Here is a 60,948-nt window from a genome sequence, read left to right on the forward strand (position 1 = left end):
CAAAAAAGGACTGATGGGTTGGACTGTTTTCTTACTCTATCTACACAGTGTAACTGGGTGATGGTTTTGATTAAATTAATCATCAATCAATCCAGTCCTAGGATTTCAGATATTTTATGTATCTTGCAATTCATCCATTCCAACCCCCCAATTTCTCCATGAGAAACCAGAAGCCCAAGAAAACTAAGTGACATCCTCACGGACATACAACTAGTTTGTGGTGGACCTTAAATCCAGCTCTGAGTACTCCTGCCCAGTGTTTTTTCTACTACCAGAAGTCAGAAACAGTTTTGCTAAAATATTCCCTCTTCCTATGGTTTCCAAATCTCCTAGGTTGGTATGCCCTAACACAATTGTGGCCTTGGTATGTGTCCTCTTCAAATGGAGGATTTGCTCAGATAATGTCATGTCAAGGACATCTGACACCCTCAGTTCTTGTACAGACATCTTGTTTTCCTAATATGTGCATTTCAAATTTGACACAGTTTTAACTCTACCCTCTCTTTCAAATGGATAGCCTGGTAACCCATGGCTTTTGGCTTAAACTGGGTGATTTTTCCCAGTCTTCATTTGTTAGTTTCACTCCTCCAAAAGCTTTAAGGTTAAATGCCTCTTAAGCACCTAACCCTTCTAGCAGTCTTGCCATTCCTTTATTTTGTTAGCGTCTTAAGTTACTAAAAAAAACCTTTATTGCAGACTCGTTGAACCCAATCTTCTGTCTCAACCCTGAACAGATGGTTCCCCAGGCCCAGGCAAGGCCTCTTCAGTCTTTTCAAGCTAGTGCTTTTCTTGTTAGTTCCTGGCTTCTGCTGCCCTCTAGCAGCCATTAGTAGCATGGCAGGACATGAAACAATAAAGCCACATTTTTACTGAATTGGATTACTTGATGGGTTATTTAAATATCATGTAAATATGGCCTAAAAAAGAAAAAGAATCATGACATGTAACTGGTTCCATTGTTCTGTGATCCCCCCACACTCAGGCCTAAGTCAGACCCTGGTTTTAAATTTAGGGCTATAAAAAATAAAGTAAAATAAAGCTAGGGCTATAATGAAACTAATGATAATAACTATGCATGCAATATATTCTTTTATACCTCAATTTATCTGCCAAACTCATGCCTGTCAAGTGTCCAAATCTTTAGTCCCCTCATCTGTTCAACTTAAATTCTGGCATAGGAACACTTCAAAAGGAAGAAGTGACAAAACAACCTAAATGTCCAACAATCAGGGATTACTTAAATCAGTTTTGGTAACTCTTACAATGGTATATTTTGTGACTATTAAAAATTATCTTTTAAAAAAACTCCAAAACTATGGGAAAATAATATATTAAATATAATAGCTAAATATTAAGAAAAGAAGAAGAATTATACTAAGATCTCAATAGCAGAGAAAGAAAGAAAAGAAATGTAGAAGGGAAGGAAAAATAAGATAAAAAGAGAGAGGGAGGCAAACCATAAGAGACTCTTAAATACAGAGAACAAACTCAGGGTTGCTGAAGGGGAGATGGGTAGGAGGATGGGCTAAATGGGTGATGGGCATTAAAGGGGGCACTTGTTGGGATGAGCACTGGGCGTTATATGTAAGTGATGAATCACTAAATTCTACTCTTAAAATCATTTTTACACTATATGTTAACTAACTTGGATTTAAATTAAAAATTTTTAAATTTTAAAAAAGAAATGATCTGAAATGTTAGTTGGCAGTTGTTTTTTGTATTATCCCATATACATGTGTAAAATTTTATAACCATAAAAGCTGCACCTATGTGTGCAAACTGTGAGTCACTCATGCCTGACTGTAAGACTGAGATATCAGGATCTCTGAAAAGAACTACTGTGGTGTGCTGGTCATCGCAGTGATGACAGTGGCATCATCGTAGTCAAGGACATGGATGATATTAGCATGCATGGAAAAGATGTTACAGTGTCAAGACAAAATCATATGGTTAGTCACATTCTCCTGCTGTTTCTCTGCCTCAAGATTCCCTAGGGAAGACAATCTTTTTTGGCAAATTAAGCCCACTAAATTTTTCAACAATTTATGTGGAGGCGACTTGAAAAGTGAGCCACCAGATGTTCTACTGCTTTGAGCATGCGGAGTCTTGAGGAATGTACGTGAATTATATGAGTTTTTCAACTAAATGTGACTTTCTGTGTAACCAGGCTGGTGAAACAGGCCAATCCATGTACATAACAACACTGAGTGAGATACAGTGTGGGAATCATGGTGTCAACCCTCGCAAACATGTGCAAGATTTCCTATATGCATTCTCAATATCATTCTAGAAAGTTTGTACCAGTTTACACTATCAGTGTGGAATAGATGAGAAAGGTCTCAGGTTGTGTACATTTTCCAGTGTACTTGTTGCAAATATGCTACTTTGTCTAATTCAAAAAGAGGGAAAGAGAGAGAGTCTGCTATAAGAATAATCACATCTGCTCTTATTTTATTCTTTTTTTTTTTAACGTTTATTTATTTTTGAGAGAGAGAGAGACAGAGCATGAACAGGGGAGGGGCAGAGAGAGAGGGAGACACAGAATCTGAAACAGGCTCCAGGCTCTGAGCTGTCAGCACAGAGCCTGATGTGGGGCTCAAACTCAGGGACCGTGAGATCATGACCTGAGCCAAAGTCGGACGCTTAACCGACCAAGCCACCCAGGCGCCCCTCTTATTTTATTCTTTTAAAAATATCCTATTCAGGGGCACATGAGTGGCTCAGTCGGTTAAGCGCCCGACTTCAGCTCAGGTCATGATCTCACGGTTCGTGAGTTCGAGCCCCACATCAGGCTCTGTGCTGACAGCTCAGGGCCTGGAGCCTGCTTCAGATTCTATGTCTCCCTCTCTCTCTGACCCTCCCCCATTCATGTTCTGTCTCTTTCTGTCTCAATAAATAAATAAATATTTTTTAAAAATTAAAAAAAAAATCCCATTCAAACTTGGTGCTTCCTCATTATGTGCATGCAAATTTCTTGCCATTCACCCCATGTGCATAAGAATCCATCATGACATGGCAGGTGAGTGCTGATGTCCTAAAGTAGAAGATACTGAACATATAAGGACCTGTCAATTTTCCTAATATTCACTTTAAGAAAGTATTTTCAGTAAAAGAAAACATTTTATTTTCCCAAAATTTTTCTGTGGTAATTTCTAAACACACCATTAAAGAAGATGTGAATTCCTGAAGAAGCACCACGACTAGGTTTCCTCTCTTTTTTAGTTTTTATTAATTTATTTTTATTTATCTGTCTCTTGAGGATAATTTATCTCTCTTGATAGAGAAAGAGAGTCTGAGTGGGATAAGGGCAGAAGGAGGGGGAGAGGGAGAATCCCAAGCAGTTTCCATGTTGTCAGCAGAGACCCCAATGTGGGGCTCGATCCCACATCCCTGGGATCATGACCTGAGCTGAAATCAAGAGTCAGATGGTCACCAACTGAGCCACCCAGGCACTCCTAAACTAGGTTTCCTCTTTACTTTTTATTTTTTTCTTCAACAATTAAACAACCACTTGTTCAACATCTGTTATGTGCCAGGCATTGTTCCAGGAATTGGGGACACAGCAGTGAACTAAACTGACCAAAAAGAAAGAAAAGAAAACAAAAACAAAAATAAATTCCTGACCTCTTTGAGTTTACATTTCAGTATTTTCTAAGTATTTGTTACCTATCCACCTTTTATTCTTAAACTCTCTGTCTATCTGGTCAGCAAATCCCATCAACTCCACCTTCAAAATATATCCAGAATCCAATCACTTCTCACCACCTCCACAGTTACCACACTTAGTCTAATTTTTCTTCTAAAGATCTCAATGGTATTTTAGTTGTTCTGCTTGCTTTCAACTTCCCTCTTCCCCATCCCCAACCACCACACACACACACACATACACACACAGTCTATTCTTAACACAGGAACTAGGATCATCCTTTAAAGCAAAAGTCAGATTACATCACTTCACTGATCAGCATCCTTCTATAGCACCTAGCTCAATTAGAGAAAAAGCCAAGACTGTACAATGGTCTACAAGGCCTTATAGAGTCTGTCTTATTGCCATCTCTCTGATCTCCCTACTCTTTCTCCCTTGTTCACTGAGCTCCAATGATGGCGGCCTCCCTGCTTTTAACTCACAGGGCACCTTTGTGTTTCTGGACCCCTGAACAAATTAATCCCTCTGCCTAGAATACTCTTCTCCAAATATCCACATGATCCACTCCCTCACCAACTTCAGACCTTGTCTCACATCTAATCTTAGCAATATGTTTCCTTACCACTCTATTGAAAATTACAACCCTATATTCTTCCTGCCTTCCTAAGTAATTTTTTTCCCAAAGCCCAGAAACGTAGTCACCTATGCAGAGTTGGGCTGGTGGAGGCAGCAGATCTGTGCATCATGCAGCAGTCCATGAGTTGCATGAGTCCATTTGTGCAGGGAACACTGAGAGAGGAAACTTGGAGCAGGATGTTGAAACCTCAACAGGATAAAGTGGTGGAGACCTGAAGAGTTTAGCCCTGTGGAAGAAGGGGGCTGATAACAGCAACAGGAGATTTGTTCTATTCAGAAAATATTCATCTAATACTTAATATTAAAGGTTATGGCAGCTACATTTCTCACTTGGGGAGAAGGGAATTACAAATATGGAAAGGGAGAAAACTAGAATGAACCCTGTGGATTCATTGGATTAGAGCTGGAGGTTAGTGTTAATCCATGCTTTCAGAATACATAGATATAGAAATAAATATGTAGGTGCATGTATAAGTATATGTATATGTACGCATACATATATGTATATGTATGGGTTTCATACATATAAACCCAACTCTGAGCACTAAAAAGATCTGGGAGCAGCCATATCCCATTAACAAAAAATATATCTAGCATTCAGATCTTGGTTTCCAAATATCCAATGTCATTCTCCACTTAAGAGATCCAGGGATCCTCCAAAGTAGCTGATTCCAAGGCTAGGTAGAGAAATTACAAGATAGGCCTGATGCATCTTTTTATGCCAAACAGAAAGGAAGGACTCAAAGATGGGGCTTTGTCAAAATGGCACAGGTGTCAGCTTAAAAGGGCCTCCACTGGACAAAGCTGGGAAAATTTGAGTATCAAATAATAATGCTAAAAATTATATAACCTGCTGAATAAAATAAAATCCATGAGTTTATCCTGATCTAAATTTTCCAAATAATAAATAAATTCAAAGAGAAAGATTTTGTCTATAGTAGAATGAGGACTAATAAATGTAGTGAAAGTCATGGACCATGATGGTAATAATCAACCAAGAAACATCAACAGATGCTAAAACTAGTGAATGAAAGTCAATATGCAATGAGATGTTTACATACTCTCAGAATATTTCACCATAAAATGCTTTTTAATTACGAAAAAGAATAACTTTGCAGTGGAGATGCTGGACAGACGTCTTCTTAATGAAATGATAAAAGTTAACATTAACAATTATGAGACAAATTGAAACAACTTCTCACTTGATTGTATGCAATAAGAGCACAATTTGACTTATGTGGCATTCTTACCAAAAATGTATAATTGGCATTTAACCGTGAGGAATCATCAGACAAACCCATACACTAGAACATTCTACAAAATGTTTAGCAACTAATTCTTTAAAATTGTGAAGGTTGAAAGTCAAAGAAATATTTTAAAAACTGGAGGTTTTTTTCCTGGCTTTACTGAGGTATAATTGACAAATAAGATTGTAAGACATTTAAAGTGTACAACATAATTATTTTGAATGACACGCACACACATGCGTGCGTGTGCACGCACACACACGCACATACATGGTGAAAGGATTTTCCCCCATCAATGAAGGACTATTTTTTATTTAGGACACTGAAAAGACACAACTAAATGCAATATGTCATTCTGAATATGGTCTTTTTGTATAAAGAAGATTATTGGGACAACTAATGAAGCTGCATGAGCAGTGAACAATCAGTGCTAATTTCCTGATTTTGATGGGTATATTATGATGATGTAGGAGACAGTTCTTGTTTATTGTAAAGTAGTCAGGAATGATAGCAGCTTACTCTAAAATGGTTCTTGAAAAAAGAAGTTTCTTGCACTATTCTTGCATTTTTTTCCTGTTAAGTTTGAAGTTATTTCTAAATAAATATAATTGTAAATCCAGCCAACACATTTCCCATTCCCCTCTTCACTTTATTTTTTTCCAGGATACTTATCAACTTCTGATACACAATATATTTTAATTATTTATTATCTGCCTTCCTCTGCTAGAATTAAGACACAGAGACTTTTGTATTAGTTTTACTTCTGTATTCTAGCACCTACCACAGTGTTTGATCCATACATGATGCTCAACAAATATTTGTCCAATGAATTGACTATTCCTGTCTTCAGGTATAGATTGCCAGTGATCTGCTGCTGAAGCAAGCCAGTTCCCTTCCATGATATCTATAGAAAAAGAATCTCTTCTCCAAAGGAAATGACACATAGAAATGAGGAAATGCAGACCTACCCACTCCCTAGACAAACACTGGTTTACCACAAGAGATGGTTTCATCCATTAGAAGCACAGACAACCAAACTCCTTCAATTTCATTGGTAGTTTTATATAATGAAATGGACCACAGCAGTTTTTCCATAAAAAAGAAACTGCTTCTAAGTCAACTCAAGTTATCTCTTTGCCAAATCAGATTTAAAAAAAAAAAAAGGTTCTGTGTTTGAATAGACAATCTCTTTTATCTTCAACAATTTCATCAAAGTTTTCAATGTTCTCAGGGAAAAATTAAGTCAAGATATCTTGTTAAATCATCTGTTGAGATATTTAAATGTATACTGAGAAAAAAAATCATATGAAATTTCCATTTGAAAGAGTAGAATCCATCTGAAGTAAGTTTTTCCTTTTTTTTGTACTTTATTAGTCACACAGTTCTCCAGAATGTACTTACGTTAATATGAGAATATTGTGGGAGAAAGGAATATAATAGCATAAAAATATGAATGAATAGATAGGTAGATAGATAGTAGATAGATAGCACTTAGCACAAGGTCTGCACATGGTGATAAACACATAAATATTAGTTTTTTGTGGCAAATGTAATTGAAACACAAACTCCATATATAAATTATAAATATGCAATAAACCTAACTGAAGTAAAATATACAAACATGTAGGGTTTTTCTCTTCAGTTCCATTCTGGAAAAGTTTTACAAGTGGAGTCTCATTTTCTGTAACTCACATTAACATATCCTTGAAAAATGTTATCATAAAGAGATATAAATGTAAAGATGCAGCTTTGGCTTTGCATTGTTAATATTTGTGGGAAGCTCAAATTTTATGTAGAAATTATATTACTTCAGCTTCAAACTGCTTTGTACAATATGACATTTCATTTTCATTTACACACATTTTGTCTCTCACTGATTAAATAATTTCCCAAATCAGCTTGAATTTGTCATATCTGCTTATAGCTGAAGGTAACAACCAAATTATTTTGGGACTAATTTACATAATAAGTATAGTGGAATTTTTATTATATACAAAGCATTAGATATGAATATTAGTTCAATAAAGTGTTAAAGGACTTAACAATGTAAATTAATTATGTGATCTGTATACATCTGTATTCAAATCTCATTAAATGTTAAAATAATTTTTTTTAAAAAAGCCAGTGTTGCATAGGATACTCGTTCTCTTTTTCAGTTAACATTGTTTTATAACATATCCTGTCTCATCTCATATTGAATCTGCTTTTTTAGAGCTAGTACCAGTTGCTCTTGATTCACTTAATGTTAAAGTTGAGTAGCAAAGTATTTCCAATTCTCAGGATAGGTATTAGGTTTCAGGTCTCTGGCTTATGTCTAGTCCAACTAATGTCGAGACAGCTTACATTAATCGATCATGTAAGGATGGTCAATAAATACCTCAGCAGTTACAGCCCACACGTTCAATGCAATGCTATTTCAATCATGCATTAATTATCCACTAGAGTCTAGACCTTTTTGGAGGATCAGTTAAGCTTGTAATAAAGATTAGAACATATACACATAGTAAAGATGTAGGTCAAGATATATACATATATACACGTCAAGATATCATCACAGGTCCACTGGTGGTGACAGGGTTGGTGGGGGGGAAGGGTGTCAGCTCTGGTTGTCATCACCCAGGGCCCCAAGCATAAAAGGCTCTATCCCTGTGTTCTAAGCCAAAAAGAAAGGAGAGCAGCAAGTCACATAAAAGCTCTAAAATTTTACCCAGAAATGACATTACTGCTCACATTGTATTGGTCAAAGCAAGACGCACAGTCCTACCAAGCTTCAAAGTACAGGAAAAACAGTCCTACCATATACCCAAAAGAAGGAAAGAACTAGAAAAATTTGGTTACCAGCAATAATAACCAATATAATATTCCCAACATCACACCAAATATCCTGTTCATTGTTCTTCCACAGGCAAAATATACTCATCACCTCCCAATGGAGTCAATTCAAGTTATGCCATCAAGCTCAAAGTTCAGGATCTCTGAGTAATATACAAAAATCTCTGCATCAGTGATTAATATAATATGTCCAGTGACCAGGACATAGTTTTTCTTGATCCAGAGTCCTATGAACTAAAAATGCAAGTTATCATTCCCACAATGTGAAGTATACAACAGTGAAGTAGAATAGGATAATCAAAATAAATACATTCACAAAGTGAAAAAAAAACAAAAAACTGGGAGACACCAGAAAACATTGAAACATTGGTAGAAAACATTGGTCCTTAGCAATTTTGAAATATGCAGGGCAGAATTGTGAGGACCCCTTAAATGAGGTGAGAAATGATTTTTTTTTAATTTTTTTAATGTTTATTTATTTTTGAGAGACAGAGAAAGACAGAGAACTAGCAGGGGAGGAACAGAAAGAGGGAGACACAGAATCTGAAGCAGGTTCCAGGCTCTGAGCTGTCAGCACAGACCCCGATGCAGGGCTCAAACCCAGGAACCACGAGATCATGACTTGAGCCAAAGTCAGTTGCTTAACCGATTGAGCCACCCAGGCGCCTGGAGAAATGTTTTTTGATTAAGCATTTATTTCGGTTACTGAAAGTAACACCTTTCTCATTTTTCTTCAGGGTCCCTGGACCATCCTCTAGGATATTCCTCTCCCCCTTTAGTTTCTTTGGCCACATAAAAAGTGGACTTCAAGATATAGACCTTTCATTAAGTTTGAAGAGCTTTCTCCTGCCAATAGATGAGATATGTAAAGCCTCAAATAGTCATAAACTTTATGTACTCCAGGATAATGGTTTATCAGTACCACTTTCTTACGAACACAACAAATGTTTTATCTGTTTGATTCTAGTCATTCCGATGTGCCAATAGCCACAGCCATAATTCATTTCTAGACACACTTCTTTAATTTGCTATTTGTTTCATTTGTTTTGCTTTCTTCCCACTATGCCACACCCACCTTCAATACAATTATGTATTCTATGAACCTATCAAGAGGTTAACCACTTTAATCTTTTGCTAAGAATTTTTTGCTCAATTTAGAGTATTTACTAAATGCTTCCTTAAACCATTCATAAGTTTTAGCAGTGAATATCATCAGCAGACATTAAAGTTTAATCCTTAATATATAACTGAATTTTAATAGTCTTGTCATTTTTTTATTTATTAATTGGGATTGTGAGGCAGTCTCTTTGTCCAGTCCTACAAATTTCTGAATTTATAGTCTCATTCCATTCCCTTTAATCCCTTCTTATAAGCAGAACAATTCTTTTCTGATTGTTTCTGTCTTGTAATCCCTTGTCAAATGCAATCAAAAGAAGCTCACTTATGTTTATAATGCTTTCCTTAAAACCTCTTCCCTAAGAATAACAAATTCATTTGGCTCATGATTTTCCTTCTAAGTCATTTCATACAACATTTTCCCCAAGAGTTTTACCATAGCAGTATGTTTTTTTTTTCTATCCTCCCAATCTCCAATAACCATTTTTTGAATGTCCATTTATTTTTGAGATAGAGAGAGAGAGAGAGTAGGGGAGGAGGAGAGAGGGGGTGGGGATAGAGGATCTGATGTGGGTTCTATGCTGACAGCAGGGAGTCCAATGCGGGGCTTAAACTCATGAGCCATGAGATCATGACCTGAGCCAAAACTGGACCTTCAACTGACTGACCACCCAGGCACCCCTCCATTAACCATTTTTTTGAAGATTATCTTCAAATTCCCAAGACAACGTCACATATTTTAAACTTATGTATTATGACAGCCCCTACTTCTGGTACCAATTTTCTATAATATAGACTTGATTACACTGTAGTAATAAATTTAGTAAGGATCAGGTTTTTCAGGGTTGATGGTGATGTGGGAGGACCCTAAGTCACTTCATCCCACAGATACAACTAGATAACAGCCACAATGGTATAAATAACCCAGAAATCAACCTGAAAGGTGGAAGAACAAACTCTCCACAGCTAAATGTAGACAAGAGGCCACATTAAGGAGGGTAGGAAAAGGAGAGATGCAGTCAGGAGCTAAATGGACCCACAAAACTGTCCACAGAAGGGAGAGACACTGCAGGTGCAGAGAGAGAAAAGAACAAAATCTCAAACCAGGGAGCCTACGTGGGGAAGACAAAACACCATAACATTTGGTTTTGAAATCCAGAAGGATCAAATTTCATGAATTCTTACAATCACTGGGGCTTAAAACATAGAATTTTAAAAGTCAGCAGGCTCCTGGAAGGATGAGAGGAAAGTGAGTCCCCACCCTTGAAGAGACAGCAAAACAAACAGCCCCATGGAGATACAACATAGAAGCAGCAATTTGAAAAATGCCTAGAGCATACAGGAGTGAGATATGTTTACTAATCTAAGAGTGCATGTTGGAGGATCAGGGATCATCGGGAGACTTCTCTAGAAACAAAGGAGCTGGCAAATGCATTTCCCTCCCCCATCCCCAGCCTAGATGGTCACCTGCTGTCAATACTCGTTCCCCTGCTTTCTCCTGTAGACACACGCCCACCCCCTCTAGGCAGGCCCCAGTCCCAGGTCCTCTCCCACAGCAGACTTGTGCAAACTTTGCTTACACTGCCCTCACATGCTTCTGCTGATCTATCCCCTCTGACCTGGCTTGCCTTGGTTCCCTGGCAGCTGGAGGTTCCCTCCAGCCAGCATGAAATTTGCTGGCAACACATGTCCCCACCCTTGCATTTTCCTGCAGTTTGGTGCTACTGCATCTCTGGAAAATGCCTGGTCTGACATTTGTGGGAAAAAACACAAATACATGGAGGTTAAATGACGTGCTACTAAACTATGAATGGGTCAACTAAGATATCAAAGAGGAAACCAAAAAATACATGGAGACAAATGAAAATGAAAACACAATGGTGCAAAATACTTGGGATACAGCAAAAGCTGTTCTAAGAGGGAAGTTTATAGCTATACAAGCCTACTTCAAGAAGCAAGAAAAGTCTCAAATAAACAACCTAAATATTACAGCTAGAGAAGCTGGGAAAAGAAAAACAAAACCCCAAACCAGTAAAAGGAAGGAAATAAGAAAGAATAGAAATAAATGAAATAGAAATTAAAAAAAAAAAAAAAAAAAAAGGAACACATCAGTGAAACCAAGAGCTGGCACTTTGAAAAGATCAACAAAAATGATAAATCTTTAGCCAGACTCATCCAAAATATTTTGTAAAAGCGCGCGAGAGAGACAGAGAATTCAAATAAACAAAGTCAAAAATGAAAGAGGAGAAATAACAACTAGGACCACAGAAATATAACAGAATTATAAAAGAATATTATGAAAAATCATATGCCAACAAATTAGACAACCTAGAAGAAATGGATACATTCTTAGAAATTTATAATCTCCCAAAACTAAATCAGGAAGAAATTGGAAATTTGCACAAAGAGAATACTGGCAATGAAACTGAATCAGTAATCAAAAAACTCTCAACAAACAAAAGTTGAGGACCAGACGGCTTCACAAATTAATTCTACCAAATATTTAAAGAAAAGTTAACACCTATACTTCTCAAACTATTCCAAAAGATAGAAGAGGAAGTAAAACTTCCAAATTCATTCTATGAGGCCAACATTATTACCCTGATAACAAAACCATATTAAGACACTGCAAAAGAGAGAGAAAGAGAGAGAGAGAGAGAGAGAGAGAGAGAACTGCAGGCCAAAATCTCTGATGAGTATAGATACAAAAATTCTCAACAAAATAGTACCAAACTGAATCCAACAATACATTAAACAAGTTATTTATGACAACCAAATGGAATTTATTCCTGGGATGCAAGAGTGGTTCAATATTCACAAATCAATGAATGAGACAGATCACCTCAATAAGAGAAAAGATAAAAATCATCTTATCATTTCAATAGATGCAGAAAAAGCATTTGACAAAGTACCAAGTGCAACATTCATTCATGATAAAAACCCTAAACAAAGTAAGTTTAAAGGGAACATACCTCAACATAATAAAGGCTACATATGACCAATAAAGGCCACAGCTAACATCATAATTAATGGTGAGAAACAGAGTTTGTCCCCTAAAATCTTTTTGAGGTGATGAAAATGTTCTAAAATTGAGTGTGGTGATGTTGTACATGTATGTAAACACACGAAAAACCTTGAGTTGTACACTTTAAAGGGGTGAGTTGTATGGTGTATGAAACCTATCACAATAAAGCTATTTTAAAAAATTCTATTACTGGAAAAATGTTACAGTATATTCAAGAAGATTGACACAAATGTACAGATGACTTATTAACAACAGAGTGTTAATAAAAATTAGTAAATTTGGGGTGTCTGGGTGGCTCAGTCAGTTAAGCGTCTGACTCTTGATTTTGGTTCAGGTCATGATCTCACAGTTCATGAGCTTGAGCCCCATGTGGGGTTCTACACTGCTAGGAATTCTTTCTTTCCTTCTCTCTGCCTCTCCCCCCACTCATTCTCTTCCTCTCTCTCTCTCTCTCTCTCTCTCTCTCTCTCTCTCTCTCAAAATAAGTAAACATTAAAAAAAGGAAAGTTAGCAAATGTGGTTTGATTACTTCCTGGAAGAGAATTATATTCTCCCATAAAATATTTCTTGGTTCCAGTATACATACATAGATAGAGCTGGATGATCCATTGGTCTAAATAAATATGGCATTTAGGGTTTTTTATATGTTAGACAAAAAAGAGGAAAAAAGGATACAAAGAGCTTTCAGAAAAAATAGTTTTTAGAATTTAAGTTCTGTATAAATGAACCTTCTCTTTTTTCCTTATTATAATTTCCCTTAGTTCCTTGAGACTATTATCCCTCTTCTGATTTTACTTGCTTCTTTGCAAAACTTGAGCAGAGCTCCCTGAAGTGATAACTCTCTTCAAACTTAGAGAGGCACAGTTTTGCCTGGATCAACCATAGCCCCACCTGGTAGCCTCTGGCATAAAGCAAACTCCTCTGGGGTTTCTCAGGGGCAGCCCAAGTGCTGCCCTCAAAAAAAATGTTTGAGTATCCTTTGGTGTGTCTTATTCTATCATACAATGATGAGCATGAACACGGATGTTTTCTATCACCTAGACATCCTCAAAATCTGGTTCAGCAGTCAGCCACTGCCCATTCCCCACAAATGAACCAGGAAGCTGTTGGAGGAGTTTGTGTTTCAGGCATCAAAGTAGTACAGCCCATTCTCCAGAATATTGGGGTAAAGTCAGGCAGCAGATCCAACAGTCACAGTTGTAGACTATATCCCCAAATCCATCAGTATAAGTAATACTCTTGGTTAAACTGCCCTTTCGGTGGCCACCAAGTTAGCTACAGGATGATTCCCCTAATAATGCATATACATTTGAACACTTAGTCTGGGGACACCTGGATGGCTCAATCAGTTAAGCATCTGATTGCAGCTCAAGTCATGATCCCGCAATTCATGGGTTCGAGCTTTGGTTGGGCTCTGTGCTTACAGCTCCAAGCCTGGAACCTGTTTAGGATTCTGTCTCCCTCTCTCTCTGCCCCTCATGTTGTCTCTCTCTCAAAATAACAATAATAATAATAATAATAATAATAATAATAATAAATACTTAAAAACAAATAAAATGAACACTTAGTCTGAAAAAGTTTGGATCTGAAATCTTGCTTCACTATCTCAAAAAAGTACTACATTTAACATTTACACATTTAAAATACTGATTGCAATTCCTATAAAATTAAATTATTCTAAAGAATTTGTTTTAATTTTTAATACACTTATGTGAATAATGTTTCTCATCAATAATAACTATTAAGAATTTAAACAGATAATAACATAATAATTTTGATCAGTAATTGCATATGGCCATTCTAAGGCAGAAAACATCCTGATATTAAAAATGATATGCTCAGAAAACTCAGGTTTTTCATTAAAATTTTTAAAAGATTTTATTTAGAATTATATACAAATTCAATAATAGTATCTTCCATATTAGTTGCTATTCATTATTCTTATTAAACTATATACTACTAAAAAATAAAATAAGCAATACATAACTTTTCTACTAAGACCCATATAAATAACTCCAAATGCCACAAAAATTGTTGTTTGCATATCATTTTCCTGCCAGGACTTGGAGAAAGTTAGGAAAGTATTAGTTTAAATCCAATGGCCACCCATTTTGAGGAAGTCCTCATTAGCAACAGTTTGTTCTTAAGATAAAAACAGAAAGAGAGGCAAACCAAAAGAGACTCTTAAATATAGAGAAAAAACAGGATTGATGGGGGTGGGAAAAACGGGTGGTGGGCATTAAGGAGGGCACTTGTTGGGATGAGAACTGGTGTTATATGTAAGTGATGAATCACTGGATTCCACTCATGAAGCCAAGACTATGTATGTTAACTAACTTGAGAATAACAAAACAAAAACAAAAACAATATTGTCTGTTCTTCATCTCTGCCTCCACCCTCCCAAACACTCTTGTTTATGTCTACTACTCCATTTCGCAATTCTGTTTAATTTCTGGTATTTATACAAAGTCCCACTCCCAGCCTGCCACGTCTTGCTTGAGAACATATTCAAACTATAATAAATGAGTATACATTGCTTATAAATGTCAAAGGGAATTCGCCCTCTTTTTTTCAGAAGAGTAAAGCTAACTGTCATGGACTGAATCATGTCCTCCCACAAAACTCGTATGTTGAAACTTGAACCCCCAAAGCAACCATATTTGGAGATTGGGCCTTTAGGGAGGTAATTAAGGTTAAATGAGATCATAAGGGTGTAGTCCTAATCAAACAGGACTTATGCCCTTATAAGAAGAGGAAGAGACATCACACACACAGAAGGAAAGTCATGTGAGGAAGAAGGTAGCCATCAGCAAGGCGGGAAAAGAGTTCTTACCAGAAACTGAATTTGCCAGCACCTTGATCGTGGGTTTCCAACCTCCAGGACTGTAAAAAATAAATGTCTCTGTTTAAACCACCTAGTCTGTAGTACTCTCTTAGGGCAGCCTGAGCTGACTAGTACACCACTGTAGAGAAATAACTTGGCTACTTACTACATACTTTGCTGCGTCTGATTACATACTATCTTCTCTACTTGACTCTTAGGAAAAAAGAAAAACCTCTTATCTCCAAAATAAATCCCTTCATCTGTATACTTCCATCAAAGCTCCTCTCTGTTTCTCTTTCCCTTCTCTCTAGTACCAAGTTATTTGGGGACAATGAATTATTAGTGAGAAGATTGTCTAGTAGGTAAGAAAGCAACGTGAAGAGAAAAAGTCTTGAGGAAATTTTTGTTCAGACAATGATGAAATCTGAAGAATTCTCCTTGCTCTTAACCAAGTCAGCTCTGTGATAATGAAAACAGTTCCTCTCTCTAGGTTCATTGTCACTCTCGGTTTGAGCCTGTTGAATTCACCACTTGATTACTGGACTTTGGTCTCCCTTTTGTAGGGTTCTATGCTCACTATCTATAAATTAATTTCCATCTACAGATAAGTAATAGAATTATGAACTGGTAAATTTTCCATTTAGTATATTAAGTTGTCACTTAATTATGATACAGCTGTTTATATTTAATATGATTAGTGTATGCCTGGAGATCGTTATCTATACTCACTGTCTCCATTTCTTCATTTTCCACTCATTCTTCAACTTATTCCATAGAGATTGCTCATGTGACACCTGCATGTTGCCAAATGTGGTGACTATTTTCTGTCCTTTTCTTATTGAACTTTTCAGCAATAGTACAATTCACCATCAGCACCATCCTTCTTGAAACAGTCTCCTCATTTGGTGTCCATTACACTACACCATGTCTCTCTGAGCTGCATCATCTCAGTCTCCTTTTCTGCTCCTCCCTCTCTACAAAATCTCTAAATGTTGGAATTCTTCCAGATCTGTCCAGGACCTTTTTTTTTTTCTGTATCTATCTGCTATTCCCTATGCATTCTTAACCACTACACTACCTTTAAATACCATTGATATGCTAATGTCTCATAAATGCCTTCTCTCCAGGTCTCCAGACCCACATATCCAAGTGCTTACGGGATACACCCACTTGGATATCCAACACATGTATCAAACTGCTGGTCCAAGCAGAAATCTTGATTTTTCCCATAGAACTTGTTTCTTCCTAAGTTATCCATAGGTTGGTAAAGGGTACATCCACTCATTAAGTTGCTCAAGCCAAAAACTAAAGAATCATTCTTAATCCTTCTCTTTCTCATCTTACATCCATCAAGTCCTATTGCTGCTGGTTCCACATTAGATCTAAAATCCATCCTCTTCTCTCCATCCCCACTGCCACCACCCTAATCCAAAGGTAATTTTAACTTATCAAGATTGTTAAAAGTGGCTCCTAATTAGTCACCTTGCCTTTACTCTTGACCTCTTCCATCCATTCTCTAAACAGCAATCAGACTGTTCTTTGTAAAACAAAGAAACAAACAAAAACAGATCACATCACTTACTGAATAAAAATCTTTCTATTATCAGAATAAAATCCAGTTCCCTTACTCTAGCCTGGTTCCCACCTCCTTTCTCACATCTTTTTGTACCAGTTTTCCAATGACTACACTCTACCTATGTATGTTTCATGTGGCTCTTCTTTCAAGGCTCAATGCCTTTGCACTTGTTAACACTTGTGACTGTAAAGCTATTCCAACAGCTTGTCCCTTGGCCATCTCATGCCTATGCTTCAGGTTTCTATTATATGATATGCTCACAGAGAAGTTCCCTTACAACTTGATTCAAAATGCTTCCTACCTCTTCTTTGCCTTTTCTTTTTGTTCTCCATCTAATCATCTTGTTCATTTCCTCAAAGTACTTATCACAATCTATAACTAACATATTTATCTATCTCCCCCAATAAGAGGAAGGGAGTTATATGTCTGTATTCTTAGTCCCTGTCTCTGTGTTTGTCTCAATAAATATTTGCTGAATAAATTAATACATGAATAAATGATTGTCTACTATTCTGAACCTATGCTTTAGTAACTAAGAGACTTGGAAATCCTTAAAGTTCATTTTCACATCTGCTGAGCTCAGAAACAGAAATTTCTACAAGTGGCTGATCTGCATTCATTGCCTGTATATTCTCCAAAATTTTACCCTCAGAGTGTAACTGATCATAAAATTCGACATGTATTATCTTCACCATCATATGTACATGTACATATACTAACTAAAACCAGGTTCAGATTTATAGTTCCAAAGCAGATCCTGTTATCCTTCAGATCTGATTTTCTGGACCACTTTCTAAATACCTGTTTTCGGGGCGCCTGGGTGGCAGAGTAGATTAAGGGTCTGACTTTGGCTCAGGTCATGCTCTCAAGGTTCGTGGGTTTGAGCCCAGCTTTGGGCCCTCTGCTGTCAGCATAGAGACTGCTTTGGAACCTCTGTCTCCCTCTCTCTCTGCCCTTCCCCAAATCACACACTCTCTCTCTCAAAAAGAAATAAACACTAAAATAAAATAAAATAATGGGACACCTGGGTGGCTCAGTTGGTTGAGCTCCAACTTAAGCTCAGATCATGATCTCACAGTTTGTGAGTTCGAGCCCTGCACCAGGCTCTGTGCTGACAACTCAGAGCCTGGGGCTTGCTTTGGATCCTGTGTTTCCCTCTCTTTCTGCCCCTCCCCTGCCCATGCTCTGTGTGTCTGTGTCTCTCTCTCTTTCAAAAATAAAATTAAAAAAAAAACATTAAATTTTTTTAATAAAATAAATACTTGCTTTTGCCATTTTATATTGCTTTTATTTGTGCAGTTTTCATAAATTTTAGTGTCTTAAGCCACCACAATTTGTTTTATAGTCTGCAGTCTAACCAGCTGCTTATCAAACTATTTTGTCTTCTTTTTAAGCACAAAGCTAGTGCAATAGTTCTTTGTTCTGTTCACTAAGTATTTCTGCCTTACATACACAGGATAGGTTGTTCTCCTCGGCCCACTTTGATTTTAGGCAATAACATCTGGCTTGCATTGGCCAATGGGAGGAAGGAGAACTAACAGGAGTCATTACTGGGCTTATGCCTTAAGAGTAACATTTCCTTCCCACTGCTTCAGGGATTACACGGGGGGATCAATCATCCCAATTTGCCCAAAACTGAGTGGGTTCCTGGGACATAGGACTTCAAGACTGAAGAGTGAAATAGTCTTAGGCCTGGTTTGACTGGGACTAACGAGCATTCATGGGAAACAGGGTTTTCAGTGCTATATCTAGGAAAGATCTTGACAAACTAGAATGGCTTGGTCACCCTATGCTTTTGTAAGAAAGTGGTTTTTAGATGAAACCTCTAACTAGCCTTGATTCCATAATGTCCTTTATGAACAGAACCTCTCATCCAACCCACATCAGGAATGTAGAATGAAAGAAAAATAAATTTTAGCTTAGTAAGTTTCTGAGATTTGGGAATTCTTTATTCTATATCTGCCCTATCCTGAAAAAATGCGGAAATTAGTACTTACCAGTCAGGTGCTGCCATAACAACAAAACCTAACAAATGTGTTTAGACAACAGGAAACTCTTTTCAGAAGGTGAAAATATGATTTGTCAATACTACGCCATGCCAAAGCATTTGATAGACCTGACAACTGGAATAACTTAAATGGAAGATTATACACCTAATGAACTTGTGGCCATAAGGGAAAAGGTTAGAAAGAGAAGTTTAGTAGCATGTTTCAATTGGTGTTGTCTACCTTCCATGAGATATTATAAGAAAATGAGGTCATGAAATGAATTGGCTAGTAACAAGCAGGAATGTAAGGTTTAGAAAGAATACCTGAATGTTGGTGACTTGTAGGGTTGGAAGAGGTAACTCCTCGAGGCCAAATAGTTAAAGATAAAGCAGAGTAGACCTCTGAGCAAGAAAGACCAAGTAAAACAGCCTTCTAACAGAGAATAAACCTAAGGTTTGTGAATAAATTCTCATTATGTGTTTTTTTGGTCAAAATGGCCCAGGGAAAATAAACCAATGGTGTGTTCTGCCACTGAAGTCTGATAAGACCAAGGTACCCCAATTAAGCTGAGATACCAGGGGAAAATGATGAGAGTGATAATAATAGAGCAGATGGGGATGAGAAAGAAAGGTTAGTAAAACCACGTATGTCTAGAAAAGAACTATGGATGTGTCACTGGCACATAAAAGTAATGAATCATATTAAATGCCTATTAAGTACAAGAACTTTTTTCTTTCAAAAAAATCATGTCTATGGGGTATCTGGGTGGCTCAGACAGTTAGTGAAGTGTCTGTCTCTTGATTTTGGCTCAGGTCATGATCTCACAATTCGTGAGACAGCATGGAGCCTGCTTGGGATTCTTTCTCTCCCTTTCTCTCTGCCCCTTCCCTGCTCATGCTCTCTCTCTCTCTCAAAATAAATAAAAAAAACTTTTTAAAAAATCACAAGATTATACTAGAAATATCTTTGACAATTGAAGACTTAGAATGACCCTTGGCTTCCAAACTCCCTTGGACAGAAAGCAGGTTGAATAAAAGCGACTTAGCCTCCAAGGAGGACATACTCTACAATGCTCACTTAAGGTGAAACTGAGAGGAATAATGGAAAGGAAGAATCTTCAAAAAGCAAGGCCTGAGAGCCACAGAGAACAATGGACTGGGGGGCACCTCCTAGAAAATAGAACTGACCCAATCAAAGATATTGTTTATCCTTAGGGTTGGGGATCCTTATAACATACAGGGATTTCAGAATTCTAATAGGCCAGAGACCTTTGGCCCATTCTTCCTCTTTCTGAATGGGAATGTTTATTGTGATTATCTTGTGCCTATTCTACCACTATATATTGAATATGTGGGATATATAGTTTGTCTTATAGTTCTCAAGTCTCTGAATCAAGAGGAGCAATATCTTGACTTAATTTAGAAATTACTACACATTATTCCCTGAAGTAGAAACTATTATGTATCACCCAGGAATCAATCTCAACTTTGAGGTTAGTTCCATATCTAGATACAAATTAGGAGGTAGCCACTTTACTTGAGAGAAGCAAATGAGCCAAATTCTTAGTGATCAAAAGAGTAGCCTAGGAAATAAGGTCCTCAGTAGCTTAGGGTGCAGAGTGATTTTGAAAAGCAGAGTTCCCTCATTGACCTGTTTTGAAAATGGTCTGAGTGAAGAATAAATTTTTGGTACTGAAGTTAATGAAGTTTTGGGTGTTGCTTTTTACAATAGCAAAACCTAACCTATCTTGACTGATGCAGCTGAAGTACATTCTCCAGTCTGTCTCCCTTACAGTTAGCTATTGATATATGAAGGAGTTATTGTATAAGGAGTGTGACTGCGGTGATATGAACCACTTGCAAGCATGTTGTATAAAACTTCCCATGTATGATCTTCTATTCTCTTTACCCATCTGCCAAATAAATGCAGAGGACTCCAAGGTGCTATAAAAGGGTAGAATCACACAGAGGAAGATTCCAGAATATGAACCATATTGAAACCTTCCTGCCAAGGAATGCCTGTGTTGGACTTCACTAAATCCTATTGTGTTAAGCCATGAAGATTTGGAGTGTTGTGGACTGAATGCTTATGTTCCCTCAAATGTTGAAGCCCCAAATACCAATGTAATGGCATTTGAAATGGGGCTTTTGGGAGATAAGTAGGGATAGATGAAGTCATGAGGGTAAGACCCTCATGATGGCATTAATGTCCTCATAAAAAATAGACACCTGAGAGTTTGCACTCTCTCTCTCTTTCACTCTCACTCTCTCTCCATTATGTGATGACATAGAGAGAAGGCTACAAACTAAGAAGAGTGTTCTCACCAGAAACTGAGCCATGTAGGTACCTTAATCTTGGACTATCAGCCTTTAAAACTGTGAGAAAATAAATTTCTATTGTTTAAGCCACCCAGTCTATAGCATTTTGTTAATGTAGCCCAGCTAAGACAGGGAGATTTAACTGTTCTAACAATATTTCCTTAATGAATACATGTAGCATATATTATTTTTCAAACAGCCTTTCAGATGGACATTCTAATTTGAAGGTCTTCTCAGGGTGCCTGGGTGGCCAAGCCAGTTAAGCATCTAACTTCTGCTCAGGTCATGATCTCGTGGTTCACGAGTTTGAGCCCCACTTGCGGCTCTGTGCTGACAGCTCAGAGCCTGGAGGCTGCTTAGGATTCTGTCTCCCTCTCTCTCTGCGCCCCCCCCCCGCCCCCCCCCGGCCCGGCTCACACACACACACACACACACACACACACACACACAAATAAATAAACATTAAAAAAAGGGTCTTGTCTCTCCAACTCACCATATACAAAATATACCAGATTAATCTCTTAAAGGTAATCTCTATCATAATGATTGTGTCTATCAAGTGCTCCTCAACTACCATACAAAATTCAATCTTTTCTTCCTTTCTTGATCTGTCCTCAACACACATTTTCAGTCTTATCTCTTACTCTTAGCTTACACACCTTATGCTATAAACCTTATACCTTATATCCCTATTTATCACTGTCTAAATATATCTTTTTTTCCTGCCTCCCCCAACATACACCAAGAGCAGGTATAAACCATAAAATAATCGCCAGAGTAATTAACTGCATTTGAGTTCCCTTCCCTCTGCACTCCCCTCCCATGCATCCCTTTATCCCCAGCCATTTTTCCATAAACAGTATAAATCACCAGAAGATACTGAAACTTAAAGCAGGGAGGAAGGATTATATTTTCTTCTCCATGAAGCCCAACATTTTAGCACAGTGGTTAAGCATGTGCACTCTGGAGTTACCCTGCTTGGGTTCAAATCCCATTTCAGCAATTTGTGTCTATGTAACCATAGGTAATTTACTTAATAATTGCAATACTCATTTCTTCATCTGTGTAAACAGGAATACAAATAGCCCAAAGGCAACGAAAAGAGCAAGTTATAGTAAAGGCAAGATTAAGCCACTCCCACCAGGTTTGTAGTTTTGTAAAGCAAGATCATTTTGCAAATGTCTTTAGTACTCAAAATTACTGACACTTTTCACATGCTGTCCTGACAGGCATAGTTGGACAAGTAGGAATAATTTACCAGAGAAGAAGTATGGGATAGTAGAAAGAAAATAGATCTTGGAGCTTTGTAGATTTGGATTCAAATACCTGTTCTTATAAGCTAGTAGTATGACTCTAAAATCACTTATTCAACCAATCCCTCTGAACTTCATTTCTCCTATATGAAAATAAATAAAATAATGCACCCAGTAGGATTGATGGGAGGATAATAAGTAAGATAACCCAAGCAAATAGCCTTGCACATTCAAACATGAGCTCCCTGGTCTCCCCTCACTATCCATTACAGAAGCAAAAGCAAAATTAATCCCTTAATTCCTGAAGCTTTATTTTTTATCCCTCGCAGTCTGATTATTCAATGTTTCTCCATGTGCTTTGCTTTCTAAGCATTTCTTTCCTAACACAATATTTCATTAGGTTTGTGCTCTTAAGAAGCAATATAAATTAGCTAAAATGTCTTTCTGTTTTCTTTCCACTGAACTAATTCTCACTGCATTCTAATAAATAAATAGCACTGTATTTCTTGCAATTGTTTACGATCTATAATCAAGTCTACATGTTTATATGCCAGCAAATACCATACTCATTTCTTCTGCCAACACTTACTTGAATTAAAAAATTACACTTATTTTAAATTCAAGTTCAAAACTAAAATTAAAATTATTTTTGTACAAATATTGACCAGTAATATGACCTTTTTGTTTGTTTATGGACCTGAAAATTAATAACAAGCATCTAGTTCTGTTCCTCCATGGAGTACTTTACTCTCATTATACACTAGGTCTTTTGTTTTATTTGCCTGGAGTACAGAAACTAAAAGAAGAGGACATTTAATGTTCATAGTCATTTTGCTTCAATATGAAAAACAAGTCTATAATTTATTCATGACTGTTAGGCACTGTGGGATTCTAGTAAAAGGGGGGGGAGCATATCACTATATTATAATGATAAACTACAAATGCCTACATACATGATTTTTCTAGAGTAATTCAAATTAATACCTTCCATCTAGAAATGTCATATAAGGTGTCTACATAGTAAACAACTGTCAGTAATTAGGGTTTTCTCAACCACTATTTCATTGCTGTTTTATATGTGATCCCTTCAGGCTTATATAAAAAAAAACACACACACACTTTAATGTATTTTATTTTCATTTTAATAACCTATAAGCACTTGAGCTTTTGCTTCTAAACATTCATTCAAAATTCAACTACTGTCTACAAATTAAGTTATACAGTCACTGAGAAAATGTCTATAAATCAAAAGCCTCTGCAATCACATTATGTTCTATATACCCAAGCAATGAATACTTGTGGGCCTATTAAGTAGGGACACAGTCAGGCCTTGGGAATATAATGATGAGCAAAACAAGCACAGATGCTGTTCCCATGGAACAGAAAATCTCAGAAAATTTACAGAAAATCTCAAAAAATATACAGAAAATCTCAGTGTTGCATTCACAATGTGTGAAATGGGGAAGTAAATTTATACATAGTTTGGGTAGCCATCATAAATATTAAATTCATGGCCATGTATTATGAGAGGTCCAAGGAGGATAAGAATCTAGGCCGAAAGTCACATTCTGGATTTTTTTTTTTTAACCTTCCTTTCTTCTCTCTCTCTTTCTCTCTCTCTCCCTTTTTTTTTAAAGAGTAGCTTTAGGTTCACAGCAAAATTAAAGGGAAGTTACAGAGATTTCCCAAATACCCACTGTCCTTACACATGCATAAACTCCTCCACTATCAACATCCCTGACCAGAGCGTCACAATTTGTAACACTGATAAACCTACACTGACTCATCCCAACCATCCAAAGTCCATAGTTTACATTATGGTTCATTCCTGGTGTTGTTCATTCTATGGAATTGGAAAAACGTATAATGACAAGTATCTATCAGTATAGTATCAGTCAGAGTATTTTCAGGGCCTTAAAAATCCTCCGTGCCCCACTTATCCATCCCTTCCTCTCCACAACCACCATGACCAACCCCTGGCAACCACTGAACTTTTAACTGTCTCCATAGTTTTGCTTTTTCCAGAATGTCACACAGTCAGAATCATAGAGTGTATATATAGCCTTTTCATGTTGGCGTCTTTCATTTAGTAATACGTATTTAAGGCTCTTCCTGTCTTTTCATGGTTTGATATATCATTTCTTTCTAGTGCTGAATAATATTCAACTGCCTAGATGTAATAGTTTATTTATCTATTCGCCTACTAAACGACATTTTGGTTGCTTCCAAGTTTTGGCAATTATGAATAAAGCTGCTATAAAGATTCATGTTCAGTTTTTGTGTAGGGCACACATTTTCAACTCCTTTGGGTAAATACCAAAGATCATGTTTAGTTTTGTAAGAAACCCACCAAACTGTTTTCCAAAGTTGAACCATTTTTTCTGGGCTCTCTATACTGTTCCATTAATCTATTTGTCTATTCTTTTGCCAGTACCAACATTGCCTTGATTACTGTAGCTTTGTAGTAAGTCTTGAAGTTGGGTATTGTCAGTCTTCCAACTTTGTTCTCCTTCAATATCGTGTTGGCCATTCTGAATCTTTTGCTTCTCCATATAAAATTTAGAATCCTTTTGTTGATATAGACAAAATAACCTACCAGGAATTGGATCTATATTGAATCTATAGATCAAGTTGGGAACAACTGGCATCTTGAAATTATTGTTTTCCTATCCATGAATATGGAACATCTCGTCATTTACTTATTTTATTTCTTTCATCAGTATTTATAGATTTTCTCATATAAATCTTATATATATTTTTTCAGATTTATATCTAACCATTTCTCTTGTTTTGGATGTTGATGTAAATGGTATTGTGTTTTTAATTTTGAATTCCATTTGTTTATTGCTGGTATACAGGAAACTTATTGACTTTTTTAATGCTTTATGTTTACTTACTTTTTTTAGTAATCTCTGCACCCAGTGTGGGACTCAAATTTGTAAGCCCAAAATTAAGAGTCATATGCTTTTTTGACTGAGTAAACCAGGTACCCCAAATGATTGACCTTTGTATATTAACCTTGTATCCTACAACCTTGCTATAGTCATTTATCAGTTCCAGACTTTTTTGGTAGATTCTTTCAGATTTCCTACATAAGTGATCATGTCATCTGTGAACAAAGACAATATATTTATTTCTTCCTTCCCAATTGTTATAAGTTACTTTCCTTTTATCATCTTATTGGTTTAAAATTTATTTACTTATTTTAAAAGAGAGACAGCATGCAAGCAACGGAGGGGCAGAAAGAGAGAGGAGACAGAGACTCTCAAGCAGGCTCTGCAGCAATGGCACAGAGCCCAAAGTGGGGCTTGAACTCACAGATAGTGAGATCATGACCTGAGGTGAAACTGAGTTGGACACTTAATTGAATGAACCACCCAGGCACCCTGTCTTACTGCTTTAGCTAGGACTTCCAGAGTGATGTTGAAAATGAGTGGTAAGAAGCCATCCTTGCCTTGTTCCTGATCTTAACAGGAAAGTTTTCTCATTGTTAAGTGTGATGTTAGCTACAGGTTTTTTACAACAAATTTTATCAAGTTGAGGGAATTTCCCTGTAGCCTAGATACTTAGAGTTTATCATGAAGTTTTTACCAAGGGGTTTTGTCAAATACTTTTTCTGCCTCTATTGATAGAGTTATGCAATTTTTCTTTTTTTTGTTTAACGTTTATTTAGTTTTGAGAGAAAAACAGAGCGTGAGCAGGGGAGGGGCAGAGAGAGAAGGATACACAGAATATGAAACAAGCTCCAGACTCTGAGCTGTCAGCACAGTGCCTGATGTGGGGTTTGAACCCACAAACCTTGAGATCATGCTTGACCTGAGCCACAGTCGGACAACTTAACCAACTGACCTACCCAGGCACCCCTGCAATTTTTCTTTACTAGCCTCTTGATGTGATTGTGTGGATTACATTAACTGATTTTCAAATGTTGCTCCAGACTTGCATACTTGGGATAAATCCCACTTGGTATAATTATTTTATGCATTGTTGCATTCATTTTGCTAATATTTTTTGAAGATTTTTATACCTAAGTTCATGAGAAATATTGCTCTGTAGTTATCTTGTAATGTCTTTTTTCTGGTTTTGCTATTAGGGTAATTCTGGTCTCACAGGAGTCAGGAACTATTCCCTCTGTTTCTATCCTCTGAAAGACAGTGTGGAGAATTGGTATAATTCTTCCCTAAATGGTGAAATCCACCACCATTAAACATTTAGGTCTGGTGCTTTCTGCTTTTGATGGTTTTTCATCATTGACTCAATTTCTTTTATTGATATAGGCCTATTCGGATTGTCTATTTCTTCCCATATGAGTTTTGACAAACTGCATTGCTCAAGTAACTGGTCTATTTCATCTAAATTATCAAATTCATGGATTGCTCATAGTATTCTTTTATATCCTTTTAAAGTCTCTGAGATATGTCGTAATGGTCCCTCTTTCATTTCTGATGTTACTAATTTGTGTCTTCTCTCTCTCTCTTTTTTTTTTTTTTTTTTTTTCAGCTGCCTTGGCTAGAGGCTTCTCAATTTTATTGATCTTTTCAAAGAAACAGCTTTTGGTTTCATTGATTTCCTGTTTTCATTATCACTGACTTCTGTTCAAATTCTTATTATTCTTTTTACTACTGCTTACTTAGGATTTAATTTTCTCTTCTTTTTCTAATTTCCTAAGGTGGACATTTAGATTACTAAAATATTTCTTCTTTTCTAGTATGTTCATTCAGTGGTATAAATTTCCCTTAATACTGCTTTCACGACATCCCAAAAATGTTGATTCACTGTATTTTCAGTTTCATTAGTTGAAAATATTTTTAAATTTTGTTGAGATTTCTTCTTTCACCCATATGTTATTTAGAAGTGTATTGTTTAGGGGCAATTGGGTGGCTCAATCAGTTAAGTGACCAGCTTATGATCTTGGCTCAAATCATGATCTCACAATTGAGATCAAGCCCCATGTTGGACTCTGGGCTGGCAGTGTGGGGCTTGCTTGGGATTCTCTCCCTCCCTCACTTATGTTCTTTCTCTCTCAAAATAAGTAAATAAACTTTAAAAAATAGAAGAAAAAGTGTATTGTTTAGTCTCCATTTATTTGGGTATTTTCTAATTTTCTGTTACTAATTTCTAGTTTCATTGTGGTCTTGGTGCAGACAGTGCATGATTTCTATTCTTTTAAATTTGTTAAGGTGTGTTTTATGTTATAAAATGTGGTCTGTCTTGTTGCATGTTCTGTGTAAGCTTGAAAAATATGTGTATTCTGCTGTTGCTGGATGAGGTATTATGCAGATGTCAATTATATTCCATTGATTGATACTGTTATTGAGTTCAACTATATCCTTACTGATTTTCTCCTTGCTGGACCTGTCCATATCTGACAGAGGGGTGTTGAAGTCTCCAACTACGATGATTCATCTGTATCTCCTTGAAGTTCTATCACTTTTTGCCTCATATAGTTTGACACTCTATTGTTAGGTGCATACACATGAAGGATTATTATGTCTTCTTGTAGATTTGACCCCTTTATCATTATGTAACACTCCTCTTTATCCCTGATAACCTTCTTTGCTTTGATATCTACTCTTTCTGAAGTTATTATAGCTACTCCTGTTCTCTTTTGATTAGTGTCAGCATGGTGTGCTTTTATCCATCCATTTACTTTTAATCTATATGTCCTTCTATAGACAACATATAGCCAGATCTTGTTTTTTGATCCACTCCAACAATCTCTTTAATTTGTACATACAGATCATTGTCATTCAAGGTGATTATTGATATAATTGGAATAATGTATTACATATTTGCCACTGTTCTCTGTTTGCTGCCTTTGTTCTTTGTTCCCATTTTTGTCTCTTACTCTTTTTTTGCCTTTTGTGGTTTTCACTGAGCATTCTATGTGAATCCCTCTACTCTCCTTTTTTAACATATTTATTTGTTTCTCTTTCAGGATTTTTTTCTTTAAATATGATTTTCTATAGTTTGAAAATAATAAGTTGTTTTTTTTTGTTATTTTGTTCTGTTTTGGAATTTATCTGCTTGGTGTTCTCAAGTTTCTTGGATCTGTGGTCTGCTTTCTGACCTTAATTTTAGCAAACTGTCAATCATTATTGTTTAAGATATTCCTTTGTCCCTTTCCTTCTTCTCCTTCTTATGTTTCCATTATATGTATGTTACACCTTTGATAGTCGTCCCACAGTCCTTGGATGTTGTTAATTTTTTCCAGTCTTGTTTTTCAGTTTTTAAGGATTCTATTGATATATTCCTTTGCTCAGAGATTTTTTTTCTCAACCATATCCAGTCTATATAGAGACCATCAAAGGCATTCTTCATTTCTGTTACAGTGTTTTGCTCTCTCGCATTTCTTTTTGGTCTTTTGGCTAGACAGGAACTAAACTCAAGTTATATATTACTCCAAATCCCATACTCTTTTTCCTACATGATTCAAAATTTTTAATTAAAAAAATAAAAAAACCTTAGTATCTCCTCAAAAATTAAAAAAAAAAAAAACCACTTGATCAAAGAATAGCAGTTTTCATATTTGTGTAAAAATCTAAAACCATTTTAGAGACTTAATTTTGCTCAACTCCATGGGATGTCATTTGTACCATAGTCCACATGAAAAGGCCATCTCAGGAGTTATTCAGTATGATGATCCTGTCCCATATCCTTTCCCCTCCCCAATTGCTCACTTCCTGCATTGCAGCTACCTTCCAGCTGCCAAAAAGCCAGAGAAAAAGTAAGTACTAGGAAATGGCTTAATGATAGTATTTCTATTAGTCACTTTTTTCTAGTTTATTATTCTACCATAAAATATAAGAAGAAAATGAACAAAACTTCTATTTGAATCCATTCAGTGGTGTGTGGGAACCAGTTCACATTGGTTCCTAAGAGCTGAATGTTCTCATCTTTTCCCAACCTGTGATCAGTAACACCAACATGGTACCTTGAACCCTGCCATGGTGGGTGTATTATTTTTCTATTATTGTTACAACAAATTACCATGGATTCAATGGTTTAAAACAACACAAATTTAATATTTTAGTTATGTAGGTTAGAAGTCTGTCATAGGTCTCATTGGGCTGAATTTCTTTCTGGATGCTCTAAGAAAATCCGTACCCTCAGATTTTTCAGATTCTAGCGGCCTCCTACATTCCTGGGCTTATGGCCCCTTTTTCCATTTGTAAAGCCAGGAACATTGCATTTCTTTGATTGTTATTTTGTAGTCACACTTCCCTGTGACTTTCTTCTTCAGCCTCCCTCTTCTACTTTTTTTTTTTTTTTTATTTTTTTTATTTTTTTTTTTATTTATTTTTGGGACAGAGAGAGACAGAGCATGAACGGGGGAGGGGCAGAGAGAGAGGGAGACACAGAATCGGAAACAGGCTCCAGGCTCCGAGCCATCAGCCCAGAGCCTGACGCGGGGCTCGAACTCACGGACCGCGAGATCGTGACCTGGCTGAAGTCGGACGCTTAACCGACTGCGCCACCCAGGCGCCCCCTCCCTCTTCTACTTTTAAGGACTCTTCTGATTATACAGAGTCCTGGATAATCCAAGATAAACATCCCTATTTTAAAGTCAGTTGATTAGCAATATCAATTTCATTTGCAAACTTACTTTTCCTTTGCCATGTAATTTAACACATCCTTAGGTTCCAGGCATTAGGACGTGGATTACTTTGAGGGGAAAGGCATTAATCTGCCAGTAACAGGAACCAGCAAAAATTGCTAAAAATCAGGATTCTTTGTCCCAGAGAGCTGATTGTTAGGCACTTACCAGCACACCATTGCTACAAGTAATCATGAGGGAACATCAGACAAAATCCTTATAAGAATTACAGGATTAAAGCAATTTACAGAAATCTAACAAAGTTGCTTTGTAACTTAAGAAGTTTAAATACACTAGATAAATGGGAAGGATAAATTACTCTTTGAACAGTTTAAAACAAATTAAGTTTGCAAAGTATCTTCACTTAGTATGAATTAATATGGAGTCTAAAAATCTTATGCAGTATTAGCTCCTTTCTGGTTAGGAACAAACAGGAAAACAATATTATAAAGTACATAAGCTGTTGCCTTTTAAGATTTAAACACACACACACACACACACACACACACACACCAGCAAGGCTTAAGGATTTTTTCCAGATGCTATTTGCCATTCATATATCATCAAAGAATCCTTTCAGTATCGGGCATGAAGTAACTCAGTATCATTTTCAACCTAGAAGAGATGACCTGCATATCAAGATTTTAATTCACTGAGTCATAATGCAAACCAGAGAGGGTGGAACATTATCATGGCACGCTATGTGGGTAGGCACTGCTTTAGCAAACTTAGTGAAAGACATAAATCACACCATTTCTTAAGTCTTAAAGCTCTGGTACAAAAGGTAGTCCACCTTGTTCAGATGTTGAAATCAAAGATATTTACAATACAGGATCATCTGATCAGATTGGTAGTAACTGGATAAGCTTTTACTAAATAGTATTTTTCTTTAAGTTTTATATAACATGGCTTTTAAGAAGTTTCGCATTAAAGTTTCTGATGGAAGGAAAGGAAGAAATAAACTCCAGGGTTTATAATTACAATAACTAATAAGTAATGTTTATTCTGCTAGGAAATATACTATGCCTCTTCCATATAATATCTTATTTAAATCTGAAGACAACCCTATGACACAGTTCTAGAGGGTTCTGAGAATGAATTCTGAAATCAAATTCTGTGGATTCAAATCCTGGCTCCATCACTTCCTAATCATGTTTGACCTTGGGCATATTTTTATGCTTTCGTTTCCTACTTTGTCAAAAAAAAAAAAAAAAAAAAAAAAAAAAGGTGGGGGAGGAGTAATAAGTCTGCCATACAATGTTGTAACTAGTAATAAATGAATACATGTAAGGAGCTTAGTGTGGTGCCTAGCTGAAAAATGTCTATTACTGTTATTAGTTTCGTTCTGTTATAAAATGCCATCTTAAAACCCTCTCTTGTTTTTTTCATTACCTTTTGCACAACCAAGGGAAGTAGAGATTGCCTCCAAAAATGAATTCTACCAACAACCCCAGAGGAAAGGGACAAACTTACAATGGGAAATGTTGAAGTGTAGTAAATGTACATATAATTTATATATATAATAAATGTTTTCCATTATTTGAGTTGAAATTTAAACTTCAATTTAGTGTATATGGTTTGTTTTACTGAACAGTAACTGTTATTTGTCAAAATGGGATTCTGAATGCCACATTTGAGCATTTTTGAGAAAGCAGTTACAAATAGCATCTAACGTATTCTCTACACCATGAAAAAAAAAGCCTTAGATACATATTTTCTGTGAATTATTTTAACTGTGCTTTTATAATTAGAAAGAAAAAATGGATAGTTTTGGTAAGGATGACTATGGTATCGGGGACTCAAGGACTTTTTTTTTTTTTTTTTATAAAAAAAGGATCTATTTGGTTTTATTTGTGCCTGTACTTCTTTTCCTTTCTTCATCTTGATATCTTGATTGCAGTGTTGTGAAAGAAAATAACCTTCAGATTCCAGAATAGGAGATGCTGTTTTAGTACAAGCATAATGCTCCAGTTGGAAATTTTAAAAACCTATTAAAAATTATCAACTGGGGAAAAAAAAAATTATAAACTGGGGGTGATGAGGGAGCACAGTTCAGAGCGCTTTTGTTAAAAGGTGTTTTGCCATCAGAGAATTCTGATTCTCTGCCTCCATTGAGTCACTTGTGTCCACTTAAGACTAGACACTCTGTTCTGGATGCTTAATCAACTGACCCTTTATGTATCCATTTACCAAGTATTTATTGAACACCAACTATGTGCTAAGTGCCACCATAAGGTGTTATGGATATAACAAAATGGACAAAAACACTTGTCCTGATGGAGCTTAAATTTTAGTGAGGGGAGAGATTTCAAACAAAATAAGTAAGCCAATTACATATTTAGATGGTCATAAATATAGGAAGAGATACAAAGTGATGAGGGTGGAAGCAGGGTGCAAATTTTGGACAGAGAAGGCTTCATTGTAGCACTAGAGAAAGACTAGAAAAAGTGAGACAGCAAGCCTTGCCAATATTTGGGGAAGATAATTCTAAACCAGAGGAGGTCAGATCCCTGTGCCAAGAATATGCATGATATGAAGATCAAAGAAATCCATTTGGTGGAGGTGTGTGAGTAATGTAGAGAACAACAGAAAGAGGAGTCATATTGAAATATCTAGCGTTTGAATAAAATGGGAAAATGTTGGTGGGCTTTGAGCAAAGGATTGTCATATTCTGACTTACATATTAAAGATCACTTAGGCTGCTGTGTTGAGAACTAGAGAGGGAAACTAGTTGAGATGTTATTTTAGTAATTGAAAGTAGCTGACAACGGCTTAGGATCAGGGTGATAGGGGAGGAATTATTGAAAACAGTGAAATTCTGGGTATATTTTGAAGGTAGAACAAACATGACTTATTGATATATTAGGGTATTCAAAAAAGTTAAGACTCCAAGGATTCTGGCCTCAACTATGAGAATGGTGTTCCTATAAACTGATATGATTAAAGAGTTATGCTGAAGATTGTAGATGTGGAGTCTGACAGGTTCACAAATTCAGAACTGACATGTTAAATTTAAAATGCCTATTAGACATCCACATGGAGAAGTTGAGTGAATATATAGGTATATCCACATAGAATACGTGTATGTGTATATACATATACATACATATACATATACATACACAAACATACACATGGAAAAACATCTGGGCTGAAAAATTACCTTGGACATCCACAGCATTGTATTTGAAAATGAGACTGGATGAAGATTACAGATAGGGAAAAGGTCCTAAGTGTTTTTCCTTTGGAGCATTCCCATATTAAAGGTCACAAAGATGAAAGTGTACCACTAAGAAACCGAGTAGAGAAGCCAATGACAGAGGAAAACAAAGTATATTGTTCTAGAGACTACAGGATGAGAATGTTTCAAGGAAGAGTTATGTCAGCTATCAAATGTTAGGTCAAAGTGATTACTAATAATTGACTTTTGAATTTAGAAACATGGAGGTCATCGGATAACCTTAAAAGAAGCATTTTTACTGAAGTGATAAGGGTAAAACCTGATCAGGCTGAGTTAATAAACTTCAAAGAAGTGAAATTCAATTATTTTTTTTGGCTCCCTTTTTTTTCAAGGGTCTACCGGAAGCATTTGCAAATTCTGAAAACTGCAACTCATCAAATATACATAAATGCTAACACAAGACATCAGTATTTAAATGCAACTTTGTTTGGTGATCTCATGAAGATAAGGAACTGACAAGTCAGTCTGTTGTGTGATTACGCTAGCACAGCAAAAACAAAATGGCCACTAGCTCAGACCCAAGTACAATTTCTGATAAACTTGAAAATCTTCACCATAAAGACTGCCATGGTAAAAATCATTAACAACTGCACATACTTAGACATCGGTCAGTAACATCAATCCAGACATTTCCACTTTGCCAATGCCAAAGACACTTGAATACTCTTCCCAATCTACCTTTGCATAATATCCACTTTCAGTTGTTAAATATACTCTAGTGAAGTTACCAAGGGCCTATACAAAAAGTAAAAAGTGTTTGAACAGTTTAAGGTCTTCTTTTCAAATTATAAACAGATGGAAACTCAAGAAATTCCTTAAATTCTAAGTTTATTTCCTATACCCTAGTTATAAAGTTGAAAGCAGATTTTCAGTATTAAAAAGTGACACATATCAAGTTTCAGATATTTATTAGTCAGTGTAAACCCCAACACAATACATCAACATGACTTCGTGCATTCGGAGGGGAAATATTTCCTGGATAAGTGGAAAATTGTGCGGATGGCTTCTGGAAGACCTTCATTCTAAGCAGCTTTATAGTGAAACATTTCATTTAGAAGTCTGGACCTTCTTTCTTCAGTTTGCTGTAATCTACATTCACTGAGTAGAACTTGGAAAAGAAAAAAGATATTTTAGATAATCTATCAAATACACAGATGGTACAGAAGTTTTAGAATTATTTTTATTCAGCTTTCTATAGTAACAACAATTACAGACATGAATTTTTATTACAGATATTTAACAATATAAAAGTCATCCAAAGAAAGACACTGAAATTCCAGTCCTTTAAGGATTTTGGTAAGGTAAAAATATTCAATCTACCTCAAAAGAACAGTGTTAGTATGTTCCCTTAATTTCTTAAGCCAGATTGCACCAAAATCTGACCATCTGACCACTTCTGGCACGAAAGTTCTTAAATAATCCTGTATTTTTGTTTCAAAACCATATTGTACTTAAATAATACATATTTGGAAGCCTGTAATTTCCAAAAATTTCCTTATATTCAACTGAAATTAATTTTAGAAATAAAATCTATGATTGCTTTAGAAAAAAACTGCCTCTCCAATAACTTTTTTTTTAAATGATTTGTATTTTAAACATCTCTAGAGTGTCTACTGAGAAAACATTAGGATATAAACATAAGCTCAAATAAGGCTATAATCTTGGGTTTACTCATTCCTGTGCTAGAGAACACTGACGAGGTTGTGTTATAATTACTTGGAGACCACATTATTTAACTCCAAAAGAACTAAAAGTGCAGAATCATCAAGTTTCTTCAGGGTTTTTAAACAGCTCATAAATTTGTATCTATTATTTCTTCAAACCCTTTTCTTTATTTTTCCAAACATACCCTAACTTCTTGATCTCTAACTGAAAAATTCTTATTTTACTTAAGTTTTTTAAAAAAGAAACACTCTCAGGTTGTAAAGCTTATCCTTGAGATATACACAAAGTTGTATAGACAGCTAAGTGCAAATAACCCAGGGCAATAATATCTTTGTTCTGACAGTATTCTTATGAAGCAACTGAATCTAAAGGAGATTTTTTTAAAAGAAACAAATTGTGTGCTATCCTTAACATTGTTGACAAAATTAGAAAGAAAACTATAAAAGAACTACAAGCTATACATAAAGAAAATAAACACTGATTGGGTTCTTCTAATGGATGCCAGACACTGGGCACAATGCTTTATTTTAACTATCACGGCCTTACTCGTTCTTACTTTACGAAAGACGCAATTGAAGATCAAGTTATAGGACTCCCCAGTGAATGAGAAGCAGGATCAAACCCCTATACTCATGCAACGTGGAAAGGTCATAATATCTTTGCCAATTTTCTCAAAACTAGCAGGCTTGTGACGTATTTGCTTCTTTTTGCTTCCATGTGTCAGCATCAAAATTCTCTGTTGAAGTAACGAGTTAATTTTCAAAACTGTTTTAGTTTTCAGCTTCCATGTCCCCATTCCTTTTCTCCATTTAATGGTGGCTACCTTGAAGGTCTCTGGAACAATAACTGGGAAGGCACAACATATTCTGATCATGGCTTGGGGCATTTAATCAAGTGAGAAGTGTTGCTGGGTCTTTAATGATTAAATCCTATTTTAGTCCTCTTGTTTGTCTACATTTGGCTAGATTTGCAAAGGAGCAACAAATAACCCCCAAAACTTAGTGGTTTACAACAACAAAGGTTTACGTTTCACGCGCATTATATGCCATCTGTAAGCTGACTGCTTCATGTTCTCTTCATTGCAATTCTGGGCTGAAAAAATAACTCTTACATGTCCATTTTGGTCTCAGGTCAGATGACAAAGAACAATGGGGGAACCACACACTGGTTCAGAGATGGGAGATATCATGTCCCCTCACTGATGATTTTCCAGTCATGAGGCTAAACCTGATGTTAATAGGCAAAAAAAAAAAAAAACCCACAAAAAAACCCAAACCCCAATTTTCTTAGGTGAGTAGTGAATGATAAAGAAAATAATCTAGTTTACTTCACTGTTTGCGTTTAGAAGCAGTAGCAGGCTTCATTCACTCTGGGCTTATTTTCTGGACTTTGTTCCCTTTTATTTCTGCTTGCAAATTGCCCAATTCTTCTACAAGTTCATCTCTTGGCAAATACAACCAGTCTACTAACATCCTATTTTCCAAAATCTTTTTCTATAACAAACTTCTTTAGACACAGTCTACCTTCCAAGTTACAGCAGGTTATACTTTATCAAATATTTTGCCATTACATAATGATTCATCTTTCCAGACTTGAAATAAGTGTCATGGCTACTCAGCCCATTCATGCCAAACAAATTAGATTTTTGTTGCAGCAACATTCCATTTCCAACTCACATGTCCTTATACTGACATGTGTTATCATGTTCCAGGGCACTGGTAATTTGCCTTCATTATCATAATCACTTGAAGAGCTTTTTGAACTACACCTACCCAGAGCCTCTAATACACAATTTGGTAGAAGGACCAAGGAAAGTGCATGTGGTGAATTATACACTTTAAATAGTTAAGTTGTATGGAATTTGAATTTTACCCTAATAAAGCTGCCCTTGGTTTTAACATTTCCAGAGTTAGTCTTTGTACGCAAAATTTTGACACATAAGGAAGCTTACTTATATTTAGAGAATAAATGGTCTCAGATTTGTGGCAACACAGATGGACCTTAAGAGCATTATACTAAGTAAGATAAGTCACCAGGGAAAGATAAATAAGGCATGATATATCATTTACGTGTGGAATCTAAAAAAGCTACACATGTAAAAGTAGTAGAATGGTGGTTACCAGGAGCCAGGGATGGGGGAATTGGGAGAGGTTGTTTAAGAGTACAAACTTGCAACTAGTAAATAAATCCTAGAGATCGAATACACAACGCAGGAATTATAGTCAACAATATTGCATTATAAACTTCAAAGCTGCTAAGAGACTAGGTCTTAATTGTTCTACACACACACACACACACACACACACACACACACAACAGTAATTATGTGACATGATAAAAGTAGTAGCTAATGCTACTATAGTAATCATATTGCAATATAAAATTTATCAAACCAACACCTTGTATACTTTAAGCTTACATAATTTTATATGCCAATATCTCAACAGAATAAATAAAGTCTCAGTCAATGAACTCATTCTGTGAAACAGTAGTTCCAGAAATTACTTTTCGGAAAGACGTTAAAAGTTTAGTTAGAAGATTCATGGTAAAATTTAAGTTTCAACCAATTTCATTTTTTCCTAATTACCCTCACCTGAAATATTTCAACCATACCAACAAGAAAAAACAGCCAACCAAACCATCCACTGGAATAGTGCTACTCAAAATGTGGTCCATGGACCAGCAGCATCATCACCTGAAACCTTGTTAGAAATGCAAATTCTTAGTGTCCACAACAGACCAACTAAGTAAGAATCTCTGGGCGTGGAGCTGAGTATGTGTTTTAACCACCTCTCCAGTTGAGGCCCATGTACATTGAAGTTTGAAAACACTGCACTAGACTATTCAAGATCTAAGAAAATGGTATGTGATAGCTCTATCACCTCTTTTACCCATAAAATCAGTAGAATGAAAACATTATCTTAACTTCACATCCAGAGTCTAAGGTCTGTGAATAAAAAAATCCTTAGAAAAAAATATCTGCTAGGGAAACATGCCATTTTAATTTCACAAAACAATCTAGCACTTCCTCAAAGTTCATTATAATGGAATTTTACATGTACATCCAATTTCAAAAGAAAAACACTACTACATGAGAAAACGTATTAAAATATACTTCCTAGCAATTCTGAAACAATTTTATAGCTTACCTTGTATTGATCGTTGGGACCCAATTTGTTCCAGGGTTCTGGGTTATTCTTCCTATCCCAACTAAAAGAAACAATTATTAACTACTATAGTAATAAAACACTATTTAAAATAGTTTTCTATTTCCTAAGGAGCTAATATTTTGAATAGATCTCATTTTCTATTAGATTGAGTATGATGTGGTTTTCAGTAGAGTTGAAACAGAGATAGACTCTATTTAGCAATCCCATGTAGTTAATTAGAAAAAAGAGTTGAACAGAGAGCCTCCTGGGCAGTGTATTTGTCCCTATCCCTCTCACAGGAAACTTTAAACTTGGTTTTTGGGATGCCTAGGTGGCTCAGTCTGTTAAGCGCTGACTTCAGCTCAGGTCATGATCTCGTGGTTTGTAGGTTCAAGCACGGCATCCAGCTTTGTGCTGACAGCTCAGAGCCTGGAACCTGCTTCTCATTCTGCCTCTCTCTCTCTCTGCTCCCTCTTCTGCTCATTCTCTCTCAAAAATAAACAAAAACATTAAAAACTGTAAAGAAAATTCATTTGGCTTTCCCTAAAGAAGTGATATATAGAAAAGTACAGAATAACAATACATCAATCTTTTTGTTGCATGTTGGTTCTTTAACTTCAAAAGGAAACATTCCTTATTGAGGAAAAGCAGACAAAAAACATTTACATGCATCAGCAACTCTGATTAAGTATTTTATAAAAATAGTTATCTCAATTCTCACAAGAATTCTCCAAATAATTAGCAGTTTACGGATGGCAAAAATGAGATTCAAAGACATTTAGACAATTTTATGACCCAGGAAAAGAAAATGACAACAGGATTTGAACTTCCTATAGAAGCCTATAAAACAGACTCTTTCTACTACTTGATTTTGCCTCCCTAAAGACTGTGGCTCCCAAACCAGCTTAATAAATCATCAAAGTTCCACTAAACGTTTTTAAGCACTTACCTGACATCTGGATTGAACAATGCCAGGCGCAAGACATATAGTGCTGCTCCAGTACCTCCCGCTCCAATAAATATGAAGAGGGGGATCAACTAGAACCAAACACAAAATAGGCGAGAATTAATGGCCAGCTTCAAATACCTAGATACTGATAAAAGAAAGGCTAGAGTTAATTCCTACACAATGATTCTCAGGTCTCAAACTGGTATTTTTCTACCTTGTTTTAAAATCTTAATAAAGGTAGACCTTAAATTGAAGTACGATTTCTTTTAACTGTGTTCAAAAGAAAGAAAGGTAATTTCCAAAAGACGTGAAGAGGGTTCTGGTTTAATGTGGAAAAAAATTAGATTCAAATTTTTAAATTTCCAGGAACATATGTCAAGTCTTCTCCACCTCTCTTAATATTTATACACGTTCTCATTCAATTTCCCAGCTTCCTTTATCTCGAGGCTTGTAAAACAACTTCTTGGCCTGCCTTGATATAGGGGTTATGAAAAACATAAGTTCTGTGAAATAAATAGACCAAATATAAACATACCTATGACAAACATCGGTTACAGGCATAAATCTCTGAAGACATATTACCACCATGCTTAATTTGTAGTTAGGTAATGGGTTTAAAATAAAGACTGAGAAACTGGGTTTTAGGACCAAAGCACGTTGATGTGCTGCGGAAAAATTAGACAAAAAAGAACAACTCTGATTCACCTCTGCGCTACCAAGCTCCCCCCAAATCTCAAGACGTCAAGCAAACTGAGAAGTCCAAGACTACAGACATTTGTATTTGCTACAAGGCCTGGTGGTGCAGTGCCGTAAAGGGTCTTTAAGAGACAGCATAACAAACAGGAATCCTGACCTGCTGATCTCTAACCCACACGACGCACCACTACCCCGGGGTAGGACCAACTTACAAGAAGGTGCAACCACCCGACTGTTCCACATTCACTGGCTTATTTTCCTCCAAGGTATCCCTCACCTTCCGCCTGCCAGCCCAAACCCCTCAATGCATGGCGTGGAAGGTCAGAACTCAAGGGCTTGGGACAACTAGGAGAATATCACAAGTGAGCCAAGGTCCAGCCCCGAAGAACGGTTAATGATTGTGAATGAGGAAGTCCCCAGGTAACTGAGGCAGTCGCAGCTGGACACAGGATGGACAAGTAAAAACACTGCAAAACGGGTCACGAACTTACGCTCGGATGCTTCTTGGCCTGACCGAAGATCTGGCGTAACATGGCTGCAGCAGAGGCCTCGACTCCGGGAGAAGAAAAGATCAAAACTGCAAGACCCGGCACTAAGCAGTCCCCACACCAAGCATGAACGGACGTCCAAAGTCACCCAGAACCTCCTACCTAAGGACCCCTGGCTCGGAGGACAGCTTGCGGCAAGAGCGCCCGGATGCAGCTGTCCTTAACAGTGCCTGCTTTGATCCAGCACCTCAAGCATCCGCACTGACCTGGAAAGACCCTTAGCGTTCCAGTCCCAAGCGCAACAGTCTCGTTCCTGTCGTATATATGCTTCTAGCTGGTAAAATTTTGCGTCGAAACTTGAACACTTTGATTGACTAAACAGGCACTTTCTCGGGAAAACACTCGTTGAGACATGGGGTGGGCGGGGTCTTCTTGGGTCCGCGCGTTGAGGCCCTTGGGGCGCGCGTGCTTGGCGCGCGCCTGCGGGTCCTGACGGGCGCTGAGGGAGCTGAGCGGCGCCTGTGGCTGCTGGGTGTCAGGCGCTGGGAGGGCAGGTCGAGTCTCTTGCTGCTAAGGTCAGCGACTGAGGTTTAAAAAGACTGCAGCTGCTTCCTGTCTTAGATTGTCGCTTACGGGCAGAAGTTTAGAGCTAGTAAATGGCTTAAAGATGGCAATAGTCCTGTCAACGTAATCTCTAGATCCCCAGGTCCTGGCCCTCGATTTAATGTTAGGTGCCATGCCACTGTACATTCTCCCTAGACTCGAAATTAATTTTTAAAATGTTTTCAGTGGTCGTGTTCCTACACATAGTTTTTCCAGTACTCTAACACAATTTTCATTTATCTGTTGTGTGTGTTCGTTTTTGGTTTTTGGGTTTTTTTACATCTGAAAGTCAGGGGTCTCTGGGGACAGTGTGAACCCTTTCCAATCTCCTGCGTAGTTTAAAGAATCAAATCACAAGTGTTTGGGAGTGGGAAGAAAGACTTAGGAAAGGGCTTCTCTGAAAAAGCAACGTCAGGCTTAAAGAGAAGCAAACACGTGAAAACGGATAATGCCGCTGTACAAAATAGCGATAAGTGTGACAGCCTGAAACTTGAAATACTCTGAGGAAGTGTAGGAGGTGTGGCGTGGTAGGAACTTGAAGAGGGAGAGCAAGGTGGGAATCAGATCTGCTGCACCAGTACATTAAGGGTTTTATGCTGAGACCATTAGAAAGTTATGCAAAAAAAAAAAAAAAAAAAAAAAAAAAGTTGCTTTAGTTTTCAATGATTGCTTTGTCTATGAAGAATGGATTAGAGGAGATAGCATGAAAGGGGAGGGACTGGTCCAGGGCCACGGTAGTAGTCCTTGTGAGATAATAGTAGCTTTGACCGGTGTGGGAAATATGATGAAGAAAGGATTCTAGAGATATTTAAGAGGTAGCACCAACAGAACTTGGTGATTGGTTGAATATGGGGAAATGGGGAGAAGCAGCTCAGGATAATTTCAGAAGTTCAGTTTTGACCAGCTGTTTGGATGTTGATGCCAGTTATTGAGAAACAATAGTGTCAATAGAGTTATTGAGAAACAATAGAGAATGATGGATAAGTATTTATGTAAAATACAAGTAGATTTCTGTAGGGCAGAAAAGTGATCTAGACTACACAAATATATTTAGGGCTCAGTTTATTCATGGGAAATGACACCGTATGACTGAATGAGATTGCTTAGGGAGCGAAGTAGCAGGTAACAAAGGGGACAAAGGACATGGAGCTGAGGAATTCCAACATGCAATGTTGGGTAGAGGAAATAAGGCCAACAAGGTGGACCAGTAAAAAGATAAATTGTGATTAAGATGATAGGTTAGGAAGCTTAGGAAGACTGCTGTTTCGTCCGTTCATTCAGTAAATCTTATAATAAGTACCTACTCAGCACCAGGCAGTTTTCTAATCTGGGAGAAAGCGCTGAATGAGAACATTGTTTTGTCCTAAAGGAGATTACATGGAAGTTGGAAAGAAAAACCATAAAAAATTAAGATAATTTTAGACAGTGATAAACCAATAAAATATAGTAATAAGAGGGGCACTTACATGGTTCAGTTGGTTGAGCATCTAACTCTCGATCCCAGCTCAGGTCTTGATCCTAGGGTCATGAATTCAAGCCCCATGTTGCATGGAGCCTACTTAAGTATATATATATATTATATAAATATTATATTTAATATTATTATATTAAATTATGTAATTTAATATAATTATTATAATTATTATAATTTTATATAATTATATAATTATATTATATTATTATATTTATATATAATATTAACATTATATAAATATTATATTTATATAATATATGTTGTATAAAATATTAAGTGTATATAATACTAAGTATGAATTCATATTAAGTATGTATATAAAAAGTATGAATTCATATTAAGTGTTAATTCAAGCCCCATGTTACATGGAGCCTACTTATATATATTTATTTATTTATTATATAAATACTAAATTATATAAGATATTAAGTATATATAATATTAAGTATGAATTCATATTAAGTATGAATTCAAACCCCATGTTGCATGGAGCCTACTTAAATATATATAATATAAATATTAAATTATATAAAAAGTATATTTATACTTATATATTATAGTATTTTACTTATATTTTAAAATATAAGATAAGGGAGAAAGACATGCAGGACTGGAGGAAAGAATGTTACTTTAGTGAGAAAAGACAAGGGAGGTCCCTCTGAAGAGGTAAAATCTGAGCTGAAACTTAAATAAGGAGGTAACCTGGTGATGATATGGGTGAAGAATGTTCCAATTGTCAAAGGCAATGGTTTTGAGATTAAAAAACAAAACAAAACCCAAGGCCAATGTGGCTGATCCATATAAAAGGAGAAAAGAAAATGAGATGAGAGAGGTTGCAAAGGACTCTCACATTGACTTTATAGACTGTGGTGAGGAATGTGGCTATATTTTTAAAAATCGGCACAAAAATCATGGAAAATATTTAAAAGTAAACACAGAAACCTAACAGCAATAAGTGTAGGTGGGCTTTCAGCAAAGAATTGGAAGGAGGAAAATTTCTTCTTGCAATATTTTATTTTTAATGATAAGTGATAATAAGTAAATAGGTATACATGAATACCACTGTTAATAAGAAAGTAAAATCTTGTGACTCACTTTTTTGTCATTAATCCAGTTTTAGAGGTAACAAAAATATAGGTAGACAAGTGATGCCTTTGGAAATTTTAACAAAGCAAGGTTGCAAAATATAAATTTCATTACATATTAACCAGAATGTCAAAGTATAAAAGTTTGAATTATGCATATTAAAGTTAGAGGAAAGAGTCTGTGGCCTATATTTTAATCAGGGATTGGAAGAATAGAAGAGACAATCAAGGAAAAGAATCCATAGTGGAGGATACATATTATAAAAATACATTTTAGCTTTAGAAGTAGTTTTGGTATGTGTGGTAGATTTTATTCTATACAAATACCTGTTGCCTCTCCCTGGAAGAGGTATCACTCACTTGCCTCAGTGTCACGCTTGATAGGATGACTTCCTTTATTAGCAAATGGAATGCATAACATGTAAGCTGTGTCATGCACAAGCAGAAGCTTTAAGAGCTGAAATCTGCCATGTTCTTTCTTTTCTCTCTGCCACAAGATCTACAGTGTTCTAGATAGAAGCTCAGGTGTTAGGGTGAAAATTACTTGGAGCAGATCACTTCTCGGCCTTTTGGCTAAGATCAAGTGAAAATTACTTGGAGCAGAGACATTGCCGACATAAAATGAACATATATTGAGAATAAGAAATAAGACTTTATGGCTGCAAGTCACTAGATTTGAGAGTAGTTTTTTTACTGCAGCCTGACTTAACCTACTCTAATAAAGAATTTGGCGCTGAAAATGAGGTGGCACTGAAATGAGGTGGCACTGAAAGTGAGTATATATATATATATATATATATATATATATATATATATATAGTATATACTATACTATATATAGTAATATAATAAAAATCCTAAAATATGTGGCATTGGATTCAGGTGACAGCAACAGGTAACAAGGTAAATGTTACCAGAGACTGGAAGTATGGAAATTTAAGTTATACAGTGCTAGAACATTTGATGAAATTGTTCTCAATTGGAAGGCAGTTAATGACCCTCATAAACTCCGATTTCAGTGAAATGGCAGCCAAAGGATATGTTAGCCACATGTGCCAGGTACTATTGGCAACAGTTTACAAGCAAGTACAATAAAGAGATGGGCTCAGAAAATAATCGGTGGGTTTGCAAGCTGCAGTGACAAGGAATGGAGCATCTAGAAATCTAGAGACTTGTAGAGGTAGAGGATATAGCTGATATTATCTCTACCTGTATAAGAGACTAATGTTTAGCCAAAAAGATCAATTAAAATCTCAAGATAATGACCCAATCAGGAGTATAGCCATCACACCCTTATTAAAACATCTCAATAAATTAAAGTGTCTCAGTATATCCTCTCAACTGAACAATTTGAAGGTCTGGACAAAGAGATAAGGGTGTAGCTCTCTCACTAAAGCCTGACAGGATCAAGGTGACTGAAATTAAGTCTAGAAGAAGAAGGAGGTATGACTAAAAAAAATTGTGACTATGGGCACTGGTGGATAGAGTTGGTTGGAATCAAATAAAAGTAGTCTAAATAATGCTAAAAGAACCATCACCGGTAGATTAAAGACTCTGACTTTGATTTAGTTTTGTGAATAATTTTAAAATACAAAAAAGTATAAATACTAGTTGTCTAAATTAAATGTAAGTTATACTGTGAATAGCTCTAAAAAAGTCTAAGCAGTATATCAATAGCACCCTCCAAAAAGTTATTTTTCTTGCCTAGTTTCTCTGAAAATTCGAGCCTAGAAAATTCTGGAAGGTATAGTGATTGTGTGTTGTTATTAATGTGTGACAGTAAAGAAATAGCTTCTTTAGAGAGGAATAATTTGGTAAGTGAGCCGTGGAATATGATTATATTAATGCAAATTGAAGGCAGAATCTTATATTTTTTTACTCTGCTTGCATTTAGGCATTTAATTATTTTTCTACCAGATAAGTTGACAACTGTGGTTGTTTTTCTGATAACACAAATACAAATTATACCTTCTCTTGGTAATGAAGATTTTGTAGCTATCCTTAATCTAAAAATAAATATGTTCTTCCACTAGTATTATGGTTACTTAGCATAAGCTGTATTTAATTATAAAATTTCTATTAGAAAAATGAAAACATTTTGGTTTATGAAAGTTTACTTCCACTGTTATGAATCTCATAGCTTCACATACTGTCATTAGTTTAAATTAAATACCTGAAGAACTTTATGTACAAAATTCAATGAATACTAAAAAGTAAAGAAACTCGAACAGTTTAAAACTGGTATGTATTTTTACTGAAACCTTATGGTTAAATAATATTTTAGGAAAACTGCATATTTAAAATTTTTGGAAAATTATACCATACACCTAGATCTTCACACTAGAAATTATTTAGAATAGCTATGTTGTATTCTTCTGTGTTTTTATTTATTATCTCTCTGAAATTTCTATCTTCTCTATGAATCCATTTATTCATTCATTTTTTTCAATGTTTATTTATCTTGAGAGAGAGAGCATGCGCATGCACAAGCAGGGGAGGTGCAGAGAGAGAGGGAGAGAAAGAATCCCAAGCAGGCTCTGCACAGTCAGCACAAAGCCCCACGCAGGTCTCAAACCCATGAACTGTGAGATCGTGACCTGAGACAAAATAAACAGTCAATGCTTAACCTACTGAGCCACCCAGGGGCCCCATGATTTATTCATTTATTAAACATGTATTAAGTGCCCAGTATGTATTGTTCCTCATGCTGAGTGGTTAGGATAAGAAGAACACTGCTGTCCTTCAGCATCTTCAAGTCTAGTGGAGCTAGGGGTATAATTATTACAAAGCTCTATGATATGTGCTATAATAGACACTGATAGATGACTTAGGTTACTGGGTATATAGTGTCCTAACCAAGATCAAGAATATACATTCATCTTTGGAAATGTTAAGTTTAGGATGCCTGTGAAATATCCAACTAGAGATACTCTGAAGGCTGGCAGAAACATCTCTCTTCAGCTCAAGAGAGCGGTTTGGTCTAAAGGTAAACTTCAAAAGGAAAGGAGATATAAGTGAGTTATTAGGAACTGATGAGCTTGTCCATGAATAATGTGTATGAAGGAAAGTGTAACAAGAAAAAAGGGTCAATGCTAAAACCCTAGAGAATGTGAACAAAATCAGGACCAGGTCAGGAGAGAGGAGTCAGGACAGAAAAGTTAGATCAAGTCAGTCAGGGTTTAGCCAGAGAAACAGAACTTCTAGGAAATACACATATATAATAAGGAATTTATTATAAGCAATAAGACATCATACAGTGTCTTACTGTAGTCTGAAATCAACAGGGGAGGCAGGAGAGGAGGAACATGAAGTGTAGAAGCAAAGATACATTAGAACCTGTGGGGATGGGTGGAACCCATGAGGACATAGGGACCCTGTTTCTAGAGCCCTTTGTCACAGGATTAGATATAAACCTAGTTCAAGAATATGGAAACTGAAGGAGGAATTTGACAAGAAAAGGAATAGTAAGGCAATGCCCTAGGGGAATCTCATGCATTCCAGACATACTCCTCCTTGCTCTCATTGAGCTGACTTATCCCAATTAACCCTTGCTAATCAAAATCAACCACCCAAGCTACTAGAGTAAGAGAGCTTTCTTCCCTTGAAATCATGACTTCTAGATCAGTAAAACCACAGTTTCAGAGTAACTTGTTGCAGGTAAATTGCAGGTAAGTCATAATTTTACTGGTAGATAACTAGGGAAAATAGTAAGAAAACCATGCTGTATTATCTTTCACCACTGTGCTTTAAGATCAATTCAGAGGGGGACTAAAGTGTTAACAACTCACTACTTTGGAATGTTGATAGCATTTTATACAGAGCCATCTGTAAACTAGGCTCAAGTAAGCCTTAGTTAATTGGTCATAGGGAATGCTACATACCATAGATTCAGGTTGAGAGGGGAGTATAGAACATGGATATGCAATTTACATATTCAGGACCTGCTCAAATCCATCTGGTGGTGGTTTCCATTTGATGATGAAATGCTACTGTGCGTATTCAATCTGATAGCTTTGTTGATCAGATAAGACCCAGTTCATGATGGGTAACTGAGGTAGCATGGTAATTGGCTTCAAGCACCAACAGATCTACTAAGTTATCCAAATTAGTTGAAGAACAATTCGTGAGGCAGCCCAGACCTGTTGCAGGACCCTGCCCAAAACTAGCAACTTTTCAAGTTCAGTAAATGGATCAGAGTAGCACACAGATGAGGTAAATGTTGACTCCAGGATCCAAAGAGGCACACATAGTAGAAATCATCTTTGTGATAAAAGGAACCAAATGCAGTAATCTGTTCTTCTCTTTGAAAGAGCTATCTCAGGGCACCTGGGTGGCTCAGTCGGTTAAGCATCCAACTTCGGCTCAGGTCATGACCTCATGTTTGTGAGTTCAAGCCCCGCATTGGGCTCTGTGCTGACAGCTCAGGGTCTGGAGCCTGCTTCAGATTCTGTATCTCCCTCTCTCTCTGCCCCTCCTCCGTTCATGCTCTATCTCTGTCTCAAAAATAAATAAACGTTAAAAAAAAATAAAATAAACATTAAAAAAAGGCTATTTTGACATGTCCCAGACCCAGACCACTGGAACCCTAGAAATTTTACTAAGGTGGCAGAAACCTGATTTTTGGTCAGATTCACTTCCCAACATATCTGGCATATAATTATCTTACCTATGTCCTAACTAGTTACTTCTTTCTTACTCAGCCCAATCAGCATGATACCATCCATGTAATTGCCCAACATAAATTTCTGTGGAATAAAGAGATGATCAAGTACCTGTAATAGGGCTGCAGAGTTGATGTATCCATAAGGTAAGACAGTCAAGGTGTGTTACTCATCTACAGAAAGCAAACTACTTTTGTTGGTCTTTAATAACATCTATAAATATAAAAGCATTCACCAGTCCAAAATTAAGGTGCCAACAGATTTGGTCCGTAGTGAGAATGCTTTTCCCGGCTTGCAGATGGAGGCCATCCTCACTTGGCAGAGAGAGTGAGCAAGCTCTGGCCTCTCTTTTTCTTTTTTTTTTTTTTTTTTTTTTAATTTTTTTTTTCAACGTTTTTTATTTTATTTTTGGGACAGAGAGAGACAGAGCATGAACGGGGGAGGGGCAGAGAGAGAGGGAGACACAGAATCGGAAACAGGCTCCAGGCTCCGAGCCATCAGCCCAGAGCCTGACGCGGGGCTCGAACTCACGGACCGCGAGATCGTGACCTGGCTGAAGTCGGACGCTTAACCGACTGCGCCACCCAGGCGCCCCTGGCCTCTCTTTTTCTTATAAGGACACTAATCCTGTCATTGGGGCTCCACCCTCATGATCTCATCTAAACCTAATTACCTCTCAAAGCCCCCATCTCCAAATACTATCACATCGGAGGGTAGGGCTTCAACATATAAACTGGGGGGGAGCATACAAACATTCAGTCCATAATAGCTAGCAAACCTTCAAGGTGTAGATAATTTCTATGCTATTAAATTTGAACCATAACTTTGGAAAAGGAACCTTCCAAATTCACATTTCAAATCAAGCATTAACCTCATAATAAAACTTAATAAGAATAGTCCATCCATGTTTTCTTTAATCCCAGCCAGTCTAATTACAACAGTTTTATCCAAGAACTATAAGATCTCTCAAAATGTGGGGCTCTAGTGATATATTATGAGTTAAAATTACTTAATTTAGAAACTGTTCATAGACTTTCACTTCCAAGATTGGCAGACTAGGTTATTCAGACAATCCAGACTATCTTTTTTCTTTTCAAAGACATTAGTGTGGAGCATTGAATAAAGTCCACTGAAAATTCATGAACACCTGAAACCTCAGAATATGAACTTGTTTGGACTTAGGGTCATTGCAGATGTAATTAGTTAAGGTCAGACTTGATTAGGATAGGCCCTAAATCCAATGACTAATTTTTTTTTTTTAAGAAAAGAAGGGAAGACACAGACACACAAAGAAGTCCATGTGAAGACAGAGACAGAGATTGGAGTTATGCTACCGCAAGCCCAGGAACACCAGGAGCCACTAGGAACTGGGAGAGGCAGGGAAAGGATCTCTCCTAGAGTTTTTGGAGGAAGTGTGCCCCTGTCAACCTCGTGATTTCAGATTTCTGACCCCCAGAACAGTGAGAAAATAAATTCCTACTGTTTTAAGCCACTAATTTTAATTATTTTTATGGTAAACTTTGAAAACTAAGACAGATTTTGGTACCAGAAGTGAGTTGCCTCTGTAACAAATACCTAAAAAAAGAAGAAATGCCTTTGGAATTGGGTATGGGTAGAGGCTAAAAGAATTTTGAAGTGCATGATAGAAAAATCCTAGATTGCCTTGAAGACACAGTTGACAGAAATATGGACATCAAAGGCAATTCTGATGAGGGTTCAAATGGAAGTGAGGAGCATGGTAGAGAAGGCTTCTGTCATCTTAGAGAATACAAACAGAATATTGGTAGAAATATGTATATTAAAGGTGTTTCTGGTAACAGAGAAATGAGGAACATGTTATTGGACATTGGAGGAAAGATGGTCCTTGTTGGATATAAAGTAGAACTTGTCAATGATGAATTTGGATATTTAGCTGAGGAGATTTCCAAGTAAAGTGTTGAAGGTACAGCCTTGTTTGTCCTAGATACTTATAGTAAAACACAAGAGGAAAAGAATAAAAAAGAACTGTTAAGCAAAATGGAGATAGTGCAAGACATATACTCCATAGAGAGCATCCAAGATCCATGAAATCGAAGTCCTAGAGATGACTAGGAGATTAGGGAGAAAAAATTGGAGGTATAATAACAAAGACTGTTTCAAATCTTATATAAGATATCAAACTAAAGAGTCAAGACTCTCTTTAAGTACCATATAGAAGAAAAGAAAACCAGACCTAAATACATTGCTGATGAGAGTATAAATTGGTGCTACATTTTGAAAATCTGCTTGCCTTTTTGTACTAAAGTTGAATATTTGAATACTATGTGATACAGTAATTTCACTCTGAGATAACCCAACAGTGATGTGTGCTTATGTGCACCAAGAGACATAAAAAAGAATGCATATAGAATAATTATTTAGAATAACCTTGAACTGGAAAGAGCAAAAATATTTTTCAAGGGCAAATGAATAAGTAAATGTAGTACATTCAAGCATGTGCTTCCACACTGCAAATGAACTACAAATAGACACAACATAAATGATTCTCACACACACAAAAAATATTAGTCAAAGAAACCAGAAATAAAACAAAACATACTGTGTGAGTCCATTTATGTAAAATATAAAAACAGTATTAGACTCAGGATAATGACTAACTTTATAGGAAGTAGGCAGTATGAATTGAGGGGGCTCAAGAGAGACTTCTTTGGTCTTGGCATGGTGTTTAGAAAGGCGTTGCTTCTTGATGATCCTTTGATCTTTATTTATTTTTCACTTTTCTCTGTTATATTTTCCATTAATTTTTTAAAATGAATTGTATAGATTTAGAAACAACATGTTAGGGAATTTTCTTATGATTTGTTACTTAAAGATCTGATGGATTAAAAAAGAACAGAAGGTATTTATGCATTTTTGTTTGAAAGCTTCTCCACCTTTTGAGTTGATGACATGAAACCTGTCTCTAACTAACCTTATTTGTCTCTCTAACATCCAGTATTGTACATTTTATGATGTTGCTTCACTGATGCTGTCTTTGCCCATCTGCTCTGCTTTCTTGGGACTTGCCCCTTGTGAAACACAGCTCCTAAGACTGCCATTCATATGCACTGAAAAATAATTAAATACATTAGCTTGTCTAACAGATATGTCTAATAAATAGTTATTATAGCAAATATTGAAGTACTCACCTCTCAATTTTATCTTCATACAAAACAAATACTGATAACATTTCATAGTATCATGTTAGTTTTTTTTTTTTTTTTAATAATTTATTGTCAAGTTAGCTAACATGGAATATAGTCTTGGCTTCAGGAGTAGAACCCAGTGATTCATCACTTACATATAATACCCAGTGCTCATACCTCCTCAATGCCCATCACTCATTTTCCCCATGGCCCCAAACCCCCACCCCCATCATCCCTCAGTTTGTTCACTGTATTTAAAAGTCTTTTATGGTTTGCCTCCCTCTCTGTTTGTAACTTATTTTTCCTTCCCTTCCTCTATGGTCTTCTGTTAAGTTTCTCAAATCCCATATATGAGTGAAAACATATGATATCTGTCTTTCTCTGACTTATTTCACTTAGCATAATATCCTCTTGTTCTATCCATGTTGTTGCAAATGGCAAGATTTGAATTCTTTGTCATTGTCAAGTAGTATTCCAAGGCATATATATACTACATATTCTTTATCCGTTCATCAGTTGATGGACATCAGGGCTCTTTCCATAATTTGGCTATTGTTGATAGTGCTGCTATAAACATTGGGGTGCGTGTACCCCTTTGAAACAGCACTCCTGTATCCTTTGGATAAATACCTAGTAGTGCACTTGCTGGGTCATAGGGTAGTTCTATTTTTAATTTTTTGAGGAACTTCCATACTGTTTTCCAGAGTGGCAATTCGCATTCCAACCAACAGTACAAGAGGGTTCCCAATTCTTCTGCATCCTCACCAATATCTTTTGTTTCCTGAGTTGTTAATTTTTTGCCATTCTGACAGGTGTGAGGTGGTATCTCATTGTGGTTTTGACTTGTATTTCCCTGGTGATGAGTGATGTTCAGCATCTTTTCTTTTTCTTTTCTTAAACATTTTTATTTATTTTTGAGAGACAGAGAATGAGCAGAGGAGAGGCAGAGAGAGAGGAAGACACAGAATCTGAAGCAGGCTCCAGGCTCTGAGCTGTCAGCACAGAGCCCGACGCAGGGCTCGAACCCATCAACTGTGAGATCATGACCTGAGCTGAAGTCAGACGCTCGACCAACTGAGCCACCCACGCGCCCCTTTCAGCATCTTTTCATGTGTCTGTTTGCCATCTGGATGTCTTTTTTGGAAAACTGTCTATTCATGTCTTCTGCCCATTTCTTCACTGGATTATTTGGTTTTTGGGTGTTGAGTTTGGTAAATTCTTTATAGATTGTTGATATTAACCTTTTATATGATATGTCATTTGCAAATATCTTCTCCCATTCTGTTGGTTCCCTTTTAGTTTTGTTGATTGTTTCCTTTGCTGTGCAGAAGCTTTTTATCTTGATGGGGTCTCAATAGTTCATTTTTGCTTTTGTTTCCCTTGCCTTCAGAGATATGTCAGGTAAGAAGTTGCTGAGGCCAAAGTCAAAGAGGTTGCTTTTTTTCTCCTCTAGAGTTTTGATGGCTTCCTATCTCACACTTAGGTCTTTCATCCATTTTGAGTTTATTTTATGTGTGATGTAAGAAAGTGGTCTGGGTTCATTCTTCTGAATATTGCTGTCCAGTTTTCCCAATCCCATTTGCTGAAGAGATGTCTTTATTCCATTGGATACTCTTTGCTGCTTTGTTGAAGATTAGTTGGCCATATATTTGTGGGTCCATTTCTGGGTTCTCTATTCTATTGCATTGATCTGAGTGTCTGTTTTTATGTCAATACCGTAGTGTCTTGATGACTACAGCTTTGTAGTACAGGCTAAGGTCCGGAATTGTGATGCCTCCAGCTTTGGTTTTCTTTTTCAACATTACTTTGGCTATTCGGGGTCTTTTGTGGCTCCATACATATTTTAGGATTGTTTGTTCTAGCTCTGTGAGGAATGCTGGTGCTATTTTGATTGGGATTGCATTGAATGCATAGATTTCTTTGTGTAGTATCAATATTTTAACAATATTTGTTCTTCCGATCTATGAGCATGGAATTTTTTCCATGTCTTTGTGGAAAATGCAACCAGTTTCTGTACATTGATTTTATATCCTGCGACTTTGCTGAATTCATGTTATCAGTTCTAGCAGTCTTTGGTGGAGTCGTTCAGGTTTTTCGTGTGGAATATCATGTCAGCAAAAAGTGAAAATTTGACTTCTTTGCAAATTTGGATGCCTTTTATTTCATTTTGTTGTCTGATTTCTGGGGCCTAGGACTTCCAACACTGTTAAACAACAGTGGTGAGAGTGGACATCCCTGTCGTGTTCCTGATCTCAGGGGGAAAGCTCTCAGTTTTTTTCCCATTGAGGATGACATTAGGGATGGGTCTTTCATATATGGCTTTTATGATGTTAAGGTGTGTTCCTTCTATCCCAACTTTCTTGAGAGTTTTTATCAAGAAAGGATGCTGTATTTTGTCAGCAGTGACAGAATCATATGGTTCCTATCCTTTCTTCTATTATGTGATATATCACGATTGATTTGCGAATATTGAGCCAGCTCTGCAGCCCAGGAATGAATCCCACTTGATCATGGTGAATAATTCTTTTAATATACTGTTGCATTTGATTTGCTAGTATCTTGTTGAGAATTTTTGCAGCCATGTTCATCAGGGATATTGGCCTGTAATTCTCCTTTTTAGTGGGGTCTTTGGTTTGGGAATCAAGGTAATGCTGGCTTCATAGAATGAGTCTGGAAACTTTCCTTCTGTTTCTATTTTTTGGAATAGCTTGAGAAGAATAGGTATTAACTCTGTTTTAAATGTCTGGTAGAATTCCCCTGGGAAGCCATCTGGCCTAGGACTCTTATTTTTTGGGAGATTTTTGATAACTGATTCAAGTTCTTCGCTGGTTATCTGTTCAAATTTTCTATTTTTTCCCTTTTGAGGTTTAGTAGTGTGTGGGTGTCTAGGAATATGTCCATTTCTTCCAGATTGTTCAGTTTGTTGGCATAAAACTTTTCATAGTATTCTCTAATAATTGTTTTATTTTGGTGGTGTTGGTTATGATCTCTGATCTTTCATTCATTATTTTATCTATCTGGGTCCTCTCTCTCTCTCTCTCTCTCTTTTTTTTTTTTTTTGAGAAGCCTGGCTAGGGGGTTATCAATTTTGTTTATTCTTTTTCAAAAAAATTAGCTCTTAGATTCATTGATCTGTTCTACTGGGTTTTTGTTTTGTTTTGTTTTTGTTTTTGTTTTGGATTCTATATTGTTTAAATAAACAATCTTTATGCTCTAATCTTTATTATTTTTGTTCTTCTGCTGGCTTTGGGCTTTTTTTTTTTTTTTTTTTTTTTTTGCTACTGCTTTTCTAGTTCCTTTAAATATGAGGTTAGGTTCTGTATTTGACACCTTTCTTGCTTCTTGAGATAGGCCCGGATAGCAATGTATTTTCCTCTTATGTCTGCCTTTGCAGCATCCTATGGGGTTTGGATTGTCGTGTTTTCATTTTCATTTGTTTCCTTATATTTTTTAATTTCTTCTTTAATTTCCTGGCTCACCCATTCATTCTTTAACAGATGTTGTTTAACCTTTATGTATTTGGGCTTTCCAAATTTTTTCTTGTAGTTGATTTCAAGTTTCATAGCATTGTGATCTGAAAATATGCATGGTATGATCTCAATCCTTTTATATTTGTGTGTTTTTTAAATTTACATCCAAGTTAGTTGGCATATAGTGCAATAATGATTTCAGGTCTGGAATCCAGTGATTCATCCCCTACATATAACTCCCACTACTCGTCCCAACGAGTGTCTTCCTTAATGACCCTTGCCCATTTAGCCCATCCCACAATCCTTTTATGTTTGTTGAGGGCTGTTTTGTGACCCAGTATTTGATCTATTTTGGAGAATGTTCCATGTGCACTCAAGAAGAATGTGTATTCTGCTGCTTTTGGATGAAAAGTTCTGAATATATCTGCTAAGTCCATCTGGTCCAATGTGTCATTCAGAGCCATTGTTTCCTTATTGATTTTCTGCCTAGATTATCTATCCATTGTTTAAATGAAGTATTAAATCCCCTATAATCACTGTACTATTATCTATACATTTATTTATGTTTGTTATTAATTGACTTATATTTTGGGGTATTTCCACTGGGGGCATAGACATTTACAATCATTACCTCTTCTTGATGGATAGACCCCTTAATTATGATATAATGCCCTTCTTCATCTCTTGTTACAGTTTTGTTCTGGAATCTAGTTTGTCTGATATAAGTATGGCTACTCTGGCTTTCTTTTGACATCCAGTAGCATGATAGATGGTTCTCCATCCCCTCACTTTCAATCTGCAGGTGTCCTCAGGTATAAAATGAGTCTCTCATAGGCAGAATATAGATGGATCTTTTTTTTTTTTTTTCAGTCCATTCTGATACCCTATATCTTTTGATTGGGGCATTTAATCCGTTTACATTCAGAGTGATTATTGAAACATATGGATTTAGTGTCTTGTGTTATCTGTAGGTTTCATGCTTGTGGTGATGTCTCTGGTCCTTTGTAGTCTTTGCTGCTTTCCACTCACGGAGTCCCTCTTAGGATCTTCTGTAGGGATGGTTTGGTGGTCATGAACTCCTTTAGTTTTTGTTTGTCTGGGATAGCCTTTATCTCTCCTTCTATTCTGAATGACAGCCTTGCTGGATAAAGGATTCTTGGCTGCATATTTTTCCTATTCAGCACATTGAATATTTCCTGCCACTCTCTTCTGGCCTGCCAAATTTCAGTGGACAGGTCTGCTACTACCCTTATGTATCTAACCTTGTAGTTTATGGCCTGTTTGTCCCTAGTTGCTTTTAGAATTCTCTTTATCTTTGTATTTTGCCAGTTCCCCTATGATATGTCATGGTGTCAACTTGTTTTTATTGATTTTGAAGGGAGTTCTCTATGCCTCCTGGACTTGGATATCTGTTTCCTTCCCCAGGTTAGGGAAGTTCTCAGCTATAATTTGTTCAGATAAACTTTCTGCTGCTTTCTCTCCCTCTTCTTCTTCTTCTGGAACTCCTTTGATATGGATATTATTTTGTTTCATTGAATCACTTTGGTCTCTAATTCTCTCCTCATTGTCTAGTAATTTCTTTTCCCTCTTTTTTTTCGGCTTCATCATTTCCCATAATTTTATCTTCTATATCACCTATTGTCTCCTCTGCTTCTTCTATCCTTGCTGTCACTGCATCTAGTTTATTTTGCACCTCACTTACAACATTTCTGAATTCGTGACTGTTTCTTAGGTCCTTGTTCTCTGCAGCAATAGGTTCTCTGCTGTCTTCTATGCTTTTTTCAAGCACAGATTTTGTCTTATGATTATTATTCTAAATTCTTGTTCAGACATATTGCTTATATCTTTTTTGAGCAATTCTCTGGCTGTCATTTCTTCCTGGAATTTTTTTTGAGGAGAATTCTTCCATTTCATCATTTTGGCTAGGTTTCTGTCCTTTATGTGTTTTAATAGCTTGTTATGTGTCCTGCACCTGTGAGTACTACTATATTAAAAAGAGATCATACACTGTCCAGGGCTTGGCACTTCAGGAAGTACTTTTGGAGTGTGTTGCATGCACTCTGTTGTTGCGTCTTTAGCTGTTCTATCCCACTGCTCATAGTGGTGTGTTGCAGACTTTGAGTTTGGAGTTCTCTCTTGTCCAACAAGAGAGCAGATGCAGAATTGAATACGAGAGAGGCTAATGTCCAGGAGGAGACAAGAGCCCTGAGTAAGGGTCCTTGCTCTGTATTTATTAGGATCAGAAGGCTTTCAAACACGATGGATGTGCAGAACGAGACAATAAAACGGTGATCATGAACTCATGTTTGTGAGAGAAAGGGGTTTTCTAAGATATGTGGTGTTAGGGGTTTGGGTCAATACAAAACAAAATTCTGGTGCTGAGCAGATGGCTGTTTACAGCAGGCACCAGGTGCTGTGTCTGTTTATCTTAACTTAGATAAGATGGATAGAGCATGCTGCCTCAGGGTCAACAAGGCACTTTTTTTTTTTTTTTTTTTTTTAATTAGCTCCAGGCAATTTCACCCTGCTTTGGAGGTCTTTCTCACTATTTACCTTTCAGCTCTGCTGGGGGCACTTCTGCTCTGTGTTCTGTTTACCTATTCTCAGACGCTTTTGTCCTGTGGAAGCAGTTTCGTGCTCTTTGCTTTGTTCTATGCTGGGGGCACTTTAGCCCTGTGGCTGCTTTCTGCTCTAGCCCTGTTAACCCATTGGTGCAAGCTTGGGAATTCCTAAACTTATTCCCCACAGTGGTGGATTTTTTGGACCTTCTACCAGGTGTGCTTTGATTTGCTCCTTGAAGAAACCATACAAAACCACAGGGCAGTTGTCTGTTGGTGCCTGGAACTAGAGGCTATGCTGGTCTGAGAGGCTGTTTGGTTCAGTCAGTGTCAGTCTCACTCCATAGATAAGCAGTTACCAGGCATGGAGGGGCATGGTTTGGTATAAGTGTGTCCCACCTCCACTGAGGGCTGCTGTCCTGTTCCCTGAAACCCCACCATGTTTGTGACAGGGAGAAAAATGGTGACACCTCAATCTCTCCTCCCCAGACCTGGTGTCTCAAACCATGCTGTTCAGGTAGCACTCACAGTGTAGTGCCAGCAGGCAGCTTGCCCTGTTCCAGTCTCCCGTGCCTCTTCGGCACTGGGCTAGGATTCAAAACCTGATGTCTTAAAGGATTCTGCTCCATGACCTGGTTCTGGGGTATTGCCACTCTGCCCAGATGACAAAGGGCCTCTGGCTGGTGCTTAGAGAGTCTTTTGTCCTTGGAGTATACCCTCTTCCCACAGTACTCAAGGGAGGGGACTGTTTTCTCCCAGGGTGCCCCTGAGATCACCACGGCATACCTGTGCTGGGTCCCCTTCCCCACCACGGGCACCTGCACATGGCCCACTCCAGTCCACAGAAAATTGCACACCCCTGAAAACTCCGATCTTTATCTCCTAAGGCTGTTTGCAAAGTAGAAACTGGCTCTCTCCATATTTTTTGTTCCCTAGTCCATGGTCTGAAGAGTTTTTTCTCTTGTCCAAATAAAATACTACAGTTCCACAGCTTCTCTTTCTCTTCCTCTTGTCTCTCCACAGACGGGGTCCCCTCCCATCCGTGCCCAGAACCACCAGTTTTATCTCTCCCAATTCACAAACAGGCACCTCTGTCCCGCCAAGCTGTCTGTTTCCACCTGTGGAGATTTTTCTGCCACTCCGCAGCCTGCATTCCCGGGCGTTCTAAGTGTTCTGACCTCAATACAGCTGTGTTTGAGGGAGGAGGGGAAATTGTGGTTCCCTTACTTCTCTGCCATCTTAACTCCTGGTGTCATGTGAGTTTTAAAAAAAAGCTATGTTACTATGTGAATGAACCATGAAAACACTGCTTGATAAAATAATCCAGACACATGAGATAACACATTTTTTATTCCATTTATATGAAATACCTAGAATAGGCAAATCCATAGAGACATAAAGTAAATTGGTGATTGTGAAGACTAGGAATAGGGGAGATGAGGAGTAACTACTATTGGGTATGAGGTTTCTTTGTGGAGTAATGTAAATGTTCTAGAATTATATAGTGGTGGATGGTTGTACAACTTTTGAATATGCTAAAAATTGTTGAATTTTACACCAGAAAGGATGAGTTTTATGGGGTGTGAATTATATCTCAATAAAGCTGTTATAAAAACTCAGCCCTGAGCTAAGTGCCTTTTTTAAAAAAGGTAATCTTGTTATATCTAGAAAGATGACTGACTGGCTAGGGTACAAAGATAAGCTGATAGTTTATTTTCATGGTACTCTTTTGTGCATTTAAAATTTTTTTACTGTGCCTACATACTATCTGTGAAAATTAACTTAAAATATTTTTACTATTATGTATTCATTAAATATGTAGAAAGTTTTTATTCATGTAATACTATAGTAGATCCATGCTGCCTAAATTCTTAAAGAAAATCCTGTGGTCAGTATGTTTGAAAAGAATGATTATCAATGAACCCTTTTACAAAACATAAAATGATCTTAGACCAGACCTTCAAAGTTGCAGTTGGGAATTCTGATTTGAATCTGATTCCTATTCCTTTGTCTATATTCTCTCCTTTCTCTATGAGAACATTAAGAATTCTCCTGAAGTTCAGAAATTTAAGCACAATCTTTTCTTCATCAATATTGCTTTCTCTTGAATATCTCTGAAAATATTAATTATGGCAAAATAAAATGATCCATGGGCTTTCTGGGATCATAAATGACAGCTAGCTTCTGGCTTCTTCTGGCTACAACCCAGCTCAGTATTTCTTATTTACATCTTAGCATTCTATCATAACAAATACTTTTTACCAAACGCTAACCTTCAACTGGCACCTTATTCCATGTGATTACATGTGGTAATATAAGTAACTCTTTTACCATGCATGCCTGGGAATACTGATGTCTTATTTTCCACTGGTAATAAAATCATCACTGTTGGGGTGCCTGGGTGACTCAGTTAAGTGTCCACTCTTGATTTTGGCTCAGGTCATGATAGGGTCGTGGGATCAAGCCCCACATTGAGCTTTGCACTGATTGTGCAGAGTTGGCTTGGGATTCTGTCTCTCCCTATCACACATTCTCACTCTGCCCGTCCCACGGTCATATGCATGTGCTTTCTCTGTCTCTCAAAATAAATAAATACACATTTTAAAAAAATTATCACTGTCTTTGGACCCACACCACATCAAATAATAAACCTTAGATTCCCATTTTGAGGTTTTATTTCTTTCTTTTCTGAACATCTTAAGATTTTAGTAGAGGAAATAGAAACCAGTCTAGGTATGTTACTCTGAAACGAAATTTGGTGCATACAAAATCATTTGAAAGCCTGGAAGAATGAAAGTCAGGGATCCAATGAGACTTTTAGTTTGAAGGTCATACAATTGTAGCTGTGATGTAGAAGTGAGAAAATGAGTGCAATTATTGCCACTAACCTTTTTCCAGAACTGCTGCTCCACTGTAAGTTTATCCCTTTGAAGCTGGTGAGTAGATTCTGCCAGAATGTGAATGAAGCTTGTTTTGGTGCTTCTACAGCTAACAGAAGATGGCCTCTGCCTCCCTTTTACCTTCTAAATCTCATAATGTATGTAGGAGCCCTGATATTTCTGAATTACAGAATTGTTTTAAAGGTTTTTAAAAGTTCCTCTCATGTTGTTAGATTTAATATTAATATTTTATATTTTAATACTTATACTTTTTTAAGTATAATACTTTTATACTTAAATACTTTAATACTTAATTAATCTTGTTTGCTCATATGTCTGTATACATAGATTGCATGGTATTGGTAGCCAGAATTTATATACCTTGCCTAAATAAGAAGCCCTGTTCACCTGGAAAATAGATAATGGATACAAGTTCTGTTTATAGATGTCTTTGCTCTTATGATTATAGTGGGTGGGAAGAAGTTTGGTGGTACAGGGAAGGTGCATGTGAATGAGTAGGCTGTCCTTTATGGTTTATTAGTAGTTTATAATGCTAAATTTTTCCATTTCTTTTGGCAGTTGATAGTGGACTCACTATCTTTCTTTCTCTTATAAACCTGGTACCCATTCTGAAAATTTCTGGAGTCAGACTTCCTGCTTAATAGAACTGAACTTGAACTTTTATTCTGGAGAGAAACATTGTTTTCAGCTTCTCTGGAAACAGGATCGTTGTGTGGTTTTTTCCTTTTAGTGAATTATCCAACCGGTTGTCCAAGTCTTAGCCCTCTTCAAAGGCCTCATTATCTCT

At 36.8% G+C, this 60,948-nt stretch overlaps 1 protein-coding gene and 1 long non-coding RNA gene across 4 annotated transcripts; one reads left to right on the forward strand and one right to left on the reverse strand.

The window, feature by feature from the left end:
- Positions 1-34,110: 34,110 nt before the first annotated feature.
- On the reverse strand, positions 34,111-40,428 carry COXFA4 (cytochrome c oxidase associated subunit FA4). 2 transcript variants are annotated; one of them, XM_060632558.3, is made up of 4 exons: positions 40,250-40,426; positions 39,063-39,151; positions 38,114-38,174; positions 34,111-34,407 (listed from the first exon to the last, which is right to left on the reverse strand). In XM_060632558.3, exons 1-4 carry the CDS (start codon positions 40,289-40,291, stop codon positions 34,351-34,353), a joined length of 249 nt encoding a protein of 82 aa, XP_060488541.1. In that variant the 5' UTR covers positions 40,292-40,426; the 3' UTR covers positions 34,111-34,350. The 2 variants fall into 2 exon arrangements, with proteins under 2 accessions (XP_060488541.1, XP_078298028.1); XM_078441902.2 differs by lacking the exon at positions 34,111-34,407 and adding an exon at positions 34,431-35,700 and having other exon boundaries at positions 40,250-40,428.
- Positions 40,429-40,545: 117 nt separating this feature from the next.
- Positions 40,546-58,817, forward strand: LOC144612748 (uncharacterized). 2 transcript variants are annotated; one of them, XR_013553587.2, is made up of 3 exons: positions 40,546-40,821; positions 48,109-48,215; positions 58,285-58,817. It is a non-coding gene; the product is annotated as an uncharacterized LOC144612748 (long non-coding RNA). The 2 variants fall into 2 exon arrangements; XR_013553586.2 differs by lacking the exon at positions 58,285-58,817 and adding an exon at positions 49,333-49,557.
- The last annotated feature ends 2,131 nt before the right edge of the window (positions 58,818-60,948 follow it).

The sequence above is a fragment of the Panthera onca genome, chromosome A2 (assembly GCF_046562875.1).
Source record: "Panthera onca isolate mPanOnc1 chromosome A2, mPanOnc1 haplotype 2, whole genome shotgun sequence".
NCBI lineage: Eukaryota > Metazoa > Chordata > Mammalia > Carnivora > Felidae > Panthera > Panthera onca.

Coding starts and splice junctions, on each gene's coding strand:
- COXFA4 (XM_078441902.2), bottom strand. CDS start 40,291: ATGTTACGCCAGATCTTCGGTCAGGCCAAGAAGCATCCGAGC. Junction 39,152..40,249: donor AGGCCAAGAAGCATCCGAGC/GTAAGTTCGTGA, acceptor GTTTGGTTCTAG/TTGATCCCCCTCTTCATATT. Junction 38,175..39,062: donor TTGTTCAATCCAGATGTCAG/GTAAGTGCTTAA, acceptor TGTTTCTTTTAG/TTGGGATAGGAAGAATAACC.